The following is a 70,906-nucleotide window of genomic DNA, read 5'->3' as shown; positions in this document are numbered from 1 at the left end:
ATTAAGAAACTCGATCCACTGTCTATACAAAGTCCAACAGCCATCGACCTCCACGCTTAAATGTGGTAAGTAATAAATTGACTGAATATTATATTTAACCCAGGAGTTAAAAAATAAATAAATAAAAAGTAAACGCACTAGCAGAGCGTAGAAAACTCAGGATATCAATTGTAAAGAGGAATGGTTGAGAGATAATTATGGTTTGGTAATTCGAAGGGCAAATCTGATTTAATCATGATGCTCGTGGTTACTCTGTAAAGGATCCTCAAATAATCTTGACTTGGAAGCCATTCAACAATAAGCCATAGAGGATGATGCAGAAGTGGGGCTCAGGGAAGAGAGACCACCTTGCTTGGACGATCATGGCACTGGCTTTTGAGCGAAGAAGTCTAATCATTTCTGTTGACTTTGGGCATAGATTCTTAAATATTTTCCATGTAAACAGGGGATGGTATTTTGCTCCAATGGCTGCCTCAGGAAGACCTTGGACTTTCTGCTTTCTTGACTGGGTCTCTCTCTCTCTCTCTCTCTCTCTCTCTCTGCTACATCGTTTTCTCGTAATATAACTCCTGGTATTTGGAAGCTCGTTAGATGGTGATAAATCGATCGAGTGTCAAACAATCCACCAAAAAGTAAAGCTTTTTTTTAGCAATGGTATGCTGAATTCACGAGACTCCAGCTCAAGAAACAAGCAAGTCAACTGAGGAGTTGTTAGAGCGTATTTAGTAATGTGATAGCGATTATTTTTTAAATTGTTTTTTAAATAGTTTTTCATGCTGAAATACATATAAATAATATTTTTTTATTTTTTAAAAATTATTTTTTGACATCAGCACATCAAAACGATTCAAATAGTACAAACCACACTCAATTTTAACAAAATAAAAAAAAAATTTCAAAATTTAATGAAACGCAGGTACAAATACAATGCCAAACAATGTCTTAATAGAATACTTTCCACCATCATAAGACCACATATTTTTTTTTCATTTATTAATATGAAGTTTTAGATTAGTTTGGATTAATTTTATGAAATTTAAAATTAATAAATATATAAATTTTTAATAATTTAAAAAAATTTAAATATATAAATATTAAAAAATAAATTTAAAATCTAATCAATTTATCATGGGTTACACTTGCAACCAACCCACCAAGAATCATAAGCTGTAAGGAGTTCCTTTGAAGAAGAGAAGAAGCACACAAGTGCAGGCTTGAGAACTTTCCCTCCCTCGCTGCAAAGGAAGGCCACAATGCAATCGCTTGTTAACTGGGAATTCAAATTGAAGATTCTTAGAATTAAATTTTTGGAGGTCTTCGTCAACCAGTAGCCACCGTGTGTTCTCCTCTGTTGACCTGCTCCAATACTATCACTACAACATGGAGCAACATCAACGGCTGAGGCTTCCATGTTGTCCCCCCCGACATCAACATCACCAGGGAATTAAATTCATGCAAGTGTTTGGTTTCTTACTGTGATTATCTAAGAAAGAGAGAGGGACTCGCCAGTAAAAAGAAATTAAAATTTAAATGGAGAAAAGGGTTGGTAAGTCGTGGATGATTGCTTGATGAGGCGTGTATTCATGGCAGTAATTGATAATTTCCGCCGCAAAAAATAAAAAGTCATCTTTTTGGGAATAAATAAAAAAAAACAAAAAAAAAAAAACCAACGATGAATTGTCAAATACTTATAATGTACTTGGTATATAATAAGTGTCATTAAATCAGATATTTCAAAAAAAAAAAAAACCTCTTTTCTCCCCCTTCTTCCACTGGACAACCACCCTTCTCCTCCTCCAAAACCACCAGAACAACACACCGTTTCTCTCTGTCTCCGCCTCTTTCTGTTAATTTCGAACGAGAAGAAAATAGCATGGGGAACTGTAACACCTGCGTAAGACCAGACACCTCATCAGAAGACACCAAAACACACCAAACCAAAACCAAGAAACCAAAAAAGTCAAATCCTTACTCAGAAGACTTCCCTCACCACCAAACCACCACCAACAACCGATCCTCACCTGCTCCGATCCGGGTTCTAAAGGACTCATCTGTCCCACTTAACCACCGCCCACGAATCTCCGACAAGTACATACTCGGCCGTGAACTGGGCCGTGGAGAATTCGGCATCACATATCTGTGTACGGACAGAGAGAATAAAGAAGCATTAGCATGCAAGTCAATCTCGAAGAGGAAATTGAGGACCGCTGTGGACATAGAGGATGTCAGGAGAGAAGTGGCAATCATGTCTACTTTGCCTGAGCATCCAAATATTGTCAAATTGAAAGCTACTTATGAGGATTATGAAAATGTGCATTTGGTTATGGAGTTGTGTGAAGGAGGTGAGCTTTTTGATAGGATAGTGGCTAGAGGGCATTATAGTGAGAGAGCTGCGGCGCATGTTGCCAGAACCGTTGCTGAAGTTGTTAGGATGTGTCATGCTAACGGGGTTATGCATAGAGATTTGAAGCCTGAGAACTTTTTGTTTGCTAATAAGAAGGAGAACTCTGCTCTTAAGGCTATTGATTTTGGCTTGTCGGTGTTCTTTAAGCCAGGTACGCTGCGGATATATATGTGTTTTTTTTTTTGTTTTGGGGGGGGGGGTTAGATTTGGAGTCTTGGTGGGGTTCTGGGTACCTGGAAAATCTTGCTGTTTAATTTTGATTCCGAGATTTGGTGTCTCTGTGGGAGTTTTCGTTAACTGGAAAATTTTGTTCTTGGACGTGGAAATTTTGTGTGTTCTCTAGAGCAATATTGCTTTTAGATCATTGTTTAAGTTTTATTTTTTGTTTTCGTTAACAGTTTTGATTTGCTAGTGAGTTTTTGTTTTTTTTGGATGATTATTTATTTACTTGTTCCTGAGAGTTAAATTTGAACTTTTCATTTTTTTGTGACAGAGGAGAGGTTTTCAGAGATAGTGGGGAGTCCATATTATATGGCACCAGAAGTGTTGAAGAGGAATTATGGACCGGAGGTTGATGTGTGGAGTGCCGGAGTTATTCTTTATATTTTGTTATGTGGGGTTCCTCCATTTTGGGCAGGTACGTCTGTCACTTGACCTAGTTTTTTTTTGTTTTTTGATGAGCATGGTGATTAGAATAGAATGTTTTGGGATTGGATGGCATCGGATTTTGATTTCTTTTTTCTTTTGATTTCTTGTGGCAGAGACCGAGCAGGGTGTTGCTCTTGCGATTTTGAGAGGGGTGATTGATTTTAAGAGGGAACCTTGGCCCCAAATTTCAGAGAGTGCTAAAAGTCTTGTTCGACAGATGTTGGAGCCAGATCCGAGAAAGCGCTTAAATGCTCAACAGGTTCTTGGTATGTCCTTTTACAGCTTGTTAAATTGGGATTTCCTGTTTTCTTTCTGGTGGCATCATGTCAGGGAAGTGATGGTTCCATAAGCCTTAAACAGTGGAAATTGCTGGGGGCATTGGGGATTAGTTGTATATGAGAGATGATATAGGTTTCTCATCTTCACTTTCTAAATTATATTATTTTATTCAGAGGATAACAGAACGTTTATTATAGTGCTGACAGTGGTTTCAGATAGTTCTAGACATTTAACAAACAGGGATTTAGTACCATTTCAATCTTGTTCTGACCACAAATACTAGATCTTCCTTCGTTTCATTTTTTTTAGATGAATGGAGGTTTGGGATCTAGTTTTGGACAACTCAATGGCCAAAATGCAGTATTTCTATGCTACCAAACTTCCTGTCCAACACTGAAAATGCTGACAAGTTTACTGAAACTTGAAAAGATTTTAGAACTTTGTCATCGGAATTGGTGAGGAAAATGTTCACTTTGTACATTGAAGTTCTGTGTTTTGAGGGGATTAAGGATTGGTGATGTGGTTGAAGGAAGTTTGCTTGATAAAAAAAATTAAGCAAGGCACTAGTAGAGAATATGACCATTGTTTGTTCTTGTTGTGTGGATATGTCCACAGATGGCGAGAATTTTAAGCTATTTCTGACCAATTTAGCGGAGGATTATTTTGCTTCCATTTCAATTTTTGTTCAATGCTGATGCTAGAATTAAAACTAGTTCAAGGAGAATATGTAGCACGGTGGAAAAACTGTGAAGTATCTACTTGATGGGATATTCTCAGGTTTCTCTGCTACTTGTATCTTTCGAATGGTTGAAAAACTAACATATTATGATAAATTATTTGTTAGGGGGTGATATCTTTTAAATCCTATATTTCCATAAGCTATTAGATGTTTATATTATTCCTTGCAATACAACTGTATTCTTTGGAGACTCAATCTATCCTGCTCTTTGGCTTGTTTTTGTGAAAGATCTGGACCAGCCAACATTTTCTTTCTTTTCATTTGCTGACAGAACATCCCTGGTTACAAAATGCAAAGAAAGCCCCAAATGTCCCATTAGGAGATATTGTGAGGACAAGGCTCAAGCAGTTCTCTGTGATGAATAGATTTAAAAAGAAAGCATTGCGGGTAAGCATCTCTAGTTCCTTTGTGTGTAATTATCAGCTCAAATTCTGATCATTGTCGTAGCTTAGGATAAAAGTAATCAATTGAGAGCAACACCCTTTGTCCATTTATGCTGTAGGTAATTGCGGAGCACTTATCTGTTGAAGAGGTTGAAGTAATCAGAGATATGTTTGCATTGATGGATACTGACAATGATGGTAAAGTAACATATGAGGAACTGAGAACTGGTCTTCGGAAGGTTGGTTCACAGTTGGCTGAACCAGAGATAAAGATGCTGATGGAAGTGGTAAATCCTTGTGTCTATCATTTTCTGTGTTCAAATCTATTTATGCTCCCATTTTGATTTGGTGTTATGTATGAAATATCATTTCCTAACACTGCTTTTGGATTGGATGGTGCATGCTTCCATTGGATCCCACCGCACTCTGAAAATCTGGTTTAATCAATACTTGATATTTTATGGCTATGCTAAATTGTCTGGAAAATATATTTATAAGAAATTTTAAGAATTATTTTCTTCTTATTGCTTTGTCATTGTGTACAATACCCGGGTTTGTATATAACGAAGCTTATTTTCATAAGAAATGCTTGTTAGTACTGTTTACTTTAATCCTTTATGACATTGTATGTGGTTATAGAAAATTTACAGTGAGATTTGTCAATTTTCATTTTTCTCCTGGAATTGAAATGACAACAGTACTCTTTTCTGCTCCAAAGTCATGATTGAAGTGCTCACAACTCCGTTTCATTTTGATAAATGCCCCTTTAGCTCTTCTTCACTGCTCTAGAATGATTGGAATGCTTCATGCTACTTAGGGTGGGTTAGGTGTTGCGGTTAAGCCACCAAAATACTGAACACCCACCTACTAGTAGTTGCATACATTGTTTGGTTTGGTTGTCCAGAGTTTACCGCCTTCTGATGAACTGAGTATTACAGTTTTCTCGCTGCCTTTGACTGTTGATTTTCTATAACATCCTAGCATTCAAAGAAATGGCTACTTTATTTTTAGGTTTTCCTGAATAATTTTGAGGTTGAATCTTAAGCCTTATTTATAGAACGTGACAATGTTCCTTTTTCTTCAGGCGGATGTCGATGGGAATGGAGTATTGGACTATGGAGAGTTTGTGGCAGTAACAATTCACTTGCAGAAGATGGAAAATGATGAGCATTTCCGCAGGGCATTCATGTTTTTCGATAAGGATGGTAGTGGATTTATTGAATTAGATGAGTTACGAGGGGCATTAGCAGATGAATATGGGGAAACTGATAATGATGTGCTGAATGACATCATGCGTGAAGTCGACACTGACAAGGTATGACTTAACCGCATTATCTTTCTGAAGATCCAATTTTTCAGAATCATCACTGTCAAATGGTGCAATTTAGAAATATCCAAATAATGCTAAAGCAAATTGGGGAAGCTTGAAACAGTGCAAGAAGTTTGAAAGTTGTCACTTTTAAATCTCTCTCTGACTGTCTCGTTTTAATTCACATTTTGTATTTTCAGGATGGTTGTATCAGTTATGAGGAGTTTGTTGCAATGATGAAAGCTGGAACTGATTGGAGAAAGGCATCTCGACAGTATTCAAGGGAGAGGTTCAAGAGTTTGAGCCTTAACCTGATGAAGGATGGTTCATTGCATCTCCACGATGCGTTTACCGGTCAATCTGTTGCTGTCTAAATTATAGAGTTCGTCATATGTTCTGCTTGTGCTCACTAATGTTTCTGTCCTATCATTGATATATTCAATATTTGAAGGGTCCGGATTTTGTGTCACCAAATGCAAGTAATACATTCGACATTCTAGAGACATAAATGGATATTGCTGGGATCAGGATTACAGATTGAGTTGGCATTAGGCTGCAAGAAGCATGCACCGGAGGTACAGCTCGTTGGCTTACAGTTGTCGGATTATGGTGGCAAGGCAATCTCGGTTTCCAAATTAATTTCATATTTTTTCTTGTACATCTTCTGGGTTCTTGGTGTTAAATATTTTCTTTTTTTCTTCCTGTGCTTTCCTGACTCTCTGCAGATATCCATTCGAGTTTGTATTTGTAATGTCGCCAACTCAGAGTTATTGAGTTTTTTTTTTTTTTTTTTTTTTCTTTCGAGTTCTGAATGGTGGATATTCTTGCCAAGATCAGTTCCAATTTGTATATCCTGCCGTGAAAGTTACTATCTGAAGCTAAAGACATTTTTATCAGCAACAAGGCAGCTATGCCTATAACGCCAAACCGACAGGGAACTTGAAGATAACTTGTTAAGTTCTTGCAGCTACTTATTAAAATCGTGGAAAAACCCTCCTTTTCCTATTATCAATCGTCAGTAGAAACAAAAGGTCTGACCGACAGGCACAAACTGTGTTCTAGTGACACGGATTGTCGAAAAGTAGACGCAACCCGTGTTGAAGAAATCAACGATTCTAGAAATGGAAAAACTGGATTCCAAGGATAATGACACTGTCGATGCAGTCCTCCCGTGTGACACGGTGAACAATCTTGGGCGTTGAATCGAGAATACTTGTAGATTAGGGTTTCCATTGGATCTTGTGAGCCCAATAGAAAGAGTGGTTTCCAGGCTCCACACCATGGAAATGCCAGTTTCTATATCCTTTCGTGATCCAGTCCAAGGATGTCATCTCATCTCAAAAGTTTCTTCCAGCTTTTCGAGTCGTGACGTGTGTTCCAAGCTATTGTTTCTTGCCCTAGCTGTAGGCGAATCTTCCTTCGAATCTCCTTGTGAAGACTTGTCCTGCTTGATGAGAGAAAATACTATACCCTAGTTTGGTTTGAAATCTCTCAAATTAGGGCAAGCGTGGAGCACGCCACAAAAAGGAGCGAGCAAGGAGCTCGGGGACTATTTTATGAATTAAAAAAGAAAACAATCAACCATCAAATCTTTGGATTAGATCAACCATCCCTGTCAAATATTTTCTGGTCTTTCATTCTCAACCTCCCACGAACGGCCTTCTGCTTGGTGACATTATTAATCTTTCCAGTTAAATTTAGTGTTGAAGGCAATGCTAAGTTTAGGCAATTCCCTTCACAACACTGCAGTGTCTCAGAGTCAGCTAAGAAATCCACAAAATGACATCAAGACAATGGTAGTCTTAGATGGTGTCCGGAGGAGATGTGTTAACAGTTGTATTTAAAATATTTTTTATAAAAAAATATTAAAATAATTTTTTTATTTTTTAAAATTTATTTTTAATATTATTATATTAAAACGGTCTAAAATTATTTTTAAATAAATTAATTTAAAGCAAATTAAAAATTTTATTTTTAACAAAAAAAAAAACTAACTCTTAAACACCTTCTTAGTGATCATCAAGACTATTCTATTTGTAAATATTAAGAAGAGCCCACGTTAGTGTGTGCGTGTAAAAGGGTTAACAAGTTTTCCAAGTTCCATAAATGAGAGCAAATTTCCTCATATAAGTCGAGGGCTTTATTGTGCGAGCCCCTATATTAGAGTTCCTCAAGCGTCACCTCCCCTTTTCTAATCTTAGGATAAGAATCCAAAGTGTAAGAAGCTCAAATTTTCTTTTATGTGGAATGTTGTTGTGTGCGAGAGGGCCTCACTTCATATACAAGCAAAAAAAATCAAGAAAATATAAAAATATCATACATTATAAGATATTAAATAAATTCTACAAAACAAGAAAAACTTGGGATTAAGCTTTCATTCTCTAGTGGAGTTGTAATGCTATCGATATTTAGATGATGATAAAAAACATGTATGGTTCTAAATGCAGAAAAAACTAATAAAAATCAAGAATTTTGCTTAAGAGGGTTAGTTTTACCTACTAGAGAAGACCAAAATTATTCTAATATGCTCTCAATGATGATGTTACCCCTTCTTTTCAAGCCTTTGGGAATTAATTATTTAGACTAATTAATATCTAATTTTTTAACATGGTATTGTGAATTATTTATCATATCTTTTCTAACCAATTTTAAAGAAAATAATTGGGAAATTGAATCTCTCACTTATAATTTTAAAATCCAGCCTAACCTAGCAGGTCGATCTGGAATCTAATTGATCCAAGGTTAAAATCAGACCAAGTTTTTTTTTTATTATTAAAAAAAAAAAAAAAAAAGCAAAACCTGGAATAATCTAGCTGAATCCCAACCTCCTAACAATGCAGGTGATATGCTATGAATCATGAAAGCTAAAAGAAAGCTGTAAATACAATACATCAGACTCGGTAGGTTTCATAGATCTTGAAAGGTAAAATGTTCCTCGCAAACAAAAAAATCCAAAACTCCTCACAGGTTACATGATTCAAACAAAATATATTTTTCCAAACAAATTATTTTATATAACACAGATTGATTAATATTGGTCCACAAAACTTGAATCGATGGTGGACATGAGAGTATGGGCATCCAAATTCAGCTGGATTGAACTTTTTTATTTTAGCATGTTTTGTATTTTAATAACAATTATTTTTTAAAATATTTTAATTTAAAAATATATTGAAATAATATATTTTTATTTTAAAAAATTATTTTTCATATAAACATATCAAAACGATATAAAAATATTAAAAAATAATAATAAAATTTTTTCAATTTGTTTAACACACTCTTTCAAGAATGGATATTTGCTTTTAAAATATATAAAATCTTGAACTTGGTCTCTATGGTCAGTTTTTCCTTGAAAAATATTTTACTAGAAGTGAAAAGGAAATTAAGTTATAGAAATAAGAACTAATTATTTCTTATTAACTGAAATTAAATCAATAATTATTTGTGAAACGCAACCATTAAATATGATCCGCTAGTGTATTCGAAGAGCCCCTTCATTTGGTATCAAAACTCAAGCTATTATTAAAGCAAAAAAAAAAGTAGATTTACTATCAAAACTCAAACTAAATCACTTACTGAATTAAATTCAATTAATAAGTAGATTTGAATTTAATTCATAACATATTATAATTCTTATATTTAGAATAAAATATTAAATTAAGAAATTGAATTCATTTTTTTCTCATGTTAATTGTTTATTAAATATTTATTTAAACATTCTAAAGTAAAATGAGAGAAATTTGAAGTTTAATTTCTAACAAATAAAATATTAAAAGATTAAATTGAAGAAAATAATATAATACAAAATGGTCTAAAAACTAGCCCTAAGTCCACTTGGAATCAGTGAAAAACCAGCCCTAAGGCTATATATATAACTAAATCATTTTAAGAATCAATAAAGATTCAATAGGAAAAAAAAAAAAAAATAGAATCTAATCTTTAATTAAATAAATTTTAAGAATAAAACTGAAAAAAATATAAAATTAAATTAAACTATTGAATATAAAACGTGATTTTCTAAGCTATGAAAGAAAATGTAATTCACAAGATGTTAAATCCATTTTTTTTTCTTTTGAATTAGATCAAAAGTTTGGTGCAAATAGAGTAAAATTTTTAATTTAATTGAAAGTTAAAATTTTTAACTTGTTGATTCAAATTTATACATCTCATTTTCAAAAAGCTGGTTCATATCAATTTTACCGAACATACCTTTAAAATCTCTTTGAGAATCATTCCAGTTGATTGATCAATTTTACCATTCCAGTTGATTGATCTCACCCACAGCAGCCAACACTCCTTCCAGCAAACATTTACTCCTTTCTTTCTGGGGTCCCTACTTTTAGCTTCTCTTTCTCTGTTCGTCTTGAAACTCCCCAGCGTTCGAAAAGAACGGCAAATTACCGCGTAGCAAAGTTCATCAGATGAGCTGTACCACCACAACATATATGGGCATGAGGCACAGAGCATAAATTAGTGAAAAGACAGAGATGTAGCTGAATATTATTCTCCTCCAAACTCACCATCTCCTTACCATTCTAACTACTAAGCTAGATACGTTGCTGCTGCTAATTCCATGTACTTTCTCAAAGATCCTTTTCATCTTCGAAAACTGAGGACTCCTCCTCCTTGTTCAGGAATCGTTTTTACTGTGTTGATTCTCTCCCTTTTGTTGTTTTTCTGTTTATGGAATCCAGGGAATTGCTATGGTGTCCAAACTATGCCAAAATGTGTTTGGAAAAAGAATGACAGGACTAGTGTTGTGATTTCCATGTTGTGTGAAACTCATTTTCTGATATATCCAGCTTCTTCTTCTTCTTTTACCAAGGATTTATTTAGCTTTTGTTTCGCGGATTATGCATGTTGCAAACGATGAGAAATCCAAGTGAGGTTTCACTTCTCGAAGACACAAGCAGTTATATTTTTCTTATATATAGGTATAATTTATCAGAGATTCTACAATCCTGAGCATTCAATTAAGAACATCCTTGAGGACTTTTGTGTAATTCTGATACCAAGACAATAATGAGGCATTCATTTATATCACAGCCATTAAAAAACCGCACTTGTTCCAGCTATGTGAAGGAAGATATCTCATCTCCTTCTCACTTCGGGTGCAGCAACTGTATGCCATTGTTGCTCAGCAGACAATGCAGCAACAGCCATCTCTACAAGTTGAAATTCAGCAGACAATGCAGCAGCAATTATGATTTTCTGTGTTTATGAATTGTTTAAAGGCAAGTTACACCTCCATGGAAGATACTCCATAGTATACAGAAAATCACAATCACTCGGGCAACGACAGTGGATGATTGCCTAAGTTTATGAGCAAGGACCGTGATGCAGCGACACAGAAAATAACACGGCCTCATAACACAGTATATATATATTTTTATTAACATGAATGTTCGAGTTAATTTACACGTATTTTAACTAATCTTACAAGTTCTAAAATTAATAATCATATAAGTCTCTAATAAACCTGGACTCGAATTAATTATCTCTAAAAGATAAATTCAGAATTTAATTAGTTAAATCACACCATTTAGAATTAACCAGTATAATCTTAGTCGTTGGATTATCTTAACCTACTTTGTCTTCATTCATAATTTTACTTGAGCCCAAGGCTTTGATGCTGGTATAAAAAAGTCTCCGCAACTACTAATTTTGACAACTTAGTCCACAAACTAAGGTTTTTTTGTTTTCTTTTCATTTTTTGTTTAATACTGTAGCTCTTGTGTGTATATACCAAGACTCCAATGTCAAAATCTTGAATAGAACCATGCTTTACCAAGTGATGAGAAAAAAAAAATACTAAACTTGGTTATAATTTTTTTCGAGTAATTGTAATTGACCCTACTATAAAATTTTGAAAAACTCTAATTTCTATCTCATATCTTCTTCTTTTTTAAAATAAGTCCACTTTTCTCACAACAATTTTTTTTTTCATTTTTTTTAAACAACAGATCATTTAGTAGGTATTAATCTTCTTTTTTTCAGACTTTGATTTTCAACGTGACTGGATATACTCTATTTCAATTACAAAATTAATTTATAATTTGATTCTAATATTAATAATATATGATGAATTTGAAAAGAAAAGGAGTTGTTGCAAGATCACGAGTAAATAAATAAGTTAATCACATAAAACACGTTAACCGTGTAAAGGGTGTTAAGTACAATTCTTTTAAAAATTACAAGTTTACTACTTTAGCTTTCAAAGAATAAAACGTGCAAGAATCCATGTGACAATGTTTTTTTAGCTAAAAATAGATAAAAGGTTTTTAGTGATTAAAAGTGGAAGAGCACATGTCATTAAAGTTCATGCTCTTTATTTGGAAAGAAATTGAGTGGTAATACCAAAGTATTTGATAAAAAAATTTCTTATAAAGTATTTGTTTTTTACTATGTATAGGTTTTGGCAATAAAAATAATTTGGATGGTAAAAATCAACAATTAAAAATAAATTTTGGATGAATTTTATTTTTATGATGGCAAATTAAATTCTATTAAAAACTTGATTAAATCAATATAAGCTTAGTTATCTTCAAGTTATATTTACTTCAGAGGAGTTTATATTGCTTCAAATATACTTGAAAAAATTCCTACAATATTAAAACTTTGGAAATACATATTAAAATTCACTAATTGTAGTTATCATTAAAATAATTAATTCATAGGCGCTAGTGACCTTGTGCTAACAATAATTCCTAATATTACCATAAAAAACTCTAACATTATTTGAAAATTATGACATATTGAGATAGTTTTTTTAAAAATTATTTTAAAAATTTATTTAAAGATAATTTAATTATAGAATATAAAATAAATAAATGGTGAAGGGCCTAAGGCTGACACAATAACCTACGTCTGTTTGTTTCTATATTAGAAGCACTTTTAAAAAATATTAAATTTTTTATTAACTTCAAATTAATATGATTTTAGTTTTTTTAAAATCATTTTGATATGTTAATGCTAAAAATAAATTTTAAAAAAATAAAAAAATATTATTAATATATAATTCAACATAAAAAAATATTAAAAAAACAATCATAACTATACTATACTGTACTGCTAAATAAACTTAAAAAATTATTAGGTGCTTTATAGGCCAGAAGGTAAAGCTAGCACACCTACTTATTCTTAAGCCCAAAAAGATTTAGTTTCTTTTTTTGTTCAAATAAATGGGCAACATGTCATCTATATGGGCACTTGACATGTTATCCAACTGCAACAAATTTCAACTTCTTTTCAGTGACTTTCAAATGAACGAGCAACATGTGTTGATAACAATATAAGATGATTTTTCAAAAGGGATTTTTATAAATGAATTGTTTTATGATTTGACAAGATAAATATCATTGGGGTTGTTCCTGAGCTTTATGTCTAGAAAAAGTAGATTGAAATTGAAAAATAGATTTTTTTAGTTTAGTTTTATTTTTTTAGATTAATTTAAAGCTGTTTTGAAATGACAAATTAATTTTATTTGAAATTATAATAATATTTATTATGTATTATTATATGAAAAATAAATTAATTTAGAGCTGTTTTGAAATGACAAATTAGTTTTATTGAAATTATAATAATATTTATCATGTGTTTTTATATGAAAATAAATTTAAAAAATATCTTTTTAGATCCAAAAGATCTCAGCCTAGTTTTTCAACCATCTATTTGGTAATAAGAATTTGGAGATACGTTTTTTTTTTAAATAAAAAGGTGATTTACACGTCACTTTCTTTTTTAAAACTTTTTACATGCTATGCATCAACCCTTCCTATGTTTTCTTTTCAATTTTCTTTTTGTATTTTGATTAAAATGCATTGTAAAAAAATATGTTTAATATTATATTTAAATTATTATTCAGTTTTTTTTTATGGTTCTTAAATAATATTATAGGGTCTTACAAGGATGTTAATAGTTTTTTTTTTCAATTAATATTTACCTAATATACAAAACAAAATAATTACAAATATTCAATGGAAACAAATCTTCTAATTTTTTAAAAAGTTTCTTGAATGATTTTATCATATTTTTTTCCTTCAATCACATACAAAATATTAAGATATTATTTTAATACTTTCTTAACTTTATTGTGAAATCATGATAGATTTTTATTTTTTTAAAAAAATGCTTATAGTTAAAAACAAGTATGTTTCCTTGAAACAATAAAGAGATGCAATACTTTAAATTGATGAAATATATTTTTCCTACTTGTTTTAACGAAACATAAATCTTGTTTTCATTAAATATTCATGAGATTTTTTTTTTCATATAAGGTACACAATAATTGAAAAAAAAATGTTAATATTTCCATAAAACCTATAATATCATTTAAGAACTATAAAAAATTGAATAGTAATTTAAATATTATGATAAACATTTTTTTATAGATTCTTTTAATCAAAATATAATTTAAAAAAAAACATTAAAAGGGCCAAGGACAATGTTTATTTTTATAATATTTTAATTAAATAAAAAAAAAAACTAGAAAGTAAGGTTGGTAAACTATCAAGATCATGATTTAAATCATTTATTAGATGAGTTAACATAAATTGACCGCGATCAATCAAAATCATTATAGCTTTAATATATTTTTAATAAAAAATATTAAATCAACATTAATTTTAATTTTTTATAAAATTAAATTAAATTTTAATCATACTAATAAAATCTTGATACACCTACCAAATTAACTAGTTCACGCTAATTTAATTTGAATCACAGTCAAATCTTAGAGATCAAGTTAAGGAGTAACCATATTAATATGTTGAGTTTAATAATATTGTCGAAAAGTTCTCCACGACACGACAAGACACGGGCAAGTGACACGTTCACTGCTGCTGGGAGTCGGTAAGGAACTTGGTATGAGGAGAAAGTAGCAAGTTCGTGAATATTGGGGTCTTTAATGCTTAAAAATATAGGTTAGGGACTCATCTGTAATTCCAAAAAAAGAAAAGGGTGGCGAAAAGCAGGCTGAAATTAAGGAAAGCAAAATCATCACTGACTCTCACGACTTTACTACGTCCCGACATCGAATCAATTCAAAAGCCACAGGCGACTTTTCCTTCTCCATAAAATCATTTTTTTATTTTTAAAAAGGTTTATTTTTTTTAATTTTTAATTTTAAATTAATATATTTTTTTTATTTTTCAATTATTTGATGTGATATATAAAAAATAATTTTTAATATTTTAATATTTTTTTAAATAAAAAATACATTAAAAACACAAACACAGTCATAATCTCAACACTTGCTAATTAAAATATATGAAACTCGAGAGCTCATTCCTGTGATGCCCCTCTACTCTTGTCTAATTATGAAACCGTCCTGATGTCTCAATAAAGAGCTGCATTTACTGAGGTTGTTTTGTTAAATAATTAAAATGTTAATAGCTAACAGTTAATGTACTAATAAAAACATATTATATTTATTTAATGAGGATTATTTTCTTATGAATTATTTAGACAGTAATTAAAATAAATGACTTTTTTTTTCTATCTATTTTTTAATGATGGGGATTCATATTCTATTATACAATACAAGTTAGGCACATAATTAAAATGCCAAGCGAGTATGTAGATCTTAAATTGTTTTCTGCAAAATAGGTAAATATATATTTGCTAGCTAAAAAAAACCCATTTAAAAAAATTCCAGAAAATAAAAAAAATGTAAGGTGTTCAACAATGGAAAATGTTCTCCACTTCTTAACTTTAATTTTATATTCCATTTCTAGTTTTTATTTTTCCATAAAAAAATAGAAAATAAAGTTCACTTCTCACCATCTTAAATTATTTTTCAAATCAGAAAAAAAAATATTGTTATGCACAAAATGGAAAGATAAAAATGTAGGAGTCAGAAAAAAAAAAAAAAAAACTGATTAAAAAAAAAAAAATAAAAAACCATAAAAATAAAAAAATTATAATATTTAAAAAATATTCAGTTCAATTCGGTTTCAGTTTCATAAGCCTGGAACCAAAAACCAAATCAAACAGAAAAAATAAAAAAATCAAACCAAACTGAAACTAAAGCCATTAAAAAGTTTAAAAAAACCCAAAAAACAATATAGTTTTTTCTTTTTAATATAAAATAACAGAACAAAACCAAAAGAATCGAACCCAAAATTGATCGATTTGAACTGGTTTTGATTTATTTTTTGTATTTTATAAAATTTTAATTTTGTTATTTTTATAGATAAAAACAAACCAAATCGAAAATAATTACCTTTAAAAAAATATTGATAAAAAATAAAATTTATTAGAGTTAACTTGTGGAAAAAAAAAGCCTATAAAAGGATAAAGCTGGAATTTGAAAAAATAAAGGTATTTTTCACATGGTCTTTGTAAAGAGAAAAACATGGAAACACCACTGACTTGTTTTCAAAATTCCCATCTATCGTTAGAGTTATGATTTATTTTAATAGGTTGATGTTATTAAAAATAAAAAAAATATATTATTTTAATATATTTTTAAATAAAAAAATATTTTAAAAAACAATTATTATTATATTTTTAAATATTTATTTAGAAAAATAAAAAAAGCAATTTTCTGTTTTTTTGTTTCGTCATCTCTCTAGAGAATTGAAGTGTAGCATAAGCTTCTCATTTTTCCCACAAATTTTCCTCCTTTGAAAAACAAAATTTAAGCAAGATGGAGAAAGAGTAAAATAAAGTTTTATAAAAATAAAAAGAAAGTAGGTAAGAAGTTGGTATCAGCAAATTCAAAGGTAGGAATGAAAGTGATCACGGGATTCACATACACTTTAACATTATCTTTCTCTCTAAAGTAGGTCGCCGTGGTGGTTCCTTTTTTTGAACATTTCCTAGCAAAGTACAAAAGTTTAATTAATAGTATAAGTGCAAAGGCCCCTCCGTGCTAAAACGTAGGCGTTTTATTAGGCTCCAAGCTTGAACTAGAAGAATAGTTTTGTCACATTATCCTGGATATCCGGGCTAGTTTGTGTATACCTTGACTAATTCTATTGGTCCTGAAGTTAACGACCATATAAGTCTTCAGTGGCCCTGAGGTTTGTGAGATTCAAACTAGTAATCTCTAAAAATTAAACTTAAAACCTGACTAATTAAATTATATTTTTCAGGGTTCGAGCTACCGGTCGATCTAGAAGAATTGTTGTTTGGTGGTAAGGTGGTGTAAGGTAATCTTGTAAAAATATTTTTTAATTTAAAATATATTAAAATTATAATTTTTAGATTTTTTTTAAAATTTTGATATTAGTATATTAAAATTATAAAAAAATTAGTTAAAAAACATCAATTTAATAAAACTTTCAATTGAAAAATATTTTAAATATTTGAGGGAAAATTTCTGTGCTATAAGACAGTGAAACTATTTTGAAAATTTTAAGGAAAAATCTTAGAGTAGTCTGTTAATAATTTAGTAAAATTTCTTTTAAAAATATTAAATTTATGTAAAAAATCATTTAGTATAGGTTGATTTATAAGTTGGATTAAGGATATTCTTTATTATTGATTAAAAAAATAAAGTAACTAGGTATTAAACTAGTATTGGCATTGTATTTGTAGTTAAACAAACACTAAAATAATATTACATTGTAATAGATTTTATTTTTTAATATCAATATATAAAAAAATTAATTTAAAATAAAACATTTAAAGTTTATCAAAAACTACAAGAACAAACGCACTGTCCGATGGACGGCTGCAACGAGAGACACATGTTATTTTGTAGAAATTTAGCACAACATTTATTTATTCACCCAGAAAGAAAAACAAAAAAAAAAATAAAAATCAGTCAAAAAGTAAGTGTAGTGAAAATTAAATTAAATTAAAAAAAACATAAAACAAGGGATAGGCCCCAGGGGTGCATGTGCAGTTTATTCATGGCTTTGGTGGAGTTCTCATCCAATAAATTATTATTTTTAAGCAAAAATATCACAGCAACTTGATATCAAATTTAGTCCATCAAAAGACTTCAAAATTTCCAACATGACCTAAAGTACAACTTTATGATGCATTCAGTACAAGTACTTGAAGGATTCATGGGGACCTTTTCAGACACAAAAACATATACGGGTACCTCTTTGGAAATGACCCAAGAGGTAGGATTGAAAAAGATTGTAGGCTGTTACTTGCACACTCTTTGCCACTACTCGACAGCGGTTGGTTCTTCTAGTTGTTGGCTCTCCTTGCAGATTTGGTGTTGGTGGGGCGTCGTCATTTTGGCTCCTAAACTCGTAGTTCATGCTCAAAATCAAGTCTTTTTTAACTTGGTAGTAATGCTTGTCTGAACTGGAAATCTCAAGTTTTTTTTGCCTCTTTTCATGGCGGTTGTGTTGTGAAGTTTAATCTTTGATTGGTTTGGTCTGTAGAGAGAGAAAGTTTACTTAAGGAGAAGATGGGAGAGAAGGGTGAAGTTTTGGAGGCTGTCTTGAAGGAAACTGTGGATTTGGTAATAGATCAGAGCATACTTTGAAGCCATTTTTTGGTTTGATTGCTATCTGTGTTAGCGTTCTTTTGTTTGTTTTTGAGTTAGAAGTTTTAATTTTTCTTGATTGCAGGAGAACATACCCATTGAGGAAGTATTAGAGAATCTGAGATGTAGCAGAGAAGGTCTCACAACTCAGGCTGCTGAGGAGAGGCTAGCCATTTTCGGTCACAACAAGCTTGAAGAGAAGAAGGTGTTGCCTTTTGTCCTTATAAACATTCTTCTTACTATTTCTGGATTCAGGTTCTAACTCAAAGTTATCTTCTGGGTGTGTTTCAGGAGAGAAAATTCTTGAAATTCCTGGGCTTTATGTGGAATCCTCTGTCATGGGTTATGGAGGCTGCTGCTATCATGGCTATTGCTCTTGCAAATGGAGGAGTTAGTAGTAGTATATTCTGGTTTTTATGGCAATTCCGCTCGCGGATTTGTTTGTTTTGGGACATTGTTAAACATAGTTTTTTTGTGTGTAGGGAAAGCCTCCAGATTGGCAAGACTTTGTGGGTATCATTACTCTGCTTGTGATTAACTCTACCATCAGTTTTATCGAGGAAAATAATGCGGGTAATGCTGCTGCTGCTCTCATGGCTCGTCTTGCACCCAAAGCTAAGGTATGTGAAGTTAACGAACCTTTGTTTCATTTTAAATGTGTTTCCATAAATCTGTGGATTTACTTCTATATTGGAGCACTTCAGATTTGGATGAAATCCAAATTTGCAAATATGACCGACTGATGCACTTGTAATTAGATTGAACTGCTAATTTTGTTTCATCTCTAATAATATTGTTCTCAAGGTTCTTCGAGATGGAAGATGGAATGAGCAAGATGCTGCTGTTTTAGTTCCCGGTGACATTATTAGTATCAAACTTGGAGATATTATCCCCGCTGATGCTCGTTTACTAGAAGGAGATCCGCTTAAAATTGATCAAGTGGGGCTTCAAATACTTAGTTGCTACTTCATCTTGGCTTGGTCTTTGTCTGGCTGTTATACTGAACCTTCTTCATTTTGGTTTCTCAGTCTGCACTTACTGGTGAGTCCCTTCCCGTGACAAAAGGTCCTGGAGATGGTGTTTACTCTGGTTCTACTTGCAAACAAGGAGAGATTGAAGCAGTAGTTATCGCCACTGGTGTCCACACCTTCTTTGGGAAGGCTGCTCACCTTGTGGATACAACTAACCAAGTCGGCCACTTCCAAAAGGCAAGGAGATATAATTGCTACATGATCTTTGTTGAGTTCTATGCTGTACTTTTGTGATTATGGTTTTGATTCGTTCTTGTTTCACATTGTGCAGGTCTTGACTGCAATAGGGAACTTCTGCATATGTTCAATTGCTATTGGGATGGTTATAGAGATTATTGTCATGTACCCCATTCAAGATAGGAAATACCGTCCTGGAATTGACAATCTTCTTGTGCTTCTCATTGGTGGAATTCCAATTGCCATGCCTACGGTCCTCTCAGTCACAATGGCTATTGGTTCTCATAGGTTATCGCAGCAGGTTAGCTGGGTTCTTGGGGATGTTCTAATTGACCCTGGACTGCTGAGTTTTGGGCATAATATGATAATGTTTTGAATATGATCCAGGGAGCCATCACAAAGAGAATGACTGCAATTGAAGAGATGGCTGGCATGGATGTGCTTTGCAGTGACAAGACTGGAACATTGACATTAAACAAACTAACTGTGGACAAAAATCTCATTGAGGTTGCTTACTGAAAGCTGTTTTTCAAACATCTACTACAGAGCAGAATTCTTGCTTATATGTCCCTGGGTATAACTTCCAGGTTTTTGCAAAAGGAGTAGATGCAGATGCTGTTGTTTTGATGGCAGCTCGAGCCTCTAGAATAGAAAACCAAGATGCAATAGATACTGCTATTGTTGGAATGCTGGCTGATCCAAAGGAGGTAATTCATCCATATGGTACTCTTTTTATAAGTTCTGGTCACTATTTAATTAGTACTTTTAAATTTAAGTCGGTAATATAATTCTATTTTTTTCATGTTTTCTGAATTTTATTTCCTTGTTCCAAAAGGCACGTGCTGGAATTCAGGAAGTTCATTTCCTTCCTTTCAATCCTACTGATAAGCGGACAGCCTTGACATATATTGATGGTGGAGGTAAAATGCACAGAGTCAGCAAAGGTGCACCAGAACAGGTAACTTGCCCATGCAGCCTGTTATACTTGCCATGGGATGTTCTATATTTGGAATTTTAAACTAATTCCTGTCTTCAAATATTTGTTTAGATTCTAAATCTTTCACACAATAAGTCAGACATTGAGCGAAGAGTACATGCCGTGATTGATAAATTTGCAGAAAGAGGTTTACGTTCTCTTGCGGTAGCATACCAGGTAATCACAATCCTATTTCTCTCTTTCTTTTTCTCTTAGATGTATGCTTCTAGCTTCATTGTTGATTTTATTTTTGACTACATAGCTTTGATGAGCTGCTGCTTCACAATTGCAGGAGGTTCCAGAAGGAAGGAAAGAGAGTGCTGGAGGCCCTTGGCAATTCATTGGCCTCTTGCCTCTCTTTGATCCACCAAGGCATGATAGTGCGGAGACTATTAGGCGGGCTTTGAATCTTGGAGTGAATGTCAAAATGATCACTGGTTTGTTCTGTTCTGTTCTCTAGTCAGAAGCCATGTGAAGACTTTCCTTAATGATTTCTTTTCTTGTGGAGAAATAATTATAGCTGTAAAAGATGTCATGCAGGATAAAATGCAATTCTTCACTTGGGACTTGCTTGTATATAGTTTTACCATACATGTAACACAGAAATCTAATATGAGAACTGGAAATTCTTTCATATTTGCAATGGCTATGTTCTTTTCACAAAACTTGTCAGAAAATTTATATGAGCCCCCCCCCCCCCCCCCAATCCATGTGCCCCCCTTTATTGTACTACCTTACCTTCTCTGTTAATCAAGTTTCCAAGTGTTGCACTTGTCCAATCTTTCAACTCTAACTTAAAATGTTGTCAGATTACTTTTTGCATTCTGTTTCGAGTTTCTGATCCTCGTGTTTTTATCAGGGGATCAACTGGCGATAGGAAAGGAAACTGGACGTCGTTTGGGAATGGGAACCAACATGTACCCTTCATCTGCATTGCTAGGGCAAAACAAGGATGAGTCTATTGCCGCTTTACCAATTGATGAATTAATAGAAAAAGCTGATGGATTTGCTGGCGTTTTCCCTGGTGCTTTTCTTTAATTTCTTTTCCTTAGTTAATTTTGGCACTCTTGTGCTGAGGTTTGATGCATTGCTTCATAGAAATTTTGTAGCTGTTGTTTTTGTATAGGCAATGGATCTTTAGTTTTCCTTGCTATTTTTGACGGGCTTGACATCTGTGTCATTTCAGAGCACAAATATGAGATAGTAAAACGTTTGCAAGCTAGGAAACATATCTGTGGGATGACTGGTGATGGAGTCAATGATGCTCCTGCTCTCAAGAAGGCTGACATTGGGATTGCTGTTGCCGATGCAACTGATGCAGCTCGTAGTGCTTCTGATATTGTCCTTACTGAACCTGGCCTTAGCGTCATTATCAGTGCTGTCTTGACAAGTCGAGCAATCTTTCAGAGGATGAAAAATTACACGGTAAACATTGGATTATCACCATGTTATATCTTTTTAATAGACTGACTTGCATTTTCCTCTTCCTTTGGCAGATCTATGCAGTTTCCATTACAATCCGTATTGTGGTAAGTAAGAGCTCTGTGCGCGCGCGCATAATATAGGGTATTTCAGGAAGAAATTTGTGATGTTTCCTTACCCTTGTTGGTTTAATATGGTGATAGCTTGGTTTCATGCTGCTGGCTCTCATATGGAAGTTTGACTTTCCACCTTTTATGGTGCTTATCATTGCCATTCTCAATGATGGTTCGTTGCTTCTTTTCCTCACAAATCTCTCTCTCTCTCTCTCTCTCTCTCTCGCACGCACGCACGCACGCACGCACGCACGCACGCAAAGACACACATGCAAAACATGTTAAGTGGACCCAAAAAATTCGGGAAATTTCTGTGCTGTCCAGTTTTAGATTTAGGTTAGCTTAGTTACCACAGATGTAGCATCCTTGACACCCTAAGAAAATCTTTTTCTGTTATGCTTGTTGATTAGGGTTTGTTTTATTTTCCTTGTATCTTGTTGGCAGTAGGTTCACATCTCATATGTTCTCTTTATTCACTCATTCTTGTTATGACCTGCATTTGTTTTCTTGGGATCTTACTAGCACCATGCGATTTCAGGTACCATAATGACAATATCAAAAGATAGGGTGAAGCCATCTCCTCTGCCAGACAGCTGGAAGTTGTCGGAGATATTTACAACTGGAATTGTTCTTGGTAGTTATCTGGCCATGATGACTGTCATATTCTTTTGGGTAGCATATAAAACAGACTTCTTTCCAGTAAGATGACATGCCTTCTTTCATTTAGTTATGAAGTTTGTTTTGATTATGGAAGATGCATTTACTTGTTTGTGAACTATCAAGTACCTTGAACCATAAACTCAAAATACTCTTTACACTCAGCATGCTTGGTAAGAATGGAGTGGCAAGGTTTCATGGGGATAAGAAACTCGTGTTGCTGGTTTAAGTTAGACAGGCCGTGGGTAACTGATACATGGTCACTTGTTTTGTCCATCTTCGACAGATTTAGAATTTGTCTTCATGTAACATCTGTATGCATGATGAATTTATTGTTTGCCATTCCTGGTGAGCCTGTGGTAATCAGTAGTTAATTCTTCATGCCTGTTAATTTCCAGAGGGTATTTGGAGTGTCAACCCTGGAGAAAACAGCTCACGATGACTTCCGAAAGCTTGCATCAGCAATTTATTTGCAAGTGAGCACTATCAGTCAAGCACTTATATTTGTCACCCGATCTCGAAGTTGGTCATTTGTTGAACGTCCTGGGTTATTACTTGTGGTGGCTTTTATCATTGCTCAGCTGGTGAGCCAATTTCCTTGTATGTTTGCTTGTGATTTCTTACATAATCTGGAAGTGAACTCTAATTTGGCCTTTCTTTTTGCTCAGATTGCCACTCTTATTGCAGTCTATGCAAATTGGAGCTTTGCGGCAATTAAAGGGATCGGTTGGGGTTGGGCTGGTGTAATTTGGCTCTATAATATCATCTTCTACTTTCCACTTGACTTGATCAAGTTCTTTATCCGCTATGCTTTGAGTGGGAGGGCATGGGATCTTGTAATTGAGCAAAGGGTATGGTTGCCCATGGCTTGATGGGGCTATTTATTTGATTTTGGTCTGTCTTCGGTATAGTATTCTGTCTGCATGTGTGTTTATGTTTTGTTTCTCTGATGGATTTCATTTTTTGTAGATTGCTTTCACAAGGCAAAAAGATTTTGGGAAGGAACAACGTGAGCTTCAATGGGCACACGCACAGAGAACCTTGCATGGGTTGCCACTACCAGACACAAAGATGTTCACTGAGCGGACACATTTCACCGAGCTCAATCAGATGGCTGAGGAAGCAAAAAGGAGAGCTGAAATTGCAAGGTAGGCGCTGATGTTTAGCTGTCATTTTCAGCTTGGCACGTGATGTCTAACATCTCAGCTAGATCATATCTGATTTCACATTGAAATGGGTCTTAACTGCAGATTTTCAGAAACATGAAAAAAAAGGGACTTGTTTCAAAAATATATACTATTGTGATACATGATTCTTTTTTGTGCTGTAATAACATGAAGCAGTATTCAGCTTGCCAGAAGATATGGAAAACACTTCCTCTTCTGGGCTAGTTGTGATACATTTTTCATTTTTTCCTTTGCTGGAGTTCTGAAGGGCCTTACTGGTTGTCTCAGTTCATTTGAACCACATTTCTGCTTTTTTCTAATTTATTTGCATTGATTGCAGGTTGAGGGAACTCCATACACTCAAGGGTCATGTAGAATCTGTGGTGAGACTGAAGGGCCTTGATATAGACACGATTCAACAAGCATACACAGTCTGAAGATCATCTGGAGGGATAGAGCACAATAAATGGCAAATCTTACCACTACCAGCATGTTGTTGTGAGTTACCTGGAACTACAATGCCAATTATCGCTGCAATGTTCTGAGTTCCATACTTAACAGTGATGGGCATCTTTAATCTATTTCTTCTCTGGTCTATTCTTACTTTGCAATGCCCACAAGAAGGAAAGCTCATCTTTTTGCCGTTTATGTTTATATAGCAGGGTTATGGACGCTGGTCCTTTTCTCATTTGTATTATGTTTATATAGCCGGGTAATTATCATGGAACTGTCTTTTTTCTCTGTTGCACTACAAACAAACTCGAGTTCAGTTTAGTAAAATCATCCTGGCAGCCAATGTGGTTTGGGGACGAGCCATTGAAAATCAGATAGTTGGGTGATAAAACTGCTGTTTCGGCTGCTATTTGTTTCTTGTCATCTGTTGCGAAACTATTTCATGCCTCCGTATTTTCCAGTCCAACACTGCATGTGTCTGGTTATGTCTTGAGAATCAATTTACAATGTGTTAGAGGTAGCGATGTGCCTGAAGAAGCCGATGTACGGCGTCAATTCTTGTTTCTGGTTGCAGTCTGCTCATTGAACGGATATTGACCATTGATTTTTAGCAAAATCCTTGAAGCCAGTTGTTTGAATCTGTTAATTCGTTGGCATTGTGACAGTTTAAATGTTTGGGGATATTATTCCCAGGGATTGAAACCCATTGAGAAAGTTGCTTTAGTCGATGCAAAGTACACGAAACTAGTGATTCAAATGAGCCTTGAGACATTATTCTGAATGAGCCTTCTAGCTTACAAATGTAGCGGACTACTGAGAATCGTTTCTATATATAAGGTGAGGTCTCACCCCGCTACATAAACCTAGTTGTTTGTAGAACACTGATCATGCTACGGGTTTCTCATATTGTTTTTTCTCCCCCTTGGAGTTCAAGCTGTGCATCATCGTTGCCCCCTTTGTACTTGTACCACCTGGCACACAGCAAAAAGTAGCCCATGTTTAGGACCCCCAAAGCAGCAATCATGTAATAATAGTAATCCAGTCTTCCCTTGTTGAGATCTTCTGATAACCAATTTCCAGTTGCTGCACCATTTGTTGTTTGGTGAACTACTGTTATCAGTAAACTACTCAAATAACTTGAAGCTGCTACGCCGCAATAGAAGAGAGACCCTCCAATGCTTCTCATATTCTCAGGAAACTGCTTGTAGTAGAATTCAACCTGGCCAATGGAACCAAATACCTCTGCAATTCCTGAGAGTGATAGCTGAGGGATTAACCATAAAGCTGACATTGATGAAATGGCACCTTTTCTTGGTGCGTTTCCTAGAGTTGGTTTGGTAAGAGCTATTGTCCTTCGCTTCTCTTCAACTAAGCCAGAGACTATCATGGTGACAATTGTGAGAAATATGCCGACGCCAATTCTTTGAAGAATTGTGATTCCAGCTTCTTTTCCTGTAATTCTCCGCAGAAAAGGGACAAGAATCCGGTCATAGATAGGAATGAAGATGCTCATACTCAGCATCAAGAACACAATATATGATGCAGCTGGTATCGCAAAGTTGCTGTTTCCAAGGCGTCTGTTACTCTGAACTGCTTGGAAGACAACATAGGTGTGCTGTTGAACCACAGCAACATAGTATATAATAGCAGCTGTCCATACAGGAATCACCCTAAACAAGCATTTCACTTCTTCCACTTGCTGCAAACTACAAAGTTTCCATGGATTAGCTGGCGATCCATCTGGGTTTACTTGATCTTGGTGAGTCGCGATTGCTGCTTTGTCGAGGAATCTGCAGGCATCATCAACCACAGTTAGAATTCTTTACGTGTGAAGGGCATGGGTATTAGACAAAATATATCAAATCAGAATGGTCTTAAATTCTAAAAGTTTGGTTGAAAAAGGTTGGATCACCTGAATTGATCCGTGTAAGAAAGCTTGGAGTTGATGGACTTGGGAGGAATATAGTTGAAAAGGGAGAGCCAAGGTTGGTCTCCTGGCCTCAACTTCCTATTCTTGACTGCAACCACTATAACCCGTGCCACACTGGTCATCGGACTGCCAGTGGCTTTCACTTTTACGTACAATTTTGTACCCATATAGTATACCAGACAAGAAATGAGCATCAGGATTGCTGGGATTCCTAAACCTATAGGCCAGCTAACATTGGATTGCACATAGACAATTAGCGTTAAGGATATCATTTGGGCAAAGGTGAAAGTAAAGAAGTACCAATTGAAGAAACTATTTACACCCCTCTTTCCAGATTCTGTTTCAGGGTTGAATTGGTCTGCTCCAAATGCCAAATTGCATGGCCTTATACCACCAGCTCCTACTATCATCAGGATGAATCCTGCCAGTAGAAATGCTATTTGGCCGCCTGTTGGCCCTATGCATGTGCTGCTCTCCTTTGCACAGTGAGGTGGATGAAGTTTTGAGATTGCTGCTGTTAGTTGTATAGCAAGCAATCCCTTCACACAAAGCAGACAACAAATAAACCATACAGTAAGATTCATGATATATATATGAAGTCCTCCTTTCTGATATAATACCATGAAAATGGAAGACTTCCATTGACATGAAATGTGTTCTGATGGTGGTATATATCAACAAAACAATCCCTGATCTATCTAGGATGAAAAGGTAATAATAAAATACTAGTTTCATGAGACATTAGTGATCATTTAAGACTCTTAACAGTCTCAATTATCCCTAATTTATTTGAATTAATAGGACCGTTCTCTCCCTTGTCTCCCCAGGAAAAACCCTGAAAAAAGCCTATCCATTTTACACTCTTAACGTCCCTCTCTTTCCCCTCCCTGTTTGGGTCGTTTTAATTTTTTCTTTTGTATCTAAAAGATCTATATCTTATATTTAGATGCAACTGGTCACCTGTCTTCCTCGTGCAATCATGATTTTTTCACGGTATCCGTAGTAGATTGATGATTATTTCTAGCTAACTAAAGAAGATTGACATTGATTAATGGTTTTGGTCTTTAGGATCTATAGCGTGATCCTTCCTTCCTTCTTTATTTTCTTTTTATACACACGTTATTGGAAAAAAAAATAGATGTTAAATATAAAAATCTACAGTCAAACTGCCAATTAGTAGGGTGTAATTATAATAATAACTATTATTATTAAAGCAGCAGCTTAAGTTAATTGACTATAAGATTCTCTTGAGTGCATGTTTGACATTGGTCGGCAAACTGTCGCCCACTAGCAAGTGAAAAGCACGGCTAGAATTCGCATTATAAAATCCAGAGCATACCAGAAAGGAGGCGACGGTAGCGAATCCTAGCGTCTTATAGCGACCAAAGTAGGTGTCGCACAAAAAGGCTCCGATCAACGTGCCCAAGTTGGCAGTACCATTGAAGACGGTGATGATAGTTGCAGCTGTAATGCTCTTCATGTTGAAGACAGTGGTGAGATATATCAAGAGGTTGGACAAGGTTCCAATGGTTCCTAGCTTCTCGAACGTTTCGTTCCCTGAAACCGATAATACAGAAGAAGAATTGAGTAAATAAAAGAAAGAAAACTCCCCTCATTTTCTGTGCTATACAATGGAGTATTTACCTATAATAAAGGGCATGACCTTCCATCCTCTGTAGATAACCTTAGGCTCGATATTTGTCTCATCTTCTCCACTGTCTCCCATGGTTTCTTTCAGGTCATTCTTCTGCACGCTTTCTTTCCCATTCTCCTCCCCAATGCTCCCTCTCTCGTCCCTCTTCTCCATGCCTTCTATCCTTCTTCACCCGCTCCTCCTAACTCGGTGTGCGTGCACTGTTTTTGTAGGACAGAGAGTAAGTGGGAAAGTGAGACTTTAGAAAAGGGAATAACTTTTCTTTGTCCTATTCTCTCACGTTTCTTCTACGCTTAGGACCACTTATTTTTTTGGTTTGGTTTTAACAGTAAAAATACCTTGATAAGAACAACCTATATATTAAGTTTATTTTTTCAATTCTAATTTAGAACGAGTTCAATCAACCGTGCCCACATTTCTTCCATAACAGTGGGCTGTGGGTCCCTATTTAGATCTTTCTGTATTTTAAAAATAATTTTAAAAAAATTTAATTTTTTTTATTTTTTTATTAATTTTAAATTAATATATTTTTAGTGTTTTTAAATTATTTTGATTTGCTGATATCAAAAATAATTTTTAAAAAATAAAAAAAATATTAATATATATTTTAACATGAAATATTATTTAAAAAAAACAACGAAAACTGTACTGGAAACCACACTCATCCTAAATTTGACTTGAGAAAGAAAGCAGCAGCAACAATTTTGAGTTTCTTCGCTGCCATTGTCATGGAGCACAAACCACGCTCCTAGGTGCTTTTTGGAAGTGCAATTGAAAAAGAGGGTGGTCCTTTTTTATTTTTAATTTTTAAAAATATTTTTAAATTATTTATACATGCTAGTATTTAAAATAAAATTTTTTAAAAATATTATTTTAATATATTTTTAAACAAAAAAATACTTTTTAAAATAATCATTATCACATTCCCTAATTATCTCATAAGTGTGTGTTTGAGATAGATATGTGATGATGTGTGATTTATTTTTTTATTTTTTTGAAATTCAATCTTTTTAAAGGATAAACTAATCCTGATTAAAAGTAAAAAATATATATTATTTATTTTTTTTCCATGAGTCTCACAAAAAAAAATCAAACCACACAAACATAAAAACATACATATTGTTCGCTTTTGAGAGCTGGTTACACGTGTGAGATTGAGTTTTTTAGGGTATAATTTTTTTAAGGCATAAATACACTTGCAAGTGTTTATTTAAAAATACAATGGAGGTTGCTTTTTAAAAATATCTTTAAATTTAAAATAATATTTTTTAAAATTTATTATTAACATTAAGACATCAAAATAATCTAAAAACATTAAAAAATTATTAATTTAAAACTAAAAAATATTTTATTATTTTTTTAAAAACAACAATCACCACCCAGAAGCAAAGAATACATGTTTTTCTTTATAAATCCCATATAAAAACACCTAATAATACCTCACCGCACACAGACACCCTTCTTCTTCTTCTTCTTCTTATTATTATTATTATTTTTTAATTTCCTTCTACGCGAACCGTTAATTAATCCGTCACTTGTGACGTTGAGTCCACTGCCAGTCTGCCAACCAAATTAATTTCCGCCGGTCGTTGAGATGTATCTTCTACATGACTTGAGCACACAGGGAAACCAAGAGATATAAGTGATTCTGGTGTTTTTGGTTTTATTTTAAAAAAATGTTATTTTCATGTTCTGAATGTTATCATCGCATATTGGGTTTATTAAAAAATCATTTCTGATTTTCTGTCCTCCACCGTCCAATATAAAATAATAGCATATCTGTCTTTAATAAAAAAAAATGAAAATCTTTCCCAAGAGATTTTTCCAAAGAAAATTGTACTCTATCCATATAACTAAAGGAGACACATATGGTACTTGTTCATTTTTTTAATATCTCAAACCCCACTTATGTACGCCTGTCACCCCTGCGGTGTCTTATATGCTCACTGGACTTGCAGGATATTCAATGAAAAGAACATCCTGGGAGACAAGTGGCAGTATATGATTTCAAATAAAACCATCAAGATTTAAAAAAAAAAAAAAAAAACGAAAAAACAGTTGTCACTCTCTCCCCCACTCTTTCATCCAACAGCATATTAACAACCACATGTTGGCTCGTGTCCAATCATGTCCTAACAACTGGTTTTCTGACAGAAAGAAACGTGGCTTGTCCGAAATAGAGGGTAGGACAGCGTCGATAGTTTTTTTAATTCTTCCTCTCCATTTGAATGCTTTTCATCATTTCTTATTTTTTTTTTCTTTAATTAATATGGGTACTCAACCAGCTTATATATATCTTAATTAATTTTAAAATTTTAAATTAATAATTATATAAATTTTAAAGTGGCTCTAAAATTTATAAGGATTTAAATTAATAATATTTAAAAAATAAATTTAGAACACGACTAGTTGAACTACACCACTAAAATTTCATTATTTTTACTTGATTGCATTGTAATTACATGTTTTTGAATATTAAATTAGAAGTATCAATAGTAAATAATTAACTTGAAATTTAGAATTTTTTAAAAAAATTAAGATATGTGCAAGATATTTCGAATATTTATATTAATTAAAAAAATACTTAATTTTCGCATCACACTGTAAGGGTTATTTAATTTTAAAATTTTGTATAAAATACATAAAAAATGTCTCATATACATATGAGCTGGTTTACTCAATTTAATTTAAATAAAACTTTTATCATAATATATGAAGTCAAATTATTTTCGTAAGCAGAAAATAACACGTTTTTGACATGAAATTTTCTCTCTCTAGAAACTGTGAAGACACTATTGTGTCGGGCATGCAGCTTTTTCTATGAATCTTTTTCAAAGTTTTTCAAGTTAAAACTTACTTTTAATCTATGTATTTCTTATATATATCTTCATTTATAGCATGGTTTATTTTTTAATAAAAACTAATTGAAAAACAAGTTCAAATAAAAAGAGAAAAAAAGTATACTTTGATATTTTTTATTATACTCTATTTTGGAAATAAAATATTAATTAATTTGAAAAAAAATATATAAATTTTTTTTAATAAAAAGATTAAACATTTTATTCTCATTGAACACTCAGTGAGATTTTCTTATAAAAAAATTTGCATATTATTTTTGTATATAATTATTTGAACTAAAGTAAAAACACATTGTTCGCTTGAGATTTTTTTTTTAAATAAAAAGATTACATATTGCCCCTTATAATAGGTTACTAGAAAATTAGATTACGAGTAGACTTCAAAAAACTGAATTTTTACTTATTTTTGTTTAAAAAACAAAAAAAAAAACAATAGAAACATCAACAACAACCCAAACCCCTTCCACTAAGTCTCAAAACTCAAAATCAAATTAAATTATAAGTGTTCTTATCTATATTTTTAGGAATGATTAAAACCTCAAATCATCTCTGTCATTATCCATTTCTGGGTTATTCTTCAAATTCATTTTTTTTTAAAAAATAATAATAAAATAAAAGTTGGCGGTGTGTAGAAAGCAAGTACATGATGATTTCAAACATATAGGAAAATCAAGCTGCAAATTTGGATGAAATTCAAAGTCTAATTGTACCTCTTTATATCCAAGACTGAAGAAACAATGCAAATTTAAAATCAAATTAAATGATTATTAGACAAGTTTGCATAAAAAATAAGTCTAAGAACATAATTAAATTTTTTAATAGGTGATTTTGATTATAATCATGGGCCAATTTAAACTTTGATTATGTTTAAAGATTAATTTTGGTCCAATTGAAGGATTTCATTAGGTGTGAGGACTTAATTATACTTTAAATGGGTCCAATTAATTTTATTAGAGGCTTAATTAGTAAAAAATTAAGTTTAAGAGCCTAATTTTGGACTTAATTGAAAAAAAATAGAATTGTAAGAGAATAGATTTAATTTTTACCAAGTCAATTGATTGAAATCGGGGTCAAAATCGTAAGAAAATAAAAATTTAAAGGTCAAATAGGGGTTAAATTGAAGAAATTCACAGCCAATGACCAATCTGTAAAGAGCGTTGAACTATAGGGACCTAATTGATTGAAATCAGGGGTGCAATTGAAAAAAATAAAAGTTTAATGGTCAATTAGAGGCTAAATTGAAGAAATCCGAGACTAAGGACCACAATGAAAACAACGCCGAAATCTGGGTCTAGAATTGAAGTTTTTACAGGGATCAAATTGCATAAACTTTAAAGTTTGAAGCTGATCAGGGGTGCAGATGAGATAAATCAGAAATTGAAGGACCAAAATGATCTTTACAAAAACGATGCTGTTCTGATTACTCTTCATCATCTTCTTTAATTTCATATGAAATGATAGCTTAGGGAGGCTACTTTGTAGGTACATTTAATGCCCCTAATCTTCACCAAAATTGACAAAACTTGCATGCAAATGATCATTTGACATTTCTTTACAACCCCTGTATGGTCCGTTTAGGTTGATTGACAACACGGCAGTAGCAGCTCCAACTTAAAGAGGCCAACTCAGGCAGCCTTTAACTGTCAAATTTGATAGTTCATGGTGCCTATTTTAAGCCAACGGTTGGGATCCTTCCTAGCTGAATCAAGGGCTGAAATTTTTTCCAAGTGAAGACAAGATTTCCCTCTTCCACCCTCTATAAATAAGGGTGGATTTCATGGTCTGAGCATGAAGAAATCAAAGTTTAAAGTCGGCCAAAAACCATTTGTCCCCCCATTTTTTTCTCTGCAACGAGTTCTCTCCCTTCTTTCTCTCTCCACTGTGGCCTTTGTCCACCACCTCACTCACCACCGGCTTGACTGCTACCATCTCCACCAAACCAGCTCCTTATCAGCGGTGAAGCAGCCACCGCAACCTCTTCCTCCTCTCTCTAAAAATTAGTAAGATAAAAAAATAACACATGTTAATAACAAACTTTCTTGGATATTAACATTGAAGTCCATGTTGAATTTATATTATACCTATTCTAACACCATTAATGAAAGCTTTTCACCTTGACATAATAAACTTAGCTAAACATAATAAAGAAGAGAAACATAAATAAACAATATAAGAACATAAGTATAGTAAATGAAATAACAATCATAAACAAGAGATTAAGGAAAATATAACATAAAATAAAACTTGAACATTACAAAAATAAAAGGAAAAAAATAAGGAGCATGATCTTGATCTAAACAACCAAGATGCCTAAAAGCATGACAAATACCTCCTTTTATAGGCTAAAATTTGAAACTATTGATTTGATGGCTAAATGTTGAGTGGGTGGCCACATCTTGACTTGGGGACAATCCTTATCTTCTTGTTTGAACAAAGCGTCATTGATAACGTCTGAATTTGAACCAACTTTACTCATGAAAGTTCTAGGAAATTTTCTCTGCTTTCTAGAAAAGAAAAATTAAGATCATTTGGACTTCTAGAACTCGAGATATGGGTTGAACACTAAACAATGTCTGGGTTGCAGGACAGATTCAAGCTTCTCCGTTGTTGCTATAATTTGAACTTGAAAACGGCATTTTTAAATCTTGGACTCCACATGAAAGTTTTAGGCCTATGTCTTAGCTTTCCATCCATATAAAGAAAACCTAAATCCAAGATCTACAGCTCTAGATATAACCCAATTACCGAATAGTGTTCTAGTTTGGATTGAACCAGCATCTCTTTTTAAGTTTAGTCCTCTCTTTATCCTTTCAATTTTAGTAGTTAAACTCATCAATCAATCATTTGATTTATATGATAGACCTGCATTTAAGATGAACATTTACCATAAATTAAAGGTATCTTATAGTATTATACTTATTATTATAAAATATGATTTTGTTAAGGAGTTATTGATACTTCAAATGCAAAATGATGATATAAAACCTTGATAAAAATGCATTTTTAAGTACTAATCATATATGGGAATAGACAACACAAAGATTGCAAATAAAAAGACTTGGTGGATTCTTTCATTAAGCAGTACAAGTACAACATGAACATTACTTTTAACAGAACTAGCTGTCCAATTTAGAGAAGAAGGACAAAGAAAGCATAAGGGAAGATGCTCAAAGAGATTTAGCTGCACAAGTGCATCCTTCACTCTTGGACAAAGAAATGGTTATTTTATTTGCCAACACGCTCAAGGCACCAAACTATGAGTATGTGATGGGTAGTTCGACACAACAATTCATTGACGCTATGGCAGTAGCTGATTGTATCAAGCAAAGAGTTAGGAGTGATAGAATTGTTACGCCCACTGAAAAAAGAGGCATTGAAGGGAAAAGAAAAGAGGTCGCCTATGTTGACGGTGTTTACAAGGATTAAAAAAAAAAAAAAACAATTCTAGAACAACCACACCCCATCCTAAATTGCCAACATCAATCTCAACTCTCCATTTGTAACCTAAAAACCTGAGCCCTAAAAATTCCGAGTCAAAAACCAAACTGAAAATTTTCCAAAGAAGAATTACCAAAAGGTCCAGGAACAACTACCTTTATTACCACTGCCTTTGAATTAGATGTACCAAAAGCTGTTGAGCATTGGACATGTAGCTCCCGAACCACTCGCGCCTCTAAAGCCACCTTACCCCAACTGGTACAAACCTGACCTTACCAATAAGTATCATGCTGGCATTGTAGGACAAAATATTCATACTTGTAGTGCTTTCAAGAAGAAGCTCATGTGTTTGATTAAAGTTAGGTGGATAACATTTGAAGAAACACCAAACATGAGTTTAAACCCCGTTCCTAATCATGTTTCAAGTAGTAAATCAGTGAATGCACTAAAGGTGGAATGCCTAGGAAATCTTAAAAGACAAATGATTATAACAGGATATAAAGAAGGTAGCATGGATTCTTGAGGGACTTAAATTCAAAGGGGTACCCAAAAAGGACGAAGTTTTATCATAGTTTTTCGTCCACACTATCGATGAAATCCCTACAAGAGCTTTCATGAGAAGGCTAGCCCGAAGGAAAATTTACCAAGATGGGAGGATGAAGCTTGCCCTATTATTATCCTTTGTTTGATCATGTCTGTTTCAACCTGTTTTAGTCTTATTGGCAATTTGGCTCATAATGCCATACAACTTTATATTAAAGAAGCCTTTCTTTTTAATAAGATCATGTGTTTTCTTGTGTTCATGATGTGCCTTCATTTGTTTTTGTTTCATGTAAATACACACTTACACAAGCATACCTTTCAATCACAAAACCATTGTACCAAGAATTCTTTAATGTTATCCTCTTTCCTTCTAAACTACGCATGATCCCCATGTTTTCATAAGTATTTTTGGGAAATCAAAGTTTTAATACAAAACAGAAATCAAATTGGTGTTTGTTCTAACAAACAAGTTCTTGAAATTCAAGTGATATCCCAACATCTAGAAAACCTGAAGAACAACTCAAACGTCATGAGATGACTTCAAAGCTGAGTTTTAGCTGCATGAATAATGAGAAACCATTTTCTATATTCACATAAAAGAAAGCAAAGTTTACCGATCCTAAGTGCTTGTGTTTGAAATGAATAAAGACCATCTTTGGTCATCCTTCACAAATTCTAAAAAAATCCCTTATAGTCTGTCTCCTTTTGAGTATAATGTTTCTTTTTTTAGAAAAATACCTTGGCTAGGATCACACCCCACATTAGGGGGCATGAAAAAAAAATTCTCAATGATTAAAAGTGCCCAAACAAAGTTGACGGGCACAATAAAAAATATCTTTAATGACTAGAGGTGCCCAAACAAACTAGGTGTGCATAAAAAACCAAAGGGTCTAAAAGGTTTAAGCACACCATAAAAATAACTAATATGATGATGCTCACACCTAAAAAAAAAAAACCAAACCTAAGGGGCCGCACCATTTTTCAATTCAATTGCAAGGAATCCATGAACCAAAAAAGAAGGTTAGGAAATAAACACTAGTAATTCTTAGTCTTAAGATCCCATAAACACCCTTTGATCCTACAAATATCATTTTTCTTCATAACCAAGAGCCAAAACCTACGTACAAGCCCAATCAATCCCTTTCTGATCAAATGCAAGCAATTTGGATTAGTAGGCAATGCTTTCTCATGTGAAACAAGTTATTATTCATACAAGCAAAATAAATGCTTAGAACATCATTTTATATTTTCACCAAAAACAAAACAAAAGTTTTCAACACTTATGAAAACCTGTCTATAGAAATCACTTGAATTTCTGCAAAATGAGTTTGTCTTCAATCGACATCAAATAATTTCTGTGTTTGGAATAGCTTTGAAATTTCAAAAATTCTCCATGAAAGCAACTCTTTATAAATAACCAAATCTTCTTTGGCCTCATCCCCAAAGAAAACCCAAATTGAACACTTAGGAGCTCGATCAAGCTAAGGGGCAACCCAACAAACACATAATAGGGTTGGCTATATGATTCCCTTTCTAAGAAAACAGAAAATATAAGGCAGAGTATATTGAAAAAATAACTTTTTTTTAACATAGAATATATATATATATATATATAAAGGCTTCAAATCCCACATTGAAAAAACGTAACTTTTTTCTTGTGAACATAAAGTATATATATGAAAGGGCTTTAAATCCCACTTTGAAAAAATAACTTTTTTCTTGGGAACATAGAGTATGTATACGAAAGGGTTTCAAATCTCACATTGAAAAAATAACTTTTTTTCTTGGGAACATAGAGTAAATATACTAAAGGATTTCAAATCCCACATTAAAAAAACATAACATTTTTCTTATGAATATAGAGTATATATATACGAAAGGGCTTTAAATTTCACATTGAAAAAATAACTTTTTTTTCTTGGGAATATAAAGTATATATTAAAGGGTTTCAAATCTCATATTGAAAAGATATTATGTTATCCTTTTAAGTTGAAGTATTTAAACCAAAATTTTTTTTATCCTACATTGAACAAACAAAACTTTTTTCTTGTGAACATAGAGTATATATACGAAAGAGCTTCAAATTCCATATTGAAAAAAACAAAACTTTTTTTTGTGAACATAGAGTATATATACGAAAGAGCTTCAAATTTCATATTGAAAAAACTTAACTTAAAGGGTTTCAAATCTCACATTGAAAAAACATAATTTTTTTTTTGTGAACTTATAGTATATATACAAAAAGACTTTAAATCCCACATTGAAAAAATAATTTTTTTCTTAGGAACATAGAGTATATATACTAAAGGGTTTCAAATTCCACATTGAAAAAACTTATATTTTTTTCTTGTGAACATAGAGTATGTATACAAAAGGGCTTCAAATTTCACATTGAAAAAACAATGTTTTTCTTAGGAACATAGAGTATATATACTATTTTAGCTCTAATGCAATTGACATTATATAGTTGTATTAGTTATTGGGTCAAATGGAGACATGAAACAAATGATTTTATTCAACATTGAATAATTTAGCCTTCATCAATTCAGGTTGAATTGACAATAAGTAGAGATAGATCAAGAGATCATATTGTAGTATTGTTCTATTCTAAACAATGGGTTTTCCAGGTTAATACCAACTTTAAATCGGGTGTTATAAAATCAATCAGATGGGTAGTTAGATTGAATGACAGAACATGCACATCTGGTAAATGATAAACATACCAACTTTCATGTTCACATGTTATTGTATGTTATGTTGAGAATCATTTAGACTTTACACAGTTTGTTGATGATCATTAAACGATTTAGAGCTACAAATTAGTAATGATATAACATGTCGTCCATTACTAGATGAGTTAGAATTGAATGACTACATAGGACCTCAATTTGAAGCAGACTTATCTAAATGGAAACTAGAGTGTGGTCGATGAAGGTATACTCGTTTACATAATGAAATGGATGCAAAAGAGGATCATACACATTATTGATACGATGTGTGCAATGAAATAGGCTATAATAGGAAAACATGTCATATTCAACAATGTATGTATGACAAAAAAAAATGAGTTAAAATATTTTATGACATCTTTCATTAGTATATTAATCTATTTAATTTCACATTAAACACAAATACTCTTATATAGGTGATGCGCACACGAGGTGGTGAATCTTCTTCTTATGTTAGGCATCTATATTATGACGCTAGCATTCTCGGAGAGCATGATTATTTCCATATAGAGTTTGAGTCACAATACCTACTAGGCTTGCTAACACTCCTGTCATGCAATTGTAGGATAAACATCGATCAAAAGGTGTTTTTATTGGGATTGAAAGTATATTTAATTTCAATAACTATTTTCATTACTTAACATTAAGGGTATTATATTTTTATGTTATTATATTTTAGATGGTTATGTAGGATGAGGTCATGATTTATTATCAGACTCATAAGTGGATGAAACTACATGAATGAGTTCAACCATATGTGTTGCAGATTGATTTCTTACACATCAATTATGTAAACTACATCAAGTTTGACCATGGCTTGATCCATGAACTAATTCAACAATGGAGATGTAAGACACATACATTTCATCTTAGGCACAAAAAGATGACACTACATGACGTTGCACTTCCTGTTAATGGACGAACAACCATATTTATTGGAGTGTAATCAAATTACATTATATGAGCATATATTTGGATTACAAGCCCCTCATTTTGAATTGAAAAAGGGTAGAATAAGTTTTAAATGCATTAAAGAGACATTTATAATACCATCAAATGATGTTAACAACGATGTCTTCCGGAGGTATCCATTAAATTATAATTGAGTATGTTGATTATTTGTTAAGTAAATGTGAATCAATATGTTAATTTTAATATGTTATGTAGATATATCAAAGCATATATACTACATCTGCTTGACGGTGCATTATTTATAGACCTCATGAGTAGATATGTGCCTTTAATTTATCTAACGCATCTGGATGATTTTGATGTCATTCTTATATATAGCTAGGGATCTGTTGTATTGGCATGTCTGTACAGACATTTGTGTCTTGCATGCATAAAGATGACCAAACATTTTAGGGGATGTTTGCTACTTCGACATGTATGAATCAAATAATTTAAAATAAATATTTACATTTTAAATGTTTGTTGTTAACATGAAATAAACAACATGTTTTTTTTTTTATTTAATAACAATTATGGTCTTAGAAGCATCTTCATGTGGGTCAGCCTCAAATGCCTAGATTGTCACTTATGATTGTCTAGACTGTGAGGGTTACACTTCAACTTCCACTAGGATGCATGTATTGCAATGTTATTTTGCAATTGTATTCATTTATATTGTCTGATTGTAACTTTAAAAATACAATTAAATTGCCATATTTGTAATGCTAGGTGATGTGATAGTAGAATATTTGATAATAATCCAACATATGTGTTGTCATTTTATCAGAGCGAGCTAGATATGTAATAATCTATCCAAGTATTTTTTGAACTATTTGTTAAAGAAAACAAATTTAACTTCACCAAATTACTGTTGTTTAATATTTTAAAAACTTATCTTCTACATGTCATGTGAATGCCTTATGAGGATGAAATATTGACAGTTACTTCAGCTATTTGCACTAGTGGGATGACTATGTGAACATTAGTGGTCCTGTTGATATTTTTTAAAATGGTTGAGCTACATTGCCTGAATCAGATAATGCAACAATGCAACTATAAACAACACATTCTAGTCGACATTGATACGAGTGATGCATTGCACGCTATAAATTATAGGGGTAAAAATGATGATTATGACTAGTCAAGCCGACATAAAGCATATGTATTACAATGAGATTCATGAAAGAATGAGATATTTATAGAGTGCATCATGTGATTATAGAGTAGGAGTATATGACTTAGTACATGACTATCACATATTGAGTCGTTACATTGGACCCTTGAGCAAGTTTCTCCACTTACATTACATGCAATATGAGCAACATGCCTAATTGATTCAAAATACTTCATGTAATTAAATCTTTCATGTTAAAAAATGCATTTTATTTATCGATATGTTAATTTAACATTAATATTTTATTAATATTGGATTGCCTTGTTGCTATGGAGGGTCAAGAGGCCACAACTATGCTTAGTAATATTGATGAAGAACACGAAAGATACATCTGTGTGTATCGGTGGTTCAATATTTACCATAATGGACTTAATAACTTTGAAGAGAGGTTACTTTTGAGGGTGCAATAGCAAAGAATGAGGCCATCTATACAGAAGTAGAAGCAAGATGTAGTCGTGCTATTGATGAGTCCAGATCATCCAATAGGTGACATAGACATAATTAGATAGGTAAGTTATGTTGATATATTATGGGATTTCAACTTGCTTTCTTGAAGCTACTTGTGATTATAAAATTTGAGAATTTAATTATTGTGGCTTTTTACATGTATTTTTAAACGGGATAAAATTTTGGTTATTGTTTCTAAATAAAGAAAACTCCAACCCAAGTTTTTTAAAATTGAAATTTTTTTTACTCTCTAAAATCATTAGCTAAATTAAATGGAAGATAAAAAAAAAATCTCATAAGAACAATTTTTTGTTAAATTTTAGATGCAGGAGAATTTTGTTATTGGATTTTTGTGGAATTATTGCTGGATTTTCTTGGAATGACCAGGAAACTACTAAAATTTAATTGATATCATAATTATGAAACATGATTTTAATTGGTAATAATAATTTAAAAACACAACATCAATTAAATGTTGCAGTTGAGAAACACTTAAAATGCACAACATGCCTCGTAAACCTGTTCAGTTGTTTCAGCAGAGTAGTAGTAATACAGCATAAACGTGTTCAGTTATTTTATTATAGTAGTAAGTTATTTGCCTCTGGCTAAAAAATCAAAACAACATGGCACCTAATTTCTTTCGTTTCTTTTTTTCTTATTATAAAGAAGAGGCTCATATACAGGATCTTTTGAGAGGAGCTACTGCGAGTTGATCTACAGGGTCATTGTAACCTAATTTCTTTTAAACATGAGGTTCTCGCCAATTTCAAGAGTAGTGGTGGCACCACCATTTCCTTTGTACTTGTACCACTTTGCACAAACTATGAAGTAGCCCATATTTACGACTCCGAGAGCAGCAACCAGGTAGTAGAAGAGGTCCAATCTCCCCTTGCTAAGATCTTCAGGCAACCAATCCCCACAAGCACTCCTTTTAGTTATTTGGTGAACCATGGATATCAAGAATCCACTGAGGTAACTAGATACTGCAACACCAACAAACGATAAAGACCCACCGATGCTTCTCATGTTTTCTGGGAATTGCTTGTAATACAACTCAATTTGTGCTATAATTGTAAATGCCTCAGAAATTCCTATGAGTATCAGCTGAGGTGCCAACCACAATGCTGACAGAGAAGATACGTTGACATTACTTCTCGAGTCCACCCCTACTGGGCTACTGATTGCCAGAGCTCTTCTTCTCTCTTCCACCATGCCAGATATAAGCATTGTGACTATTCCAAGAGCCATGCCAACGCCCATCTTTTGGAGGATTGTGATTCCACCTTCTTTCTTAGTGTACTTGGCTAGCCATGGAACTATCAGGCGATCGTATATAGGTATCCAAATGGTGAGACCAAGCATGGAGAAGATAGCATATGAAGCTGCTGGAATCTTGAAATTAGTATTGCCAAGGCCTCTGTTGGATTGAAGGGCCTGGAAGACTACATAGGTTTGCTGCTGAATTAAACCAGTATAATATAAGAGAGCTGAAGCCCATATGGGAATCACTCGCAACAAGCATTTTACTTCCTCTACTTGTTGCAAGCTGCAAAGTCTCCATGGAGTGGCTGTTGACCCATTTGACATAATTTGGTCTTCAGTGGTCAAGATTGCAGCTTTGTCGAGAAATCTGACAAGCATACATCATCATCATATTGCTATAGTAACAATAAAGAGTTATTAATTAGATAGCATATAGAAAGCAATGTTTTGTTAATTAATTACCTGAATTGATCAGTATAGGGAAGGTTGGAGTTGATGGAACGAGCAGGGATATGGTTAAAAAGGGAGAGCCATGGTTGCTCCGGTAGCTCGAGTTTCCTCTTCTTGACTGCAGCCACTATTACCTGCACCACGCTTGTTAAGGGGCTTCCATCTGGTTTAACTTTGACATAAATCCTCGAACCAGCGAAGAAGAGCACGCATGAACAGAACATCAAGAATGCAGGGATTGCTAGCCCCCAAGCCCAGTTGATATCTGACTGTACATACACCACGACAGTCAAGGATATCATCATGGCAAAAGAGAAGGTGAAGTAGTACCAGTTAAAGAAGCTGGTGATTCCCTTCCTTCCTGATTCGGTTTGGGGATTAAACTGGTCTGCACCGAAAGCCAAGTTACATGGCCTAATACCGCCACCTCCAATTACAAGTAGTCCGAGGCCACTTAATAGAAAAGTCATTTGCCATGGCGTTATTGCAGGACATGCAGCAGTGTCTTGTGTTCCTCTTGCACATCGGGGTGGGTGTAGCTTTGAGATTGCAGCTGTTAGTGCTATTACCACCATCCCCTTCAAAACACAACAGAAAAACATTGATCTCTATCAAATTAGTTGCATCAGGATGAGTTTAAGACTAACACCATCGATGCTTTATGCTCTTACTTTGTGAACTCTATCAAATGTTATATGAATGTATGCTTGATTCTATATGTTTGAGAGGCTCCTCAATAGCGATAATAGTAGTGTTAATTGATTTGTACCAGAAAAGAGGCTATGGAAGCAAATGCCAGTGTCTTGTAACGACCAAAGTAAGTGTCACAGAGGAAGGCTCCTAATAATGTAGCAATGTTGGTGGTACCATTGAAGATATTTACAAGAGTTGTAGCTGTAATGCTTTTCATGTGGAAAACGGTAGTAAGATAGACCAGTAAGTTGGACAAGGTTCCTGTACTCCCCAGCTTCTCAAATGTCTCATTTCCTGCATTTGTTATATGTTACTCCATCTAGGTGAAAAATCCAACTAAGAAATGAAGAAAAACACCCCTAGGCCTTACCTATGACAAAAGGCATGGCTTTTGCTCCTCTGTAGTTCTCACGATGCTCATCTGCAGGCTGCTCCATCATGCTATCCATCCTTGATCCACTGGATTTTCTCTCCTTACTGTGTTTACAATACTAGCTATCTAGGAGAAGATACGTGGAGAGTTGCTTTTCTTTTGGTAAATAATTGTGGGGTGCTTAATGTGATGATATTGTTGATTTCCAATTTGCAAAGGGCCAGCAATGTTGACCAAATTTGCAGTGACAAACAAGGTGTCAACATCTTCATTTAATGCATGTTCCAGATGTGTGAATGCAAATTAAACAAAATAATAAATAAGCAAATAATTTTCTTTATGAGTTGTAAAGATTCTGGAGGTGCAGAATACTGATATTAATCGAGGTTGTCAAAAATATATTTTTAACACGGTATAAAAATTATAAAATAACTCAGATTGTAAATTTTTTTTATTTCATATGGAGTTCAAACACCTTAAAATAAACAATTCAAATAAAAATTCATATATAATTTCAAATACCTTAAAATGCATAGTTCAAATATAAATTCATATATAATTTAAGTAATTTTTTATTAATTAATAATTAATAAATTTAAAACAAATAATTTGCTAGTATGAAAACAATTCAAGAACCAATTCAAATTAATCATGTAATCAATCCAAATATTTGAGTTATGGAAGCATGTATAAATAACTCACAAAACTAAAGTAAAAGGCTCAAATTAGTTCATCATGTTTGATATTAGAGAAATAACTATATTAGTTTACATAGAAATCAGTCATTGTTTTATGAGCAAACAAACTAACCATACACCTAGTCCATTCTTATCATGATACAAACCCAATATATATAAAACAAGAGCATGGCTATGTAAACATCCTATAATAAGAGGAGTAGTTATGAATCTTGTAGACCATTCTTATAGGGTGATGAGGGAAGGGCCTCAATTGATAGAAAAAAAACCCGCAATCCCTTAAGGTTACCTACACTTGAAAAAAAAAGTAAATAAATAAATAAATATAATAATAATTTAATTCTTTATCGCCGCAGTAAATAGGAAAGCCATAATTCATGGTCCAGAGAGTTGGGTGTTTCCTTACTTTTGGTTTTGGAAATTCAGCTTTAGCTTCCGACAGGAATTGCAATAAAAAAAAAAAGACGGGTTTTGGAGTTATATATGATGTAGCAGTATTGTAGTAATCTCCACATTGTTTTCACCAATAAAAAGATATAACACATCAATAAAAGCAATTATTAGGTCCAAAAGACTATTGATGATAAGGTAGTGTTTCACATGTAGCTATTATTTATTAAAATATATTTTTGTTAAAAAATATATTAAAAAATATTTTTTTATTTTATAAAATTTATTTTTAATAACAACATATTAAAAAAATAAAAAAATACTAAAAATAAATTTAAAATAAAAAATAAACTCCCAAAGAAAAAAAAAGATTATTAGATACAAAAAAACTATTGATATTAAATAATTGTTTGACATTATAATAAAAATATTTTTTAAAATATCTTAATATTTACATATCAAAGTAAAAAAAATAATAAATATATTCCACTTCTTACTGCTCCCGAGAAAGAGAGAGAAATCTGCAACAAAAACAGAAAGGGAGACAGCTGTTAAAATCTGCACGCCTAACCCCCCTTCTCTGCCATACATTCATAAGTTTTGAAAGGTAGCAGCCAACCAGGCACAATTGTTAATTTTATCAAACTCGGTAAACTCCGAGTTTACCGAGTTTAATTCTCTGAATTTACCGAGTTTAGTTGAATTTATTGATTGATTCATAAAATTTTATAATTTTACGAATTAACTCGTGAGTTTAACCGCTATGATGTTAATTCTTTATTATTAACGATGTTCCATGCTCTCTTACAGCCGAGGATTGTGGCTGCCCTCCAATCATGGGTCGATAAGCGTAGAATCAATACTTACAAGGAGATTAAAAAGGTGAGATCCATTTTTATAAAAAGAAAAAACTAAAAAGTTCTGTTAAGTTTTAGGACCCACAAGTTTACTTTTATGATTTTCTTCCGTCAAAATTCACATTTGATTTACTACTCATATTATCCTTAATTGGCTCTGTGTGTGTGTGTGTGTACCTGTTAATTAATTGTTATAATTAAGCGCACAAATCAATATATATTTCAAGGGAGTATATATTGATTTGTGCGCTTAATTATAACAATTAATTATCCGGTAACCTTCGAGAACATTGGGAAATAATTCGTAGGCTTGCAACGGGACAACTGTTGGATGCCATAGATGAGTTGTTTAGGGGGTTGCTCCGTTGAGTTAGAGCTTACCCATTGAACATTCCTGGAACTGCCTATCGCCATGTTCTGCAGGTTCAAACCCGTTCAATAAACTAGTTCTCTTTTAACCTGGCCTTACCTGCTTAAGAGGTCAATTTCCTGCTTATGTGACTCACTCTCCAAATATCTGTAAAGGCTTAGATTTGTCATAAGGAGGATAAAGTATGGAATATTATAATATAATCTATCATATATCTATCTATGGTGTTCGCTGTGACAGTGCAAGAAGAAGCTTGACGCAATATTCAGAGGGGAACTTGAGAAGAAGAAAAGGCAACATGAGTCTGAGAAGGAAGACAAATGATCTAATGGATATTGGACTGATGCAAATTGAAGACGATGAAGGAAGTCAATTAAGTGATCAAGAGGTTCTAGACAACATTGTTGGCCTTGTTATTGCTTCAACGTGGGCTATTTACTATCTTGCCAAGTATCCTATTGTCCTCGCAAAGCTACGGGTATGATTTGTACAAGAAGAAATAGCTAGATTTTCGCAAACGAAATTGCAGTTTTCTTCGTTTGACATTTTCTTTTTTATAGGAGGAGAACACGGCTCCATGCAAGAACAAAAAAGGAGATTTCATTACACAGGTGAAGATCGATGTTGCTAAACTCAAGTACACAAACAAGGTATGGATGCATTAAGTAGCTAGGTTTGGTACACCGTTCCCTGTCTTTAACTGTTAATAACTATCATCTTACTTAGCTCTCGCTCTATATTCTTCAAGCAGGTGGCGGAAGAAACTATAAGAATGGCCAATTGGCCATCATTGCAGCGTTTGTTTTTAGAATGGCCACCAGAGAAGTTGAGTATAAAGGTACCTCTGATCATTAGCTTTTTGGTCTCTTTTTCTCCTGGTAAGTTCTGGAGGATAGTTGAATTGATCGAATAGATGATAAATATCAATGGCTATACACATAGGTTATAAGATACCGAAGATTTGGAAAGTGATTATCTGGGCTCGATACTTCCATACAAATCCTGAAAACTTTGAGGATCCTACGTACCCAGACAGATGGAATGTAAGTTTCAAAATTGCAAATTACATGAGAAAGCTGAATATTATGCCTGGCTTATCATTACAACAATTTTCTTACATAGGAACCGGCAAGGCCTGGAACACATCAAGTTTTTGGTAATGGATCTAGAATCTGTCCAGGAAACATGCTTGCTCGCCTACAACTGGCACTTTTTTTACATCATTTGTCTGTAGGATACAAGTAAGCAACCAAATCTTTTTTCACTAGTCACATGCTTTGTTAAACGTTATGAATGTTGGTATATAGAAACAATTAACTGTATTGTTATTATGTTCTTAGTTCTGTTATGTACGATGATGCAAACCTACCTTAATGACATGTATTCTTCTCACCTTGCCATAACATGAACACCCTCTTTCTAATGAAATTTCAGGTGGGAACTGCTTGATCCTGATGCTGACATGAATTATCTTTCACATCAAATGCCAGTTGATGGGGTTGAGATTGTATTCGACAAGATTTAGTAATTTCTTTCTTGTTACTTGTAATGTATAATATTATTGAATAATAATACTAAATTATCAGATAATAATAAGTCAATTTACTGGTTGTGAGACTGGCTAAAAAGGATTTATCGGTGTAGCAGATTAAGGAAGCCTACGTACGTCAACTGTCTTCTAGTATTATGCGTACTCGCAATACATACAGCCACAAAAATGTTTGCTCTTCAAATCTTCAAAATATAATTCTGGTTTAATTATTACAAGTAAAATAAATTTATAATATAATTATGAAAACCAGGTTCGAATCTAAATTTTTTTTTAGTTTAATTTTTCTATAATATACTCTGAAATAAAAAAAAAAATGAAGATTTGAATGAAAAATTAAAGAAATAATAATTTTAAAAATAATAAATTAATATCTCGTTAATTTAGTTCAAGGATCCACATATTTATTTCTATATAAATTTTTCCAGCAATTTAATTAATATAAATGAATATAATAAAAAAATGAAAAGAAAAATCATGAATTAATCCAAAATAATATACTCGTCAACACCATTTGCAATTCATAAATTAATAAAACAAATCACAAAATTATTTGAACAATAAATAGATCACATATGAGGATTAAAATTAATCTTTAAAAGTCATCAAAATGGGCTGGAATGTGAAGAAAATTGCTAAAAAAGAAACTTTTTTGGGCCTTAGACTACATACACAAACTAACAAGTTAGATTGTGAAGCTTTGCTGCTCATGCTGTGAAGGTAAGATTGTGTCAACCACTTTCACTGGAGATGGAAGATCCAAGGTTGAAAATATGGATTTTGTTGCTTGACAAATTGGACTCCTGTTATTTTTTTTCTTCTTTTTCCCTTGTGTTAGGGTTTTTGTTCTTGGTTTTTTGTCTTATTTTTACCAGGTCTTTTGTTTGGCTAGACTTTGAAAGGGTCTCTCCTTTCAATCTTTTTATGTGTCAATCCCTTGAAATTGTATGAGTGTCTTTTATTTATATTGCTTGGAATTATCTGCAAAACAGGAGAAACTAAACTAGAAAAATAATATTAGGTAATTATATTGTTTCATTCTTGATTATGGATTTTTAATTAATTAAATCTTATGTTCTTAATGTATAGGATCTCTTTCAATAATTTTTTAATTTTGCTTGATTTTCTATTATTTCTTTTCATCCTATTTTGCATGATCTCCCATAATTATTTTTAGTTCCTAATCACATTAATTTCTTTCTATTTATTTCACTCCCTAAATTCTTTTTTTTTTCTCTCTTTTTTTATTATTTATACAATCATCATTCAGATATAATTAAAAAGAAAAATTAAGGGTAAAAAATGGGTTAGAACACTTATGTGTTGTAAACTTGTAGTAGTGAGTTAGACGATGAAGACCCGTCCTTGGGCACATCTGTCATCAGTGGCGGAGCCACGTGGAGACAAAAGGGGGCAATTGCCCCCTTAACTTTTTTTTTTAAAAAAAATTAATATATTAGTTTAGGGAATTTACTGAAGGGAAGAAAAACGGAAACCTGCATTGTTTATAATTGTAGGCTTATGATATAATATAATAAATATAAACAGCTCATTGCACAATTTTTTTTTCTTTTTCCCTTTTGTTTCCATATTAAATTGATGGTATCGGGCCTTCCAGCTTTAAAATATGGAATCCCTAGCTATTAAAGAGTATTTTTTGTTCCCTGCTTTTGCTGTGTTGTTCTTTTCATGAGTTACTCTGCTGCTTTGTTCTTTTCATGAGCTGTTGTTCTTTGCCTCTCTCGTATGCAAATTTCTCATCAAGTATAGGCAAGCAATTAATCTTTTTTTCCTTTTGCTTTATATTTTAGGTAAATTTTCTTTATTTATTTTATTGTTTAATTTTAATTTTATTCTTTTATAATTAGTTATTAAAAATATTAGGGTTTATGATAATTTTTGGGTTTTGATATAAATATGTTCAAAATAAATGTTTAAATCTACTAATTTAATCAATTAAATATTTCTTTTCTTATTAGAAAGGAATAAATTAATATTCATACAAAACCACTATTCTTGACATCTCTTGCATTGGCATAGTAGTTTATTGAAATTTAATATTTTTATATGACTTGTTTGTAAGTAAAAATGTCAAGTAGAAAGCATGTTTTTCAAGAATTGTTTCTCTTACACATACACTAGGCATTGCTCCTCAATTAAATATCTATAAATAATTAAGTATAATTTAATCAATATACTTATTATATATATAGATATGAATTGAAATAGGTTTTGATTTTGATGAATTGATGTGTATTTTGCTATGAATTTCATATGAAAGATTTAGAATTATTATCAAAATATGAAAACTCGAAGAGAACAATTATAATGTAAGTTTTTTCATTTTAAAAATATTTTTAAATTAATTTTACTTGATATGAATTAGTATATATGATTTGAATTGATTTTTAATGTATATCTATATAATTTAGTATTTGTTAATAATTTACCTCCACATTGAAAAAACTCTGGCTCCGCCACTGTCTGTCATTAGTTGATTAATCAAAATTTAGAGAGATTGGTGGATTTTCAAGTTCTTTATAGCCATAAAGCTGACACAACTTCATTGCTTATACTGATTACGCATCTAGTGTAGCAAGAATGAGTTTACCTATATTAAAAAATCTGACTGGGGTTTACACAAAACTTTATAGGAAAAAAAAAGGGGTAAAATTATAGAAATTGAGTTTATGGGATTGGTCATCATTTATAGTTGAATGTGGCCCTATTTAAATTGTTATAGATTTTGAATCCTATATGTATAAATAATTATAAATGTATACAAATAGTAGTATAAGACACAAAGATTTATTAAATTCTAATACAAGCTAAATTCTTTTCCATTAACACACATCGAACTTAATAATTTAATCTCTTGCTTCTACTTAGTTATTCTGTTAAGGACTCATGCTTTGATTGATATTAAATCTTTTTAGTTATGTGCAATTCGAATTTTGTTGGTTGATCATGATTTCTAAAAATTTAATTGATTAATTGACTATTTTTTTAATATTATTAGTCGATGGAAAGCTCTTCCAACTCAATAAATTTTTATTATTCATGAATGATTTCGGCTCTCTTCCCCTGTAACTATGTTTATTTATGATTTATTTTAAGTATAAATAATTTGACAAATTGCTCTAATTCTATTTATGTGGAAATTTTAAGAACTCAAGTGATTTATATATCTTCTTTGCTTTCGAAGCTGTTTTATCGAGCAGAGTGGGCCATTCTATTCGCTATGAGTTTCCACCTTCATTTCGAGGCCGAACAAATTGTTGATCCATGAAAAAGACTCGAAGGACATTTTATTCAACATTTAATTGAATATTTACTGGATAATTTTATTTGCATTAAAAAGACTCGTAGCATCTTGTTTAAAGAGTATCTTTATGGTTGTTTTTTAAAATATTTTTTATTTAAAAATTATTAAAATAATGTTTTTTTTTTAAATTATTTTGATTTTAGCGCATTAAAATGATTGAAAAAAAAAATTAATTAAATTGAAATAAAAAAAAAATTTAATTTTTTTTAAAAACACAAAAACAAAAAAAATTAATTAATATGAAAAAATTCACTTATCATTCATACTAACATGAAAAAAAATTACATAAAAATATTACTCTCATGGAGTATTTGGTTGGTCACATCTTTGAATTGTTCTCTGCACCGTTCATCATATATTTGAAGCCACAGACCGCACCATTGAAAGCAACCACCAGCTAGGTTGCTTCAATTGCAAACTTGCATCGAATAAAGATTGTCATCATGTTCGAAACATAGCAAGTCATCATTTGGCCATTGGTTTTCAACAGAGTCTATAAATATATCATCTTTACACTTTTGACCCAAACGGCTCCCTTTTAATGAAGGTCGACCATGTATGGTTCTGCATTATAATCATTGTTAGTGAGCTTTTCTCCTGCTTGATCCGGTTCGGAAATGTGTTTTCAAATCATGTTTTTTAAAAATTATTTTTTTTAATGATTTTTAGATCATTTTAATGTGTTGATTTTAAAAATAAAAAAATATATTTTATTTTGAATATATTTCTAAATAAAAAATATTTTTAACAACATCTTGAGTTCAGGATGAACATGACGAGGATTTAATGTAATCTTTTACCGTTAGATTATTGAGATTGCAGTAAAATAAGACCTCAATTACTGTTTTTGATTTTGATTAAGAATATGTGTCGTTATGAACAATGTTGTTTTCAAGGAATTCAATTTTTTTTTATTAGTGAAAAAATCAAGAATTGTTTTAAAACGACGACGTCGTGTACACTTATACTAACGGTTGAAGCTGGATCAAATTTGACTGAATGTCTTAATTTGTTTAATAAAAATAATATGAGGATATGATAGAACAAATCGATAATTTAAGTCTTATTTTAGAACAATCCTAATAGTTTATGGATAAAATATACTATTAAACCCATCTTGGAGCATGGACCAACCTGATTGATATCATTGCAAGCAAGCATCATGCAATTGATGAATTAAAATTAGTTGATTAACTAATAATTCCTAATAACATTATCTCAAACAATGAAGTCGAAGAACACAATTTTACTACGTGCATTGATTTATTTTTTGCTCCTTTAATAAATAGTTTTGGTGTAGAAAATTGTATTCTATTCGGTTGTTCCTTCTGATCGCAAGCAACTCATTAGGGAACAAGTACTTTAAAACATTAAATAGACCATTTATGAGTATGTTTTTTTTATGTTTTAAAGTATTTTTTTAAATAATTTTTAAATTTTAAATTAATAATTTTTGATGTTTTTAGATTATTTTGATGTAATGATATTAAAAATATTTTTTTAAAAAATAAAATTTTTTTATTTTAATACATATTCAAATAAAAAAATATTTAAAAAATAACAATCATACTACTCTAAGAAAAAAAATATCTACCCTCTTTATATCTATCCCAATGTGATGTCTTGGCTTATTTTACATTTTTCCTAAAACTACGACGTTAAAACTCCAAAGTTTATTTTATTTTATTTTTATTTTTTACTTTACAAGACTAGCATTGATCTTTTCAGTTGGTCATCAGTTGACCGGTAGATAATTTGGTGTTTCTTTTGTTTTGAAAGTACCCATTTACCATGTTTCTCGTTTCTTGAATTAAACTTCTTCTTTTTCTTTTTTTATTTTATTTTATAAATGAATGTATTTTCAGTTTTGGCAAGAGTGTATATGATTAGGGGCTTTTTGTTTAATTTAAATGTGTCCATTAACATATAATATGATGGTGAATTCACCTTGTAAAACGAGTTATACTCTATTCAAGATTTGGAGTACATTATTAGATAATTGGCTGAGATATCTTCTAGAACTTTTTATTAAACCTAACTAAGATGTTTAAATTTTAATTTTTTAAATCATCATGTTTGCAAATTTTTTATGTTGGTTATAGAATAACTAGAATATATATTTACTTTGTTAAAGAACCATTTCAATTTAATAGTTTAAACTGTTAGGTTATGTCTCAAAATATAATTTATATTATTCTTTAATAAACTCCTCAAGTAAAAATCTTTTTGATTTGAAACTTGGACAGATCTATATTTGCACTTGATTTTTACTAAATAAATAAGGATTGTGAGATTCGAACTCGGGATCGCTTGGTTATCAAGATTTTAATACCACGACAAAGAACCATTTCAATCCAAAAACTTAAACTTTTAGATGAGATCTCAATGTATATTTATATTATTCTTTAACACACTTTACATGCTACTAACTTGAGATAATATATTCATTAAAATTTAAAGGGAATTGTCATATTTATCATCAGAAATCTAGTTATTTTTAAAAAACCTGTTAACCAATTAATATAAATTGTTTAAAATTCATAATTTTAATTGGATTATAAGTTAGCATTTGATATCTCATAACTAAATCCTATTCATGGAGCCGAATCTAAAGGGTAGGCAGGGGCGACCCTGGCCTAAGGCAAAAACATGTTTGCCCATCACCTTATTAATATAGTATGTATAGTTCTTTTTGCTCATAGACTCTCAATTAATTCTGAAATTTTAATATTTTTTCATTAAAATGTATATTTTTTAAATTTAGCCATCCAAAAATGGAAACTACCTCTCATCTTAAAATATGATGAATTTGATCTGATTTCTTCAAAAAAGAAGAAGAAGAAGAAATTAATCTCAATCCTCAAAAACAAAATGCTGTTATTTTTATTCAAAAAAATATGTTTGGAAATATATAATTACTTTCCCTCTATTTTCTTATAGAAAAAAAAAATGAAGAAAGCAAAAATAAGTTACAATGGTGATCAGGTGTCGAATAAATAAGTTACAGATTCTTAAACATGAAATTTGAAAATCAAGTACTGGAAAATAATTTACGAGAGATTTGAATATGGACGTAAGGACACAAGTATCTTTAAATCTCTGAGCGAATCAGACATCATTCAAAGCAGCATCAGTCGGAGACCGGTTTCCAAGTCCACTCGCTTTTGCACGTTCATTATACATACTCTCTACCTAAAGCTTAACATGCTCATAATTAACGTGCTTCTTCGAGCTTTAGAACCCGTTTGGCATTGCTGCCAAACCGGTGTTTTGTAAAAATTCAAATTTTTTTTTTTTTTTTACTAAAATTGAGTGATAGTTGTACTTTCTGGATCGTTTTGATGTGCTGATGTAAAAAATAATTTTTTTAAAAATAAAAAAACATTATTTGCATGCTTTTCGGCACGAAAAACTATTTGAAAAGCAACCGCTACCACACTGTCAAACACGGTCTTAGTTGATAATGTTATCGTGATTATTTATTAATAATATCTTTTTATATTTTAAAAATTATTTTTGATATTAATATATTAAAATTATTTAAAAATACTAAAACATATTTAATTTAAAATTAATAAAAAAATAAAAAAATTTTAAATTTTTTTAAAAATACTTTTAAAACACAAAAACAAACAAGTTACTATCCTTTTCTTTTAATAATAAAAAATTAAATTTTTTTTAAAAAATAAGAACTTCATAAAAAAGGATATATATATATATACATACAATGAAAACTAGGGTGAGAAGTATAATGAAAAAGGATACAATTTTTTTTGTATTATTAAGAAATAATGAACAATAAACTTCAAAATAGTTTAGTTGAGAAAATCACATATTCTAGCTGTAAACAAGTAACATGGATTTTTTCTTTTTTTGCTGATTGAAATATATATTAAATTTTAAGTGTCTTCCTATGGAGAGCCAAAAGGACTTTTGTCATTTGAAACCGGAAAAGCAACTTCTTGATTATGACGATAATAATCAAGAAGGTGATATACATTGAACGGTCTAAAACAATATAAAATCTTCATGAGTTATTCTTTATATAATAATAATAATAATAATTCAATTTCTTCATCACCCACTTTGTTCTCATCTTCATCGGTAATCAAAGCCTCATCATTCATTTACGATATTCACTTTGAAATCTTAAACTTTTTCTAGTTATGATTATTTTTTAAAATATTTTTTATTAAAATGAGTAAAATAATTTTTTTATTTTTAAAAAATTATTTTTGATATCAACACATTAGAATTATATAAAAACATTAAAAAATATTAAATTTAAAATAAAATAATTTTAATTTTTTTTAAAATACTTTAAAAAAAACAAAATCAAATAAGACAGAACTCACGAGGTAATTTTGAATAGAGTTCGTGATGGCTTTAAAATACTGGGTTGATTATAATGAAAAAAACCATAACTATAATGGATTTGTACAACAAGGAACATGTGAATGCAACCCAATCCATTATATGACATGTCTTGTTGTTTCAAGCTTTGTTTCATGGCTGCAAATTTGTAAATCTAAATTTATTTTATTTAGATTATTTTTTGATGCTTTTTTAATTGTTTTGATGATAAAAATAAATTTTAAAAAAATAAAAAAATATATTATTTTAATATATTTTTAAAATAAAAAATATTTTAAAAAATAACCACCATTATAATATTAAACATTATAAAAAAAAAATAGCGTTTATGAGAAAAACATTTCAACAATTAGGCCGGTAATTTTATAATTCTAATACTTTAAAGGGTTTTTTTAATTATTAATTAGAATACAATGATAAAACAATCTAATTTGTATTTTGCATATAAAGTTATAAACTGAAATTTTTAAAAGAATAAAAATAAAGTAAAAAGAATTAAGAGATATTATAATTTTCCATTTAATTTTATTAAAAGTACAAAAAGAGTAATGTCGGGATCCATACACGTGGTGGTAATATGTAGCGAGTGTAGAGGTTTGTTTGCTGTGAGAGTATGGTTGGGATACTCCTCCTGCTATCATGCATGTTTGAATTTGTTCGGACAAACGGCTACTACTTCTACTTTTTGGCGCACAACTTTCTATACCCTACCCACTTTCGAAAAGCCTGCCTTTAACTCTGCTCATAAAATATACATATACCAGAGAAATGGAGGGAGAGAGAGAGAGAGACTGCTTGAAGTAATCAACAAGGGCCTAAAACCCCTGTTTCTCACAAGTTTTAAAATGATTACTAATCTCCACTAGTTTTATCTCTGTAATTTCAGATCTCAAGTAAGCAGTGCTCTGGCTTTAGCTTACCTGCATCTATTTTTCACAGTTTCTTTATCCTTTCCACATTCAAAAAAGTTCTTCTTTCCCCTTCTTTTTTTTCTTGCTTGGTACAAATTATCACAGTTTCTGTTGTTTCACCACTTTCTCAGGTCTCTCCAGCACTCTTGCTTTGCTTCAAACCTAGAAAGTAGAAGAAACCCTTTGTTTTGAAGGGAATATGAAAATGGTTTTGCTTTGGATCTTTTCAGTGATTTCTTCTGTGACCCTTTTGAGTACTTGCTCCCTTGCTCTCTCTGAAGATGGTAAGAGCAACACCATTGCTGTCCAGAAAAACCTATTTTCATTCCTGCACTATTTTGAGCACTGCTTTTGTGTTTTCTATTTTTTTGGTCAGTTGAATGTCTAGATCTTTCTGCTATGCTGATCTAGTCTTGATTTTCCTTTTTCAAGGACTGACATTGTTAGAGATCATGAGTACATGGAATGATAGTAGAAACATCCTTACCAATTGGCAAGCTACTGATGAATCTCCCTGCAAATGGACTGGTATTTCTTGTCATCCCCAAGACCAAAGGGTCACCTCAATGTAAGTCCCACTGCCCTGCTTCATATATCCAATTTTACATCCATAAACCTTTAATTTTTCCTTTTTCTTTACTTTTGTACGCTTCAGAAACTTGCCTTACATGGAATTAGGAGGGATTATATCTCCCAGCATTGGTAAACTCAGTAGATTACAAAGATTGTGAGTTAAATACCCGTCTCTTCTTCTTTATTTATTTTTTTAACTCAAAGCAAAACAGGAAATGGGTTAAATCATTTCATGCCAAATTTCCAATTTTTCCCATTAATTTCTTTTGGCGATACAGGGCGCTTCACCAGAACAGCTTACATGGAATTATTCCTTATGAAATTTCTAATTGTACTGAGCTGAGGGCCATGTAAGTATGATTATGAGATTGGGGTTTCCTCTTTCCTCCTGTAATGACCTTCATTTTCTTTTCATTTTTTTTTCACTCTCATAGGAGAATGTTTATTAACTTTAACCTCATTTGCAATTGCAATTATTATTGATCATGTCTATAGTTACTTGATGGCTAATTATCTACAAGGAGGAATACCAGCAGATATTGGAAACCTTTCCCACCTCACTATCCTGTAAGATCACTGATCCTCTTTCTCCTCTGTGGTTCTTATTGTCACTGTCAAGTTGTTTTGAATTTTGTTTGTTGAATTTAGGGATTTATCAAGCAATTTGCTAAAGGGTGCCATACCTTCATCTATTGGCCGCCTTACACGCTTGCGCCACCTGTAAGTTCAAATAGAATTTTGGGAATTGAATTCTAGAATTTCAAAGTCTGTATTCGATGCCCTTGAATTGAAACTAGATATTGTACTAATTTATTTATTCTCTGTCTATCTTTTCAGGAACCTGTCTACCAACTCTTTCTCTGGTGAAATCCCTGATTTTGGATCTCTTTCTACTTTTGGGAACAATTCGTGAGTGCTCTTATCTCTATACATAATGCTTTTAAGTTTTATTGAGGTTGTGGCAGGAAAGATGTTTCAAAAGAAAAAAAAAAAGAGTTTGGTAACAACACTCAATTGTGACAAAAGAGAATGTTTGTTGTGTCTAATTGATGTGTAGTGTTTTCATATGTTTTTGTCTGAAGTATAAATTTTAGTTGAATGTGAAATAGTATTGAACCACTTGATTCCTAAAATTTAAAGGGGTGGCATTCCCATGTGTCTGTTTATGTGAAGGCAAGTGTGCAAGTTCCTGTTAACTGTGTGAGTCATTGGATGTGTTTACTTGATGTTTAAAATCACTCCTTACATTTAGCCTCTGTCGTCTGACATCCAAGTTTGGTGGAAAATAGAAGGATGTTGGTGACTGTCTGGGTCTACCATATTAATTTATTGGGAGAGATCAATGAGATGAATATTCATATTCTTCAGAATTGGAACATTAAACTGTGTGCAAAGCATGTAACATCAGTCTCTATTAGTTATATAACATCAGGATGCCTCTTGAAAAGCTTCTTAACTCTTTTTCGGGGTTCATCCTCTCCGTTTCTTAGTCTGCCTACTGCTCATTCATGGTTAGGTTTATTGGCAACTCGGATCTTTGTGGCAGACAAGTGCACAAGCCATGTCGAACCTCTTTGGGATTCCCTGCAGTTTTACCTCATGCAGCAAGTGATGAAGCAGCAGGCAAGTTTCATTCGAAATTTTCTGAAACTTTTTGACTGTACATGTAATAATAATATTGGGACTATTTCTATTTTGATCTGAACATTGATATTTTTTCAGTTCCTCCAAAACGATCCTCTCATTACATCAAAGGGTTGCTAATTGGTGTAATTTCAACTATGGCCATTACACTCCTTGTGCTTCTTATATTCCTTTGGATTTGCTTGGTATCAAAGAAGGAAAGAGCTGCCAAGAAATACACAGAAGTTAAAAAGCAAGTTGATAAAGAAGCAAGTAAGCTCAAGGACTCTAAATTTTATCATTTTCTTCTGTCCTTCATTTCAAGTTACAAACCTCTTAAATTTTTGTCAGGTGCAAAGCTCATTACTTTTCATGGTGACCTGCCATATCCTTCCTGTGAGATCATTGAAAAGCTGGAGTCTCTTGATGAAGAGGATGTTGTAGGTTCAGGAGGCTTTGGTACTGTCTACCGTATGGTCATGAATGATTGTGGCACATTTGCTGTTAAAAGAATTGATCGCAGTCGGGAAGGATCTGATCAAGTTTTTGAGAGGGAATTGGAGATTTTGGGGAGCATCAACCACATAAATTTGGTAAACCTGAGAGGCTACTGCAGGCTTCCAATGTCAAAGCTTCTTATCTATGATTACCTGGCCATGGGCAGTTTAGATGACTTTTTGCATGGTATACTTTTGCTATATGGTGTTCAATATTGTGGTTTATAAGACACAGTCACACACCCACACGTCTATAAAACATTTATATAGTGTTTATAGCGATTAGGGACAGAGTTATAGTCAGCAACAAGTGTGTAATAGATTTTTCTCTTTCTTTCTATATATATATATATATATATATATGTTAAGAACAAGAGAAATAGTTAGGCATTGACAATTTAGTATGATAGTAGAAAACATGGTATCAGTGCTTAATCTTTCTCACTTAACTATAATACTGTAGGCACATGTTAAATAGTTGATTGGAAGCAGCAAACATGATTCACAATGCTTTTGGGCTTTGAAATAAACACTATTGCCTAATATAGAGACTAGGAAGTCACTGAGAAAATGAAAAGAAATCTGAAGGAACTTTTTAGAATTGCCAAGTGGCTTCTTATCAATGATGATTGTGCTTTAGTGATTTCTTGTTTAATGTTTAATTCATATTCCCAAAATAAACTGAATTTTGTCATTTGGAAAGCTGCACCAACAGATCTAGGTTTTACTTTTGTGCAAGGCATTTATGACCAAATGTGGTGTACAATTTGTATTGCACAATTTCTATGAGAGACTTGTTTCGTGAATCTAGCCTATTAGGGAATTTCTACTTTTAATACCAGAACATGTGTGTTGTTTGGTGTTGGAATGTATGCTCAAATATATGGTGATGGACATGCACGTCCCTATCCAAAAAAATTTAGCAAGCACTGATACGTTTTATTTTCTTTCTTCTTTGGTCTTATCACAACTTTTTCAGAACATGGCCAAGAAGAACGACTGTTAAACTGGAGTGCTCGTTTAAGAATAGCACTAGGTTCTGCTCGGGGGCTTGCATACTTGCACCATGACTGTTGTCCGAAGATAGTTCATCGTGACATAAAATCCAGCAATATTCTCCTTGATGAAAATTTGGAGCCCCATGTATCCGATTTTGGTCTAGCAAAACTTTTGGTAGATGAGGATGCCCATGTCACGACTGTAGTGGCTGGCACTTTTGGTTATTTGGCACCAGGTGTGTGTTCTTTTCATCATCCTTCTTAAAACATCTCTGAATTGTTTATCTGGAGAGTACTTTCCTGGTGATCTGAGCGATGTCTGATTTGTGGTTAGTTGTTCATGATACATTTCTTTAAGTTTGCCCATGTGAGGTGAGGTTTTCCTGCAATATGTGAAAACTTGTCCTACTGACATTAATGCTCCCTGTTCAACATGACTGTTACTTCTGTGTTCCTTGATAAACTAACTTGAAAATGTTATTTTTAGGAGATCAAATTAACTGGGACTTTATGCATATGTTGATCTTGATTCCTTGATATAATAGGGATTCATTATGATTCAGGATGAAGCTAGTCCTGCAAGATTAATATTTGATGTTTGTTTTGCTGATCAAATTTTTTAATAGCTTTATGAACTATATTTATTATTTAGTAGTTAAATTTATCTGTAATTCTCTTTTATTTATTTTATTTTCATATACATATAAAATGTTGATATTGAGGTTAGATGCACTAGATTGAGAATTTTCATATTGACAGTGGTGGCAGTAGGGATTGTATTTCCTTACTATGGAATTGTGATTGAATTCTATTCAACTTCTGGAATTTAGAAAGGCCTTCAAAATTGTGAACATCAACATGATCTAGTAACTTGGTGGGGTCCATAATTGACGTTGCCATATTTACCAGTTTTTCCATGGGACCATGGCAACTCTTCATTTCTTTGCATTGCATTGACCTCATCACTTAATTGTACTTTTATCTTGTAACTAAGCTCACTTTTATCTTGTAAAGCTTATGATGTTCATTTGTGTAAACCAAGTGTCAAAGCTGGATGGAAGCAAAGTAAAATAACCATAAGACCCTGACCATATTAATTTAGCCGTGTTTCATGTTTGGTATTTATTTGTTGTGAGTCAAGTATTGCAATCTCCTTGAGGACTGCTTCACTGAAATGAATATGTAGCCAGGTTCTTGTAGCATGTGCTTCATTGTGTGTTGGTAAACATGTAAATCATAAATTGTGAGGTGCTTTAGACAAAGAAGCTTTAGTTCATAATTCAAGAAATATATGGTTATGCAAAGCAACCTTAAATGTAGAGCAACATGAAAATGCATGATTGCTGTGATTCCAAAGCTTTCTGAGCTGACAACTTCACATTGAATTCTTAACTTAGTTACCATGGAGCTGCTCAAGCTGTTCTTATTGGAGAATAAACTCTTGTTGTCATGTATGGCCACATTCAATTAACTGCTGTAGAGTACTCATGCTGTCATTTCGTGTTTCTGATTGAAAATTTGTTCAGGGGTTAAAATCCTTAAATCTAGTGTCTTGTCCATCTGCCTTTTTTTTTTTTTAAAAAAAAAAAAAGAGTTTCCTGTCATTTTAATGATTGAAAATGGTGCAATGTTTGTTTGATTGATTTGTGGAAGACACAAAACTAAGTAAAAGTCAGGGAAGAGAGAGAAAGACATTAATGAAAGGTGCTAGTTGTTCTCTTCAAGAAAACCCCCCACCTATTGATAGCACTTAGTGGCTAATGATTTTATGCAGTTTTTTGGCTGAATTTCATGGTTGGTCCTAGTAACTCAGTAGCTAATGATTTTCTTAGCTAATGATTTTCTTCAGTTTTTGGTTTGAGACTTTGAGGAAAAGAAAATCGGAAAGATAATGTAGTAACAAGAAGGGACCAAGGCTGATTGAAAAAGTTAAGTGTAAGTTAGTTACCTGAATTTTTTGTGGTCAAAATGCGTAATATCTGCACTGCGTTGACTGCTGATGGATTCTTATGGGGGAGAAGCAGTCTGGATTGGCATGGAACCTTAGTGAATGATTTGAAATGACGCTTGGAGGCCACCTTTTCATATAATGCTGTCATGGTTAGTTGCCTCAAGCGGTAATTAAATGACAATTAGTATAGGCTAATCTTGAATAGTTAGTAAAACTAATTTCATCTAATATTTGTTATTACCATCAAGCATAGGGCAGAGAGAGGTAGATGATCCTAAAATTTAGAGAATTACTCATAGGAAATAAATGCTTGTGTCTGTGTGTTATAAATAATAAATAAAGTGTAATGGTTGTGGCCCAATTGTAGGGTGAGTAAAATAATAGACTGCAACTGAAGATTTATAGAAACAGGTGTTTTTAGTTTAGTGAATCCCATTAATCTAGCAATTCCTTCTCACAGTTCAAATTTATGTCTGAGGCTGCTCCTCATTTTCCATTATACTGCTTATATAGACCTTTAGGCATTACTTAGAAATCTATATCTTCAAGAACAATCCACAACTCCTGTTGCTGCCATTACTTAGAAATCTATATCTTCAAGAACAATCCATAACTCTGTTACTGCCATTACTTGGAAATCTTTATCTTCAAGAACAATCCGTAACTCTGTTACGGTCACAGTGGGAAAATTTTGCAATCCTCATAATGACCAGAATCTGTCATATGCCATAATCCTAAGGTGCAGAGTCGCTGATTGATTGTTAAAATTGACTGCTCTGAATAGAGTATCTGCAGAGTGGGATAGCTACCGAGAAATCAGATGTCTATAGCTTTGGAGTTCTCTTGCTAGAGCTTGTAACTGGAAAAAGACCAACTGATCCAGCTTTTGTAAAGAGAGGCTTAAATGTTGTTGGTTGGGTAAGCTTTCATAAACTCTTTCTCCCTGGTACTCTCATCTCAGCTTTGATATTGGCCTGAAAAGAGCAGAACTGTTCAAGTCTAACTTGTTCTGATAATTTGAACTCAAACAGATGAACACCCTATTGAGAGAGAACAGGTTGGAAGATGTAGTGGATACAAGGTGCAAAGATACAGATATGGAAACTCTGGAGGTGATTCTTGAGATAGCAACAAGGTGCACGGATGCAAACCCGGATGATCGGCCAACAATGAACCAAGCATTGCAGTTACTAGAACAAGAAGTCATGTCTCCTTGCCCGAGTGATTTCTACGAGTCCCATTCAGATTATTGTTAAATAGGTGAAGAACTCAGGGCTACATCCACTGAATATGCACATCCAGCTAGATGTATTTATTACATCCTTGGCCTTTTCATTACTGTTTGCCTCTATCTTTGGGGCATGTAAATGAAATTTAATGCAAATGTTGGATGTTAGTGTTGTCTTGCAACTGTTAATTTGCACGGCGTCAGTTTCTTTTACCCACCAACATATTACAAGCCATCAAGCACGAGCTGCACGACCACAAAAATTGTGTTGCTTGGACACTGGAATGCAGACGAAGATGTGCAACAAGCTAGGTAACAAATTGAGGGGTAAATTGAAGAATCCTAAAACCAAGGATTAAGATGAAAGAGACTTGATTAAAATCAGGGGTAAACATGAAGAAATTGGAAGTTTAAAAGTTAATTGAGGCGCTGAAAATTGAGGGTTCAAATTGATATAACCAGGAACTTAATCGATAGAAATCTTACGAGGTTAGAAGATTAGAGATCCTTTTGTAAAATGAACAAAACAATGCTGTTTTGACACTACTGGTCATGTTCTCACTGGAGTTTCTTTTTAACAGAGCATTTAATGCTCTCTCACGCCTCAAGTAAGAAAAAAAAAAAAAAAAAAATGCTCTTTTGGTAGCTCTAATATCGCATTACCTCCTAGCATGATTCCCGTTGAGCGATTCTCTCTGTAGCCGCTACAACACCGATTCATAACCACTTACTCGACCAATCTTTACAACGTTGTTTGAAAGTATAAGGTTGTAGGGTTGGCATTAATGACTGGGATCAATCCAAGAGGATCAAAAGCATTAGGAGCTGAGTCAGGAAGGATCATATATATCTTCCACTCGGAAGCTACAACCTGCACTTACTCTAAATTTTTTCTGTTACCGTTAAAAAGCTTATATACGCTAGACTCCACCGCCACACCCTAATTGTTCAAAATCCTCCCTACCAGAGATATAAACTTTGAACCTTAACTTCCAAAATCAGTTAACCTCATCAAGTATTCAATAGCTCCATCTAAAAAGGCAGCTTCAGCCGGGGCAAGAGAAGTTGAAACCAAATTTATAACAACATCAGTTTTCAAGTCTCTAGCATCGATCCCTAACAATGGCGTAGCATCTACCCAAGCACTATGTGGAATATTCGGGGCATGAGAAACGTTCATAAATAAGAAGTCGAGGACTTCACGGTTGTAACAGGTATGGGTTTCTCTCTCACTGCTCTTTCATGCCCACCATATCCAGTTTTGTTTTTCTTAGCTAGAAGGCCTGTTACAGTGTAGTGTGGCCATTAGTTGTGCTTGCAAGAAAAGCAGAGGTTCTTTTATAGAAGCATGGATTTGTTTTGGAATGAGTATCTCCCTTTACATAATAGAGAAATATGCTAGTATATTACCCATCGATTTTAGTTCAGAACGTTGCGACTTTCTTTTCTTTTGTTTGGTTTCATGAAGCTTAATCCCCTGGAATAATAAATGCATGAAGTTTTAGAGTGTTTCCACATTGTGATGTGTTTCTGTACCCAAGGACGGAGGCAAAAATTTTGCCCTAGGCTACTAAACAAATATATAATTTTTTTTTTATCAATTATTAATTCATGTACATGAATTTATGAAGTCAACAATAAAATCTTAATTCAAATATATTATGCGTAATGTCAATCTCATATAAAGTATTTATATGTGATATGCTAATCTTATATTGTGTACAAACATATTGTATATGTGCAAAAAAAAGATCAAATTCAACATCTTTTAAAATTTAAAGCAATGTTTTAGTAGTTACGACAAAATTAAATTGAATTTGTGTTATAGATATGACCATATAATTAATGAAAGAAGAAAATGGGTGTTGCTTTTGTTAAATTTTGTGAGTTGAATATGTAGGGAAACAAGAAGTAATCTATCATGAGGGGAGATACGATTTTCGACTTTGGCTCTCTTAACTAAAAAATAAATAAATTAGATTTTAATTAAAAAAAGGAGGGTGATTTGATGGATAAAAAAAATATTTTTTAGCTAATTTAATTAAATGTAACTTGAACTGATTTAATATTAAGGCCCCATTTGTTTACTAGAAAACCAGTTTTTTTTTGGAAAGTAAATTCCTAGAAAGTGAATTATTTTTTGATGTTTAGTAGTGTCATGAAAATAAGTTGGAAAACACTTTCCAATACAAAATGAACTAAAAAATAACTTATTAATATTTTATTTTTAAGTTTATTAAAATAATGAGGAACAAATATTACAAATTAAAAACTTGAATTTAATATATTTTTTAAAAAATCTAATTTCATAAATTATCTCAAATAAAATAAATAACAATCAAAATAATGGAGATCAAATCTAACAGATAAAAAAAATTAAAAGATGATGAAATTAAAATAATAATAATTACAATTTCATAAATTATTTCAAATAAAATAAAAAAATAATCAAAAGAATGAGGATTAAATTTCATAAATAAAAAATTTCAATTAAAAAAATAATAAGAGAAAAGCAAATAACAATCATAAAAATAAGAACCAAAGTTAATATAAAATCAAATTAAATCAAATTCTAAGTAGTGAAATTGAAAAAAAAAGATTCAAAACAAAATATATAGCAATCAAAAGTTTGAGAACCAATTTTTTTATAATTAGCAAATAATATGATATTTCTAAAATTTTCACAATTTCCGGAAAGTGTTTTTACCTCAAAATAAAAAGAAAACATTTTCCCGAAAACCAAGTCAAATTTTTCTTTAATTGTAAAATGTTTTCCATTGACCAATATTTTTAATGACAAAAAAATATAGAAAAATTTAAAAAATCTTTTTCAAAAAATCATTTTTCACTAAACAAATAAGTTCTCGACGCAAGAAAATATTGAAAAAAAATCTTAACTTGGACTATAGTCCACTCAGCCTTAAGCATGGCTCCACCCTTGTTTGTACCTATCTTAGGTAGTGTAAGAACATGCTTGCAAGCTAGCCTTTCAAATGTTCATAGTTCCTTGCCATTTAAATCTTAGCTTTACGTATATATGGTTTTTGGATAGAGGTTATACATGCATGTTTGGGAACATTGTCTAACTCATGTTTTTAAAATTTTTGAATTTTTTTTTTTAAAATTAATATTGTTTTAGTATTTTTGAATTTTTTGATACGCTGATATATATATAAAAAAAAACATTATCTTGATGCATTTCTAAGTGAAAAGTACTTTGAACTGTAATCATTACTATAATTCCAAATAATTCATCATAAAAAGAAAGGTATTTAGTTATCTTACGGGTCAAGCTTTCAAAATGATTTTTTAAAACATGGGGTGTTCTCTTTAGATGATGCCATGACTCCTTTTGTTATGAGCTATGAAATGCCAACCTTGGGTCAGGTAGGACATCGCCCATGTGGTTGGAATGAGCTTATAATGTCTAAGTTTGTGTTTGGTTGTGCATAATTTTATTAAAAAATATATTTTATTTTCCTCAAGTATGTTTGGCAAATATGACCTAATGGATTTTTTAACAGTTTTAGTTTATTATTATTTTTTCTTTTTTTGAAAAACAAGCCTCGTATAATTTTTTTAAAAATTATAAACAAATTCATGGACAATGATGAGGTTCCTAAAGTACTTTTTTGTAAAGTCCTATATGCTCATAATATTCCTAATAAAGCATTATGCTAACCTTTAGGATTGTTTCTAATAAATTTTTGAATGTTAAAAGATTACATTTTTATTGGTCAATTCTACTTTTTTAAAAAATTATAAACAAATTCACGGACAATGGTGAGGTTCCTAAAATACTTTTTTGTAAAGTTGTATATGCTCATAATATTCCTAATAAAGCATTATGCTATCCTTTAGGAATGTTTCTAATAAGATTTTGAATGTTAAAAGATTAAAGTTTTGTTGGTCAGTTCTACTTGGATATTAGATTGTGCATGATATGAAATAGAATAGACTATCTTGAATCTATACCCACTCACAAATTACTTCATATTTTTCTTAGTAAATATTAATACTTGGTCAATAGTAATGGTTTATATATATCCAAAATTGTGAATAGTCAATTTTTATTTAAAATTAATTTGATCATTGTTTCTTAATTGATTGATTGATAAAAAATAACTTCAACCTACTTATTGAAGTAATATATACATATAAGGATATAGTTATATCTCTTTGATGAAGGTGTATGTGTTTTGTCAATAATATTAGTTGTCTATCCTCTAAATACCCCGGTTTGACCATTACATCAAACTCATTTGGTGATATATTCTGAATTGGGCCAAACTATTAGCATTTCTAATGCCTTTTGCTATAACTAATATAATTTTTGGTACTTGTTAAAAACTATAAAGACCAAAACCTTGTGAACAAGGGCCAACATGCTAAACAAAACAATATAAAGACTCAAATGAAAATTTGAGAAAATAGAAGAAAATAGAAGAAGGTGAGAACCTGCTTTAAATTACTACAACATTTTGATAATTTAACAATAAGAAAAATCAAATCTAGCCCCTAACTTATTATCTCATCAACAATCTAGTATTACATCTTTTAATTTAATCAATTTTGTATCTAACATTAGTATTTATCTTGGCATCATATCATACCAAATGTTTAAATACAATTCAGCTATCCCATGAAAAAAAAAATTCCTCAAAACATTAGTATCTATCTAGGCGTATGAACTCATAATAAATTTGAAATGCCAATTTGATTCAGAAGAATATCTATAGACTAACCATCGGTTAGAAATCCATCAAAATCTTTAAATCATAAAGATCACACAATGCAACTTATCTCATATAAGGTATGTTATGGATGTTAATACCTTCCTTATCTATAATCAATCTCTTATACTAGAATTTCTGATAAGACTAGTATGCTCAGGTATTCTAGTGACTCTGAACTGAATAACTAGGTGGTGACTTATTGACCTTCATGCCGCACGCCCACGAGCTGCATTTTAATTTATCACTATGATGTTGTTGTATGTCATTTTTGTTGTATTTTTCATCTTCATCTAAAGAGCCCTCATTTTAGTATTAAAGAGTTTTATAGGCTAATAATAACATTTTTTTAAAAAAGCTATCATGGCTAGTATTTTTCACAAATAGTTGTGATAATTATATGACATCATTAAAATCTATAAAAATAATACACATATAGTTATGTATAAGCATATGTACTACAATGTGCCAATATATAGCTTGTGTGAAGATGTTGGAATCAATATAAATATAAGGAACTACATAGATACACTAAAAGAGTGTCCAAATAGCTGGAGTGAATTGAAGACCCGTCTGCATGTCTAATGCTAATTGATCCACCAAAATTGAGGAAATAGAGGATTGTTAGGCTCTTTATGGCTAAAAAAGTGGCATCTTCCTATGTTTTTCTTTAGAGATATAATTGTTGGCTTATGAAATAAATATTGAATCTATTTTCCACCTAACATGTTAATCTTTTGATCTATTAGGTAATCTCATGATCAATTGTTGACCTAGGGTTTAACCAACCATTAATCTTCTAATTAATATGCTATCTATTAATCTTTTCTACATTCTAAAAAGAAGAAATTACACCATAAGAACTTAATCTCTAGTAAAGAGTGGTAGCAAACTCATAAAATTAAGCAGGGTGTAGGCATCTCGAACTTCAAACTCTAAGAAAATGTTATTTTCTTTATTTACAATTACCCGTAGAAAGGACAATTGATTGAAAAGAAAAATAAATAAATTATAAGAATTTAAAGATAATAGAAATATAAAGAAAACTTGTAAAAGAAAGCAATTAAATAAACAAAAGGAATATTGGTAATTAAAAGCTAAATTGAATAAATTAAAAAATTAAAATTGCTTATGGGGGGAGTTGGTCATTGGTCACAATGATGGTATGATCCTTTATATATTGGTAGAAAATTTAAATTATTTCTAAACATATAAGTTCTAATTCTATATAGATATCGGTGTTAAATAAAAAGAATTTATTGAATTTTAACACAAACTAAACTCTTTTATCAATAGCGAATGAAACCTAATCTAATTTTGTGTTTTATTATTAATTATTTTATTAAGAATTCTGGTTCTGAATATATATATATATATATATATATTTTTTTTTTTTTTTGGGTTCTTACACGCTAAAACTTGTAGGTTGAGAAATAGAGCTGCTTTCTTGGAAGCAAAAAAAGCTACCCCAGTAAACATCTGGCATTCCTGGAAATCACAATAGAACTTTGGAGTGCATGTGAATGTTATTGCACAAAGGCAGCCATGTTGCCAAGTAATGACCAAGCTTGAAATGAATAATTAATAACATTCTTCAATTTTATTGCATCTGTTTTGATGAAAACGATATGCTCTCATTTAAATTGGATAGTAGTTTAATTTTGTAATATTAATATTAAAAGGGTTTTTAGTGTGTAAATATGATAAAATGATATATGATAGAATGACAATTTTGTATACACACACATGCAAATATTTTATTACAACTATCTTTTTTTTATATACATTTTTTTTTTTGTTTATTTTCAATTCCTATAAGAAAAAACCAAAGTTCGCCCTCTGATTGGCTTTTAAAAAAATTTTAAAGCGTGACAATGTGTTGTTCATTGTATTTTTTTTTTAAATGGATGTAAGACTTTTAATACATCTTAAAAACATTTTAAAAACTTTAATAAACATATTTTAAAGACTAAAAACAACAAGGACCTAAGGACCTAATGTGTATAATTCAAAACTTGAGAAATAAAATTAATCATTTTCACTCTTTATATAAAAACAGCTCAAGTTTTTTGACTTGTGTAAATTTAATTGTTGTTCTTTTAATTGTTGACAAAAAAATTAAATTATATTTTATGAAATTAATATTTAGTTTAACATTAAAATTACTCTATGAAACACCGATACATGAGGGAATAGAAATAGAAATAGGATTTAACATATAAAACCATGAAAATATTACTTGAAATGATAAAATTAAAAAGAAATCAAGTATAATGACAAATCTGTAAATAAGTAAAAATTTCATAGAACAAAAAAGAAAAAGTAGTTATGAATAATTAGGTGAACAAGTTAATCTGAAATGATAAAATAGACTATTATCATAAATCTATCTTTTCTTTTAATTTATAGTATTAATCTTTAAATTTATCATGCAAATTCATATATTTATTTAAATGTTTTTGGATAATTTTAAGATTTATTGGTTGAATTATGAAATTCTCTTTAATTCAATTAGCATGTGTTGAAGCGATTTTTTTTTTCCTCAACTGTTAATCATAAAGACAAGTGGAAGGTACTAAGCTATTCTATTTATTGTGGGTTATTTTTTGTTCTTATCCGGGTATTCTTATATTTTTTTTTTTAAAAATTAAGACTAGTCTCGTTTGAGGTTTGTGGCTACCCCTTCTAATAAATATATTTTCTGGATATCGAACTTGTATTCTTATCCTTGCAAGAATATAATATTGCCTTAATTGCTAGACCAATACTTCATTAGTTATTTATCATAGGTTTAATTCTGCAATTTTGTGTTTGATAAATATATATTCACACTTTTAACCCACCAATGTGGATATGTTCGAATATTTGTTGAAATACTATGTAGTAATGAAACTTTTGTTATTATTAAGGATAAAAATTTTATCCTTAAGATTTTATTACTTTTTATTTTTATTGTAATTAAGATGTTTGTAATATATTTTCTAATATTCCAACAACATAAATATATAATTCAAATATTTCTTAATAAGATGAATCTAACTTTTATATTATGAAGGAAAACCAAAACTTAAAATAAAAAAAAAATACTAAATTATAAAGTGAGGAAGAATGTATAAAAATCTAAAAAACATTGTATCAAAGTCTTCCTTCAGCCCCCTCCTTTTATAATAGATTTTAAAAGTTAAAATATTAAAGAATTAATTCTAATAATAATCATAATTAATTCCAATAATTTTTAATATTTGATTAACAAATATAAATCAAGAATTAAATTTGAATATAATGATCATAAATCTTAATGAATGAATTAAAAAAACAATTTAAGGGTTTTCTAAAAAAAGCTGTTTTAAAAAATTATTAACATTTCATTGACTAAATTGGACAAAACAATAAGCTATAAAAAATAATTATTTATGAAACATGCCTCAAGTCTAAGTTTTAGTTGGTTAAAAATAATATTTTAAAGTTTAAAATATTATTTTACAATAATTTAATATCCATACTCACACCTGACTCGAAGCCTGAGCATGGTCGGGCCGACACACATGCGAGATTAAGTTTAAAACGTACTTTCTACTTTATTTAGGACATCTCTTTTCTAAAAGCTTAGGTATCATTTAAAATCAATTTTAACTTTTTAACTTTTTACGGTATAAACATCAAGAAAATCTTGTTTCTTTTCTATGTAGTTCTTTTAATGAGTTTTAAATTTCACTAAAAAATAATAATTAAAAAAAATTAAAATTAATTTTTCATTTAGCTATAATTTATTTAAATTATATTAATATTTTATGTTAAAAAATTATATTAAAAATTAAATTTCAATAAAATTTTAACCAGAAAACAGTGAGTCTCATTTTTTTTTTTTTATTTAAAATGCTTCATCAAACATATTTTAATAAATTTTTCAAAATATATTATTGATTTTTTTTTTTTTTGGATCTATTCAGAAGTCAGAAGTCAAAATCGTCACACACAAGGAGACAGCAACATCTGATGGGCATGTGTACGGTGGGCCCTATAAGAAAGGAATTGTCATGTAAAATGTGGCGTTATCGTGATAGAATAGAAGCTAAAACCATTGGGAGATCCGTGCTGTCACTGTCAGGGGCACA

The 70,906-nt window shown here is 31.7% G+C and overlaps 6 protein-coding genes across 7 annotated transcripts; 4 read left to right on the top strand and 2 right to left on the bottom strand.

Annotated features, from left to right (window-relative positions):
- The first annotated feature begins 1,709 nt into the window (after nucleotides 1-1,709).
- On the top strand, nucleotides 1,710-6,556 carry LOC118049503 (calcium-dependent protein kinase 10). The gene is made up of 7 exons (XM_035059503.2): nucleotides 1,710-2,555; nucleotides 2,898-3,041; nucleotides 3,166-3,318; nucleotides 4,342-4,457; nucleotides 4,573-4,740; nucleotides 5,538-5,768; nucleotides 5,963-6,556. Exons 1-7 carry the CDS (start codon nucleotides 1,874-1,876, stop codon nucleotides 6,134-6,136), a joined length of 1,668 nt encoding a protein of 555 aa, XP_034915394.1. The 5' UTR covers nucleotides 1,710-1,873; the 3' UTR covers nucleotides 6,137-6,556.
- An 11,302-nt stretch (nucleotides 6,557-17,858) lies between these two features.
- Nucleotides 17,859-24,677, top strand: LOC118049500 (ATPase 11, plasma membrane-type). The gene is made up of 22 exons (XM_035059500.2): nucleotides 17,859-18,013; nucleotides 18,113-18,192; nucleotides 18,302-18,421; nucleotides 18,508-18,606; nucleotides 18,699-18,836; nucleotides 19,021-19,155; nucleotides 19,245-19,424; nucleotides 19,519-19,725; nucleotides 19,812-19,931; nucleotides 20,012-20,131; nucleotides 20,260-20,382; nucleotides 20,473-20,577; nucleotides 20,693-20,837; nucleotides 21,260-21,424; nucleotides 21,587-21,825; nucleotides 21,897-21,929; nucleotides 22,026-22,107; nucleotides 22,474-22,634; nucleotides 22,991-23,176; nucleotides 23,261-23,443; nucleotides 23,562-23,740; nucleotides 24,099-24,677. Exons 2-22 carry the CDS (start codon nucleotides 18,139-18,141, stop codon nucleotides 24,193-24,195), a joined length of 2,871 nt encoding a protein of 956 aa, XP_034915391.1. The 5' UTR covers nucleotides 17,859-18,013; nucleotides 18,113-18,138; the 3' UTR covers nucleotides 24,196-24,677.
- Nucleotides 24,678-24,959: 282 nt separating this feature from the next.
- LOC118049502 (protein NRT1/ PTR FAMILY 2.11-like) lies at nucleotides 24,960-28,026 on the bottom strand. The gene is made up of 4 exons (XM_035059502.2): nucleotides 27,786-28,026; nucleotides 27,481-27,698; nucleotides 26,124-26,680; nucleotides 24,960-26,001 (listed from the first exon to the last, which is right to left on the bottom strand). The coding sequence occupies exons 1-4, from the start codon at nucleotides 27,946-27,948 to the stop codon at nucleotides 25,113-25,115; spliced, it is 1,827 nt and encodes a 608-aa protein (XP_034915393.1). The 5' UTR covers nucleotides 27,949-28,026; the 3' UTR covers nucleotides 24,960-25,112.
- A 12,459-nt stretch (nucleotides 28,027-40,485) lies between these two features.
- On the bottom strand, nucleotides 40,486-42,900 carry LOC118049499 (protein NRT1/ PTR FAMILY 2.11-like). The gene is made up of 4 exons (XM_035059498.2): nucleotides 42,712-42,900; nucleotides 42,418-42,635; nucleotides 41,661-42,226; nucleotides 40,486-41,565 (listed from the first exon to the last, which is right to left on the bottom strand). Exons 1-4 carry the CDS (start codon nucleotides 42,788-42,790, stop codon nucleotides 40,668-40,670), a joined length of 1,761 nt encoding a protein of 586 aa, XP_034915389.1. The 5' UTR covers nucleotides 42,791-42,900; the 3' UTR covers nucleotides 40,486-40,667.
- A 1,407-nt stretch (nucleotides 42,901-44,307) lies between these two features.
- On the top strand, nucleotides 44,308-46,646 carry LOC140956202 (ent-kaurenoic acid oxidase 1-like). Of its 2 annotated transcripts, none has more exons than XM_073412835.1 (6): nucleotides 44,308-44,409; nucleotides 44,613-44,684; nucleotides 45,270-45,679; nucleotides 45,781-45,867; nucleotides 46,152-46,270; nucleotides 46,464-46,646. In XM_073412835.1, exons 4-6 carry the CDS (start codon nucleotides 45,802-45,804, stop codon nucleotides 46,552-46,554), a joined length of 276 nt encoding a protein of 91 aa, XP_073268936.1. In that variant the 5' UTR covers nucleotides 44,308-44,409; nucleotides 44,613-44,684; nucleotides 45,270-45,679; nucleotides 45,781-45,801; the 3' UTR covers nucleotides 46,555-46,646. The 2 variants fall into 2 exon arrangements, with proteins under 2 accessions (XP_073268936.1, XP_073268935.1); XM_073412834.1 differs by having other exon boundaries at nucleotides 44,339-44,451; nucleotides 44,613-45,082.
- Nucleotides 46,647-55,011: 8,365 nt separating this feature from the next.
- LOC118049498 (LRR receptor-like serine/threonine-protein kinase FEI 2) lies at nucleotides 55,012-62,240 on the top strand. Its single transcript, XM_035059497.2, has 14 exons — nucleotides 55,012-55,170; nucleotides 55,320-55,472; nucleotides 55,621-55,756; nucleotides 55,844-55,915; nucleotides 56,040-56,111; nucleotides 56,257-56,328; nucleotides 56,410-56,481; nucleotides 56,599-56,670; nucleotides 57,278-57,384; nucleotides 57,484-57,657; nucleotides 57,736-58,068; nucleotides 58,861-59,115; nucleotides 61,615-61,748; nucleotides 61,862-62,240. The coding sequence occupies exons 2-14, from the start codon at nucleotides 55,388-55,390 to the stop codon at nucleotides 62,084-62,086; spliced, it is 1,809 nt and encodes a 602-aa protein (XP_034915388.1). The 5' UTR covers nucleotides 55,012-55,170; nucleotides 55,320-55,387; the 3' UTR covers nucleotides 62,087-62,240.
- Nucleotides 62,241-70,906: the final 8,666 nt, after the last annotated feature.

The sequence above is a fragment of the Populus alba genome, chromosome 12 (assembly GCF_005239225.2).
Source record: "Populus alba chromosome 12, ASM523922v2, whole genome shotgun sequence".
Taxonomy (NCBI): Eukaryota; Viridiplantae; Streptophyta; class Magnoliopsida; order Malpighiales; family Salicaceae; genus Populus; species Populus alba.
This window is presented reverse-complemented; position numbering and strand designations above follow the sequence as displayed.

Excerpts from the sequence above, each read along its gene's own strand:
- LOC118049503 (XM_035059503.2), top strand. The coding sequence starts at position 1,874 with ATGGGGAACTGTAACACCTGCGTAAGACCAGACACCTCATCAGAAGAC. Across the intron at positions 3,319-4,341 it reads AAATGCTCAACAGGTTCTTG|AACATCCCTGGTTACAAAAT; the intron begins GTATGTCCTTTT and ends ATTTGCTGACAG. Across the intron at positions 4,741-5,537 it reads TAAAGATGCTGATGGAAGTG|GCGGATGTCGATGGGAATGG; the intron begins GTAAATCCTTGT and ends CTTTTTCTTCAG.
- LOC118049502 (XM_035059502.2), bottom strand. The coding sequence starts at position 27,948 with ATGGAGAAGAGGGACGAGAGAGGGAGCATTGGGGAGGAGAATGGGAAA. Across the intron at positions 27,699-27,785 it reads GGTCATGCCCTTTATTATAG|GGAACGAAACGTTCGAGAAG; the intron begins GTAAATACTCCA and ends TATCGGTTTCAG. Across the intron at positions 26,681-27,480 it reads CTACCGTCGCCTCCTTTCTG|GGATTGCTTGCTATACAACT; the intron begins GTATGCTCTGGA and ends CTTTGTGTGAAG.
- LOC118049500 (XM_035059500.2), top strand. The coding sequence starts at position 18,139 with ATGGGAGAGAAGGGTGAAGTTTTGGAGGCTGTCTTGAAGGAAACTGTG. Across the intron at positions 21,826-21,896 it reads AGAGGATGAAAAATTACACG|ATCTATGCAGTTTCCATTAC; the intron begins GTAAACATTGGA and ends TTCCTTTGGCAG. Across the intron at positions 21,930-22,025 it reads CCATTACAATCCGTATTGTG|CTTGGTTTCATGCTGCTGGC; the intron begins GTAAGTAAGAGC and ends ATATGGTGATAG.
- LOC140956202 (XM_073412835.1), top strand. The coding sequence starts at position 45,802 with ATGGCCAATTGGCCATCATTGCAGCGTTTGTTTTTAGAATGGCCACCA. Across the intron at positions 45,868-46,151 it reads CAGAGAAGTTGAGTATAAAG|GAACCGGCAAGGCCTGGAAC; the intron begins GTACCTCTGATC and ends TTTCTTACATAG. Across the intron at positions 46,271-46,463 it reads CATTTGTCTGTAGGATACAA|GTGGGAACTGCTTGATCCTG; the intron begins GTAAGCAACCAA and ends ATGAAATTTCAG.
- LOC118049498 (XM_035059497.2), top strand. The coding sequence starts at position 55,388 with ATGAAAATGGTTTTGCTTTGGATCTTTTCAGTGATTTCTTCTGTGACC. Across the intron at positions 55,916-56,039 it reads CTCAGTAGATTACAAAGATT|GGCGCTTCACCAGAACAGCT; the intron begins GTGAGTTAAATA and ends TTGGCGATACAG. Across the intron at positions 58,069-58,860 it reads TTTAGATGACTTTTTGCATG|AACATGGCCAAGAAGAACGA; the intron begins GTATACTTTTGC and ends CAACTTTTTCAG.
- LOC118049499 (XM_035059498.2), bottom strand. The coding sequence starts at position 42,790 with ATGGATAGCATGATGGAGCAGCCTGCAGATGAGCATCGTGAGAACTAC. Across the intron at positions 42,636-42,711 it reads AGCCATGCCTTTTGTCATAG|GAAATGAGACATTTGAGAAG; the intron begins GTAAGGCCTAGG and ends TAACAAATGCAG. Across the intron at positions 42,227-42,417 it reads CTTCCATAGCCTCTTTTCTG|GGGATGGTGGTAATAGCACT; the intron begins GTACAAATCAAT and ends TGTGTTTTGAAG.